This window comes from Dipteris shenzhenensis, chromosome 6, assembly GCF_047967505.1.
Source record: "Dipteris shenzhenensis isolate YYH24624 ecotype China chromosome 6, Dip_SZ_1.0, whole genome shotgun sequence".
NCBI lineage: Eukaryota > Viridiplantae > Streptophyta > Polypodiopsida > Gleicheniales > Dipteridaceae > Dipteris > Dipteris shenzhenensis.
In genome coordinates, this window is record NC_141601.1 from 439,705 (window position 1) to 511,793 (window position 72,089).

A 72,089-nucleotide genomic window follows, 5' to 3' on the forward strand; every position below is an offset into this window, starting at 1 on the left:
TTTATGTCCTTCCCAATGCCCCCTCTTAAATTGCACTAGATAAGCAAAGGTTTCTTGAACAAGATTCCTTTGGATTTTTGTGTGCATATGATAAAATCTGTAGATTCCATGGGGAAGGTGTCATACCATAAATGGCTTGAATGTCTTGAGTATTTAAAAGCTCAAGTCATGTGAGCTAAAGATGGTTTACAATGGAAATGTTTGAACATTTGTTAGAATCACATGAACTAAATCTATCATACAAAGCTAACTGTAAGAAGGCCTAAGGAAACAAGGATCTGGGTAAGTGCTTTGGAAGGAACAACAACGATCATGGAGAAGTGGATCAGGATTGTCAATGAACTCAAATATTCCTGAAAAAGAAGGAGGCGGGACCTAGAGAAACACTTACAAGAGTTGGGGGGAGACGACTCTATGGAAGGTCAACTTAAACTAACATCAGTCAAAATAGAGGGTTTGATCACATATCAACAACATAGCATCTTTCAAATAGAATTTATGGGCCAAGAAAAGTGATAAATCCAATGAGCACATGTTTAGGTCATCACTCAAGAGAAGTCCTCCCAAGAAGTTATAACTAAGCCGGTCTAGGAAGACAAGATGGCAACAATTGACAAAGAGACCTTACTAGGGATCCACTACCATGTAGCAAGAGACAAATGCAACTTTGCATATGGAAAAAGACACCAAGAGATGTAGAGGGAACAAAGATGGTTGCAAAAACTAGAGATGAGACATAAATTTAGGATTAATAGGTCTCAGATTATTTCATTGGCCAAGCCAAAAGAGCCTAACCATCTTCTCTTTTCACCCTGGGGAGGTGATAGCCACTCTCAACAATAAGTGCTTAAGAAAGGAATCGCCCAAAACTTGGGAAGGCACAATGTGAACAAATCTAGAATAGGAAAGCCCTTGAGAAATAGTCTCTCCTTCTATGGTTAATTGTACATAAAGCAGTATGGGTAGGATGCAAAACCATTGGCAAAGGCAAAAAGCTATGCCAAATATGTAAAAGAGCCTCAACATACATTGCACATTTGCTCTTAAATTTTAGATTTTCAAAGGAGTGTGGGAGGGTATACGCCATCTGGTGGGGTCTTTCCTTTTAACCTCATAGTGATACTATTAAGAGATGTCCCATAGAGACACAAGGACAACTACATTGAGCTAAGAAGCAATGCATTGTGGTTTTCTTACTTGCAAAGGAATCAAATGTATTTGATGAATTTTTAAAAGGTGCAATGCTACTCGCAGCACAATGGATTTTGTATGTATGAAGGGAAGGAATCATTAAGGAATGTGATGGCACCTGTAGAAGCTCACAATAAGGCTCACAATAAGGCTCAAGAAAGACACTACGTTAGCTAAGGAACATCTCACCATGGCTAAGGATGCTTTGAATCTATTATGCGATGTTGTGGATACCTTCCAAGACTAGGAGGATAAGAGATGATTTCTACTACACTTGTTGTGATCACCTTGTCTAGTACACTCACTATATGATACTTTTCCTTGGACTTTACTTCATAGGTCTTATGTAAACCAATTTTGATGTAAATAAAAACCCACAATTTTCTCCCAAAAAAAGAAGAAGAAATGGAAGCAGCTCATGTTGATGACTAACCTACAAATTTGCATAATCAAAAAGTGGATTATTTTCTAAAAGGGGCTAAAGTACCTTCCGTGGAGCATGTCAAGGAAGTGATTCCCTCCATTTGTCTTTCTGACACAAGTAAAAAACTTGTTGCACTTTGATTTTGGTGGTGTTGTCTTTCATTATTGTGTGTTGCACGTATTGTAGTCTGCTAGCATCAAGTACGTAGCTACTCTATGTTCAAAAGTTTGCTTGCATCATCAATTGCTAGTCTAGTTCTTTGTTGTTCTTGTGTCACTGCCGCTTGCTTGAAGGGTACTACACGTTTGCTACAATTGTTTGTCATTGTGCGTTGCTATCTATTACATGTGCTTTTTTTGTGCTTCTTGCTAGCTGTGGGTCATGCATCAATATTTTGATTTGCTTGCTACTGAGGTGCAATGCTACATCTATTGCCTTTGCAACTACTAAGCCATTTTCGCTATTGCATTTGCTGCATCATGTGTTGGTGTGCATGGCTTTGCTTTTTTGACACTAGTATTGATGATTTTTTTGAACAAATAAAATTTTTCTACATGTAGAAGCATCAATATATCTATTGGTGTGACATCACTGGTATATGCATCAAACACTAACATAAATTATGCAAAAAATTAGCATCAACATATACATCAATTTAGTGTTGGTATATGTGTCAAGAAACCTGACGCTATGGAATGTAAACTCTTTTTGGTAGGGCAAAATGAGGATTTGTTTTCCCATTCTACCCTACCATAATTTAACATAGAAGAGATTAGACATGTATAGGAAAATTGTCAAAGGGGTGTGAATATATACTACAAAATGTATTACAAAACTTCCCTCAAACGGGCATGAAGATATAATGCAAGATGCAGTATCCTTGTGGGAGCATGAATATAATGAAAGATGTAGTGCAAAAATTCCCTCAAGGGACCATGTTCTCCCTCACTCAAAAGCTTGTCAAAGACAGCCTGAGTATTATGTGCATAAGCATAGTTATATTCATACCAACCAAGTTATACTCATTCTTATTTAGCATATGACCAACAAGCAATAGCAAGAGTTTTCCATGAGAAAAGAGAAGATAAAGAGTAGCTACAATAAAGAACATAAATTAAACAAAATGCATTAATTGACAAGACAGTAAGTACTAAATATACAAAATGCATTAATTGACAAGATAGTAAGTACTAAATATACATACAAAATAAGCTATGAAGCAACCCTTGCCAACGCTCCCAATGTGAGAAGGTCAAACCTTTTGCTGTTAGGAATGTGTTGCCTTTTGCTATTGGTTGCAATTGTCATGGTCTCTCCTATGCTAATCCTTTGCCTTATTCCAATCCTTATGAGATACATGGGGAGGGCATGCTAGTTTATCTGTCATCACATCTCAACTCTTTGATTTATAGTGGGTCATTACGATGTACATGCAATCTAGCATCCACTTCCTATCAAACTCTAAGGTGCTTAGGCATAGGGAACTCTTCCCTAAGCATGTATATGACGTAGTACTTTTTATCAAGAGGTTGCTTTCTCCAATCTTCAAATACGTCCTTTTAAAAAAAAAAGCTCACGATCTGTCGCATCTCTAACATGACATTAAATCCTCTATGATCCTCTATGCTCCATCTTTTGCCATCCACAAAATACATGGGAACCTTGCAAGTGGGTGTCCAAAATGGTATCCTTGGGACAATAGTCAGTCTGAGTGATGGATTTGGGGTCACTCTTGAGGTTGTGATGCATGGCAATCTCAGGGTCAAAGTGTGCAATGGTCTTGGGCTCATGGTGCATGATGTTCTTGAAGCATATAGTGGGGGGTACATGACTATTGTAGTAGTGGCATGGCCATCCCACTGGCTAGCTACATATTGTGGGCAACTTAACCCACATGAGCTATATGGGACTAAACAGACTGAGAGGAGAACTTTGCCTCAGATGACCTAAAGGATGGTGTAGCTACACACATGAAAAAAAAAAAAAAACCTATGTCATCATGCCTTTCCAATGAAGGAAACTTGACATAACTCAAAAGAGATGGAGAGAAAGAAAATGTGTAGGTGTTAATATGATGAGCCACCCTAAATTGTCATAGGTGAGAAATAGATCAAGATACCATCAAAAGTAACACAATAAATTCCTTAGACTTATATATACAAGGAAGAGGGAGTAGCATAGAATGAAGGAGGAGGAGAAAGGCATAAATTAAAAGGAAAAAGGTAAGCAATTTCCCTCTTTCTCTCTGCCATGCTTGTCCTAGTAGTGATTGCAATCTCTTTCTTTCATTGTTTTCTAAAAAAGGAAGAGAACGCCAACTCAAAAGGACAATAGAAGAGGATGTTTGAGGTAAGTAAGCTCCTTCTTTCTCCATCACTATGTTTCTCTTTTCCATCCCTCTTTCTTTGATTCTTGCATGAAAAGAGAAGAGGAGAAGAGATTCGAGAGGTAGGGGGAATGAAAAATTTGAACGTCACTCTACACAAACCAACATTCTCTTTTGAGAATAAACCATTAAAAAACTCCAAAAAACTCCCATTTGTGTGTGTGTGTGTGTGTGTGTGCACGCACGCACGTGTATGTGTGCTTGGCATGCATGCATGTGTGTGTGTGTACACACACAGAGAGAGAGAGAGAGAGAGAGAGAGAGAGAGAGAGAGAGAGAGAGGTAGAGGGAGGGAGGGAGGGACGGAGGGAGAGAGAGAGAGAGAGAGAGAGAGAGAGAGAGAGAAAGAGAGAGAGAGAGAGAGAGAGAGAGATGTATGTACGTATGTACACACACACACACACACACACACACACACACACACACAAGGGAGAAGGGGATTTCAAGTTTGAAACTCCTTCTTTGCGAACCTCCAAGATCCAAGCTCCTTTCTCCTTTAAAATAAGTGGAAAAGGGTAGGAAAGAGTGTTGGGTGTGAGGGGGGGATAGTATTTCAAGGGTGGGTAAAGATGAGCAATGCAAGGGAAGGAGGTCTCTCAAACTGGAAAAGCAAAACTAAACTACAAGGTTTTGCATTTTGAGTTTTTACATTGAATTACATTGCTATATCCACCAGTATTTTTGTTGGAACTTCTTAGTGTATCCCTTTGTATATGTGATCCATTAGAAAAAGCCAATATGTTGATTGTTATACTCGGTGGGTTGTGTGCAGATGGATACACAAAATTCATCATCACTATATGAAAAACTAGTGCAGGGGAGATTGTGAGAGGATTTCTTGTTCATGTACACCATGCAAACTACAAATTTGACATGAGCATTTGTTTCTAATGACACACCTGAGATTATAGGGAAAATTTCAAGGGATTATTCTGAAACTCTAGATGGTGCCTTACTGGTGAGTGAATGCGTTTCGTGTTTTCATTTACATGCATATCTATTTCCATCCCATCCTTAACCGGAGAACATATAGACAACTTAACACGCTAGTAAGGCCTTACTAACTTGGACCAAAAAGATGCACATCTCTAGAAAGGTCTCATTGGTAAGGTAAAAAATGGTATATGCAACGACAATAAAACCAAGAATAGAACTTTAACAAAAATCGAAACAAAAGCTTGAAAGATTAGGGAGGGCCTATGAACATTTGCATCGATGATTAGTAAAAATGATATAGGCAACCACAACAAAAACAAGGACAAAACTTTACCATCAACCAAAACAAAAGCTTCAAAGATCATAAATGGTTAGTAAAAACCACCTTTAGATTTGCAATGTTTGGAATTTGAGATAACTATGCATGTGCTTTAATGAAAGAAAGAGTAGTTGAGGTAGTACCAAAGAAAGGCAACCTTTAAAGCCCGTTGACAACATAAAATGAAACACTGATATGTAAAGTTCCTAAAATTTAGGAGGGCTTGGAGATTAGTGGATTCATTTGCTGGATATGGCAACGAGATGGTAGAATATCTAAATAGACAAGCCCAGGGAAGACTCACCTTCTCAAGTCTTCAGCAGATCAGTCGTGCACTTTGGCGTCCTGGTGATTTGTAGAACGAGAGTAGCGATGATATCTGGTCGTACGTTTCGTTTATGGAGGAGTTCTTACCGTGCGAGTTTGATACCTCCATGTGCCACAAACAAATATCGATGCATTGCAATGGAAGAAACATTGGCGGCTGACTCAGATAACAGCACTGTTGGATTGATGCATCACAAGCTCTCGAGCTCCACTAGATGCTACTATTCGAATTTCTTTTCCGCTTCCTCAGCGGCTAGAAGCTATCTGCCTGTAAGAAATTGACATTTTGGCCTTCCCTCGGTTTGAGGGCTAGAGTTGCGGTTGTTTCTCATGTTCGTCTGACTTGGAAACTTCACTTAGTCATATGTGAAGAACAATGATATGTGTGTGTGTGTTTCTTTACATATGACTAAGTGTGTGTGTAAGAGAGAGAGAGAGAGAGAGAGAGAGAGAGAGAGAGATCTTTATTAATGAAAGTTATGATTTAGAATGCTAGAAGATATTTTGCACTCTAAAATGGACGAAAAACGAGGCTTTCTTACTTAAAGTCACATTCTCGAACAGTTCCTTATTATTATTCAGCAAGTTGCTCAACGTCTTTATTAATGAAAGTAATGAATTTAGGATGCTAGAAGATAATTTTTGTGCTGTAAAATGAATGGAAAACGAGGCTTTCTTAAAGTGAACACTTTCTTATTGTTGTTCAACTTATTTTCATTGACTAAGGGGTAGGAACCTTTATCTTGCCACTCATCTTTCTGCATAGCCAAAGGACACTAAGACCAGGCTGACCTTAGATCCTGTTTTTTTTTCTGGATTGAGGTCAGCTGAGACCTGAGGCCTTGCACATTGTATGGATGGGAGTGATATGCCTTGCATTCAGGGATTAAGAGTTAACTGTGAGTTGGATATGTAGCATTCTATGCCATCTTGTTGGTGTACAACAAGCGCATCTGTCAGCACCGTCAAAGTTTTTGTAAACTAGAGCAAAGGGGCCATTTTTTCTATTGTCCATTTTATTTCAACTGAAGCTGGCCTACCCCAAGGGTTGTGGGATGCAAAGATTTTTGCAAACAAGTTGCACTCGGATGGCTACTGAACTTATTTCATGGGCAGCTTGCCATCCCAAAGAGTAAATAGACGGGTCAAAGATTATGCCTTGTGGGGACCATATAGTCCCATCACAAATCCTACGTGCCATGTTCAAGATACCGATGTTCCACAATTTGCATAGACCTATTCGGTGAGAAGTGCCTTTATGTCGTGATAATGACCTTCCATCCAGATGAACTGATCGGTTTCCTAATCTTCCTTGGTGCCCTCCTCTAGTGCCTTCTTTGCTTTCATCTCCTCAATGCCCTCACAAGTGTCCTTAGTGACTCTATGCATGAGCTGCTCATTATGTGGATAGCGGTATCTTGTAGGGCCGTCAACACATTGCGGCATGCATTTGTGGCTCTTCCGTAGTCTCATTTCCCCTCACCTGCCATGCCTCTGTCCTCCTCAATGCCCAAGCTTGTTCTTGTGTACCTTTTTTGACATGTCTACTAAGCTAGTCTTGACTCTATGTATTTCTGTTAGAAATGAATCCTTATAGAGAGCGTCCCAAGAATTACACGTGGAAGTGTTTAACTATGGAATCAAATACTTCTTTACTTATGTGTACTTCACAACCATGAGTGTGTGCAAGCTAGTAAATAGATTGTGAATCACGAGAGAGAGAGAATCCACAAAAGGTATATTTTCGTCCAAAACCGGATACAATACAAAAAGAGATTAAAATGAAATCGTTTAGACTTCACAAGTAGTTGTAGCTTGAATGAAGAGATTTGGACTAGTTTTTTATTAGCCCTCTCCTTTAGTGCTAGCCTTCGTCATGGCTGAGTTTGCCCTTCACCTCCGGAGTGCCGACCGAAACTCAGTACGAAGACTTTGTATAAATGGATGCTCAAGTATGTGTGGGTGTGTGGATTTGTATGTGTGAGAGCATACTTTTATACTATGGTCTACACCCACTGTTGGGCGCTGATGACGTCAGTGGGGATGTCATAGTAGCTAGTCCCTGCTATGCGTGATGGAGTTTATGATTTTCAATCTTATGAGTGACTCTCGTGAGATTGAAACTGCACTATGTTGTGTTTTTAGAGGATGAGTTTGGGAATGTTCCTGGATTCATCTAGGTATATACAATACAAAAGCACCTCTAGATCCCTAAGCCCACGTGCTTCCTTTGAGCTTATGTAGACTCTCCATCCATGATCCCCTCACCTCACTGCCCTGGAAGACAGCCTTAAGATCAGCCCCTTCTTGATCTAAGCCTGCAGCTCCTTTGTCAGGGTCTTCTTGCTGCTCCTTCGTGTCACTGAAGGCTGAGTTGCTGGATGCCAAGTGACGCCCAAATGGCCTCTATTTACAGGGCTCCAAGCCCCTTGTCTGGTCGACCCGGTAGGTCTATCTGGGCCAACCCAACCAGTCCTACCAGCCCACCCAGATGTTTACACATTTTTCCCTGGTGGGGGCACATAGTATGAGGGGCTGACTGGCCCAGCCTGGCCACGTGGCAGGCTGCCACTGGCCCAGGCTCTACCATCCATACCCAACCTGCTCCAAGGCCTATTCGACCCTAAAACTGCCACGAATCAGGGCGCTTCCATCTTGCTACTGATCCGTACCTGGCCAGGCCTTCTCCAGGCTCTGGACCATCTCCAAACAGGTCTCTTCCTGCTGCTGTACCTGCCCGTAGAGGTGCTGATGTCATCCCTGCCTCATTGCAGCCTCTCTGCTGGATACCCTGCGCACACATGCCTGCTCCAGTCGTGAGCAGCCTTTGGGCACTTCTGCCTCAGATCTGCCCTCCGTTGTGGCTTTCCTCTGCCAAGAACTCTCCTCTCTGTGCTGCCCACATGGCAGCCTGTTTGCTGCCCATGTGGCAGCCCCAAATCTATTTCTTTTCCTCTATGGTCCACCCCCCCGATGCACACCTCATTTGGGGGGCCACAGATGGGGAGGTGACCTCTACTAATCCAACACCCCCTCTCACCAACCATCTTGGCCCGATGCCGCGCTGGCGATGAAGATGCTCCAGTAGCTCCCGTGTTATAGCCCTCTGGATCATTGTGGTATCGATGTTACTTCTTGGATTTTTCTCCAGTGGCTCTTGCTCTACTAGGTCTGGTTCTGCATAAGCACACCAGTTTGGTACATAGGTCCATCTTTGGTAGCACCTGATGGCACCACCTCCTTCAGTTATGTATCCGCCTTTGAGCTCGAGCACTCTAAGTACCAGTATCTTCCAACTGTCCCCATCATGATGGGTGAACAGCCTGAAGTCCTCCAGGCACCATGCTGGTCTGTTTCAACCCGTCCTTCATCTGGAAAGGTCTGCAACCAAGTAGCATACTCGAGAACTTATATCCCAAGCATAAATTCGAATGGCCTCTTAGGGCTCCAAGCCCCTTGATCTGGCCGACCCAATCAGCCCTACCAGCCGACCCAGGTGTTTGCACATTTCATCCTGGTGGGGGCACACAGTTTGGGGGCTGACTGGCCAGCCTGGCCACGTGGCAGGCTGCTACTGGCCCAGACTCTACCAGCCCATACCGGACCTGCTCCAAGGCCTATTTGGCCTCGTAGTGAAGATGGGTCCGGAAAAGATGACCCCAAGATAAGTGTATGATGAAACTATCTCAACAGGGGACCCATCAAATGCGAACTGCTCCTCGCGCATGACGGCTCGAGATGTATTGAAGAATCTGGTGTTTCCTTTGTGGAGAAAAGTGGACTTTGGAGCATAGAAGTGTATGCAAGACCAAGACTGGGGCAAAGATCAGCATGATATTAGAGAACAGTTCTTGATGAATCCGTAGCAGATTCAGAATTTTATGATGGTGTGAATGAAGAAAAAGATGCTGATGAAGTCCCTCAAAGCTTAAAAAAAGTGACTTCTTTTCCATTTGACCAATGGTTTTTCTTGGGGAGACTCAATGGCAAACAGTTACTACCAATCAAAGGGCCAAACAGCTTACAATGGAATCTAGAGATTATTGATGACTGTTTGTGTGATGACAGAAATGCAGAGTGGAATTCTTGTGTAGAGGATGATGAGATATTTGAGACACTCAATCAGTTCTATACTTTGATGGGAGTTTCCAGTCCTAAGTTGACAGTCATTTCATCAAGAAAATTGTCAAGAGACCTTAAGGGTGTTTGTGGATTGTATGCTATTCAATTGGCCAAAACAGAGTATGGCAATGGAATGGTAGCGGAGGATGGCAATGGACTGGTAGTGGAGGATAAATACATGCAGAAGTTACTATAGCAGTATGCTGATGTCTTTGCTGACCTATCCTCCCCAGCATCTACCTCCTAAGTGGTATATAGACCATCCAATTACTGACCAACTAATTAAAGAGGCTTTTACTGGACAGATATTGTAGGAAAGAGCTTCCAAGACTTGAAGAATGCCTTGACATCAGCTCTATTCTTGTGTGCCCAGATTTTTCTCAGCCCTTCACCATAGAAGCTGATGCTAGTGGCAAGGGATCGGAGCTGTGTTAAAACAAGAGCATGGTGTGATGGCTTATGAGAGTCATAAGCTAGATGACAAAGAGATAAGTTACCACATATAGCTCATCCACACTAGCTCTAGTCTCAACACTAGGTTAATCCAAACCCTGATTTAGGCTACGCCCTAAACCAAGATTCAATCCAAGATCCTAGGTTGGCTTGGCCTTGACCCAAGACACTCCAGTCTTGGTTAGGCTCTAGTTAGTCTAGTTATAGACATAACAGTGTGCCAACCAGTGTTTTTATTTTTGGGGCAAAATTTTGCAAATATGGCAAAATTTTGGCACCCCCCTAGAATTTTTGGGTGAGAATATGGCTCCAAAATTAAAAAGTATTGCCAAAGAATTGACTTAAATGAGATTTTAGTCATTTTTTGATAGGTTGTGGGACTGCCTCGTATGTGACCCGTGTAACATCTTTAGTAACAATGTTGCCAAAAGCTTTTAAGGCTCAACAAATTTTTGAATGGGCAACATGTAGAGAGTCCTTTCCCTTTTGTTGAAGCCCCTTGCTATGTAGGATTTATGTACGTCAACTATCTAGAGATAGGATGGATGACATCATCTTTGAGGAGGAAGTTGGTTTGACCTTCCATATATAACTCGAGCTCATTTTATCTTAAGGTTCTCTTATCCATGGACAATTCCAATTTCTAGCTGATCGAGGGAGTTTTGTTTTGTGACATCTTTGACTTCTCTAGGGCTGGGTGTTGCCTGGATATTAAGATGAAGAGTAGCAGCAGCTCACACCGACCGTCATGTGTGCAGGCTCATTTTGAAAGAAGACCAGTTATTATGCAAAGGTTATATTGTTCACAGGCTGTAGCTGAGGATGGTGAGCTTCTTATTATTGGACTTCAGAAGTTCCTAAGTCCTGTTCATTGTTAATTAAAAGGTTGCACACTCTCCTTTCTTCTTTATATATACATATATATCTGTGCGTGTGTGTGGCGTGTGACTTTGAGTGCGTGTGCGCATGCATGTGTGTATGTCTATGTGATGTTTGCTGCATGTGTTTGCACATCTGTGTATGTATACAACATAGACCCAAACATATATGTGCAAATGAAAACATAGTACTCACGTGTGCATATCACACCTATACACATAACGTGTGCATGTGTATGTGTATTTGTGTATGTATGTATATATAGGAACGTGTGTACACATCTATATAAGAGATCAGAATGAGCTCAAGAAGAAGAAAGGAGCAAAACTCAATTCAAGATCTCAAGCCAAATGAGAAGCTTTATGAATATAATCGGAGGCTCTACAGGGAATGAAGATGTCTCAAAGGGAGGGCTTGTTCCCCTTTTTTTTTTTTGGGGGAATAAAAACTCAAGATCTCAAGCCAAATGAGAAGCTTTATGAATAAAGTCGGAGGCTCTTACAAGGAATGAAGATGCCTCAAAGGAAGGGCTTGTTCCTTGATGGAAGCAAGAGTTTATGCCTTGAAAAAGCAAGGATTTACTTTTTTTTTTCTTGGGGTGAAATCCAGTTGTGATTATATTACAAAAAGCAGTCCCAAAGAAAGGGACAGCCAACTACAAATCTTAGAAGATATCATTATATGACAAGAAGGTAGGATAATCAAGATCCCATGCCTGTAGGCAATTTTTAAATGATTGCCGTAGAGATGCCTGGAAGTACTGATACATTGCCGAGGGATCACCAAAGACCCGAGGATTGCCGTCCTTCCAGAGGGTCTAGAGTGCCCAATAACGAACCCAGTGAAAGAGTAGCTCATATCTTGGCCTTACAGGATGAAAACCAAATAACCAAAATTGCTTGCCAAAGCAAGCACTAGGAAAACGAGCTTGAAGTCACTAGTGTAGTAAAAGCAAGAGATCATGAGAATTAGGGCAATGCCAAAATAGATGAGGCATAGTTTTATGCAAGGACTGACATTGTCAACATGTGGCAAGAGCAATACGACGATGACCCAAGATCTGTCCAAATGGAAGAACCCCAAGCAAAGCTCAACATAAGAAAATTTTTTACCAAAGAGGAGGCAAGGATATACACTCTCACCATCTGCACACACACATGCCCGCACCCAACCACCCAGCCAGCCAGCCACCATCCTTGTTGTACAGTTGATAAGCCTTAGGCTCGTCACTATATCCGACGTACATGCATTTCCTACTGTAGCTTCTTTCCTTTTCTGATTTGCTGCCTTCTTTCGGAAGTCTTTGGCAAAGTTCCTTACTTCTCACTTATTCTTTGAATCACTTGACTATTTTCTTTGGAGTCTTCATCAAACTTTGGCTTACCCTTGGCTTTCTCCTTCATGAGACAGGCTTATCATTGGATCCGTCGAACGTTCTCTCTTGATCTTATTCCTATAGGAGAAGGGGAACTAGCTCTTTGAAAGGGATTGGTGCCGATGGTTGCCTCGCACTGACGGTCGTCACAAAACCCTTGTAGCTTGTGGGGACTATACCAGGCAAATCCTAGCAATCTGAGCCAAATCTGTGTGTTGACCAACTACGGAGGGTTGATCCCTCACCACCTTCATCTTTGTCATGTGATCCTGTACTAAGTCCCCTTAACCCATGTGCATGTTGTAGAGCTGTGCCTCGAGGTCAAGGATTTTTGCAGCTTTGTTCATCTTAGGATGGTCCATGCTCGAAATCTTGTGTCCGCAAGCCAAATATGCAGGACGATGGAATTTGCAGTCGTGCCAATGATTATGGCAAGGGCCTCTGCATCACGTAGTACCAATCTCTAACTGCATCAGAATCTGTTGGTGTCATTACAGCCCTAGCGGCATTCTTGATGTCCTGTGATCTTAGCTCCACTCCCATTGTGATCTCCCAATTGTCTTTATCACAAGGTGGCTCCGGATCTTCTATGCTTCCAGAGAGAATAATTTGCTCCGTTGAGCTTTCCCGAGTCCCCAAAGCTTGGGATGGCCCTCCTCTCTGCAGTAGAAACATCTGCTCCGCTCTCTAAGGACATGTTTCTCCTCTTCCGTCAACCTGGAAAGCCGTGACCTGAGAACACGTTGCTGTCTCGCAACCAAAGTAGCTTTCGAGGGTCTACCAAATCTGTCCTTCCGTTTGAAGTCCTCCTTCCTTTTGAACTCCCCTCTTCTTTTGAACTCTTCTCTCTTGCTGCCCTTAAAACTAGTGGTCTTGCCCTGTAGCAAAGCATAAGCTATATTGGCATTCTCAATCAACTGCGACATGTTAGAAACCTTGGACTTCGTGCAAAAGTCTTGAATTTCCTTTGGCAATCCACAACAATATTTCTCTACTTGCTCAGACAATGGAACATGCCGATAGGAACTTACTGGCAACAGGGCTTCCCAAAATTTCTTGTTATATTTCTCCAAATTACAGTAATTCTCTGCATCCAATTGCCAAGCTTTCATGATGTCAACTTCAAATGTGGTGGTCAGCCACAAGCATTTCTCTTCAAGAAAGTGGTGGCTTTTTGAATTTTTGACGACTCTGTAAAATTCCCACTTGAGTATGCTGCATCAAATTGCTGAATAAAAGTGAGAGCCTTCAACTTGCCTTGGCTCCCATTGAAAGTCTCAAAGTTTACAGCTGAACCACCCTCTTTATAATCTTTCTGCTTCCCCTTGGGCGTGATATTATCATAGGTAGGTGGCTGTAAATATGGGGCTGCATCATATTGCCAAGATTTGTGACATTCTGTCCACTATTCACGCGGGATTGACCATTCCTGGTCCCATTCCATTCATTCCAGGCATTCCCGAGAAATTCCCCATCATACCGGGCATAGCAGTCTGCATCCGTGGCTGCATCCTAATGTCTCTATACATCATATTAGGCATCACAGCCAGCATTCCTACGAACATCTGTCCCTGATAGCCTTGCATGCCAGGCTGAAATCCATAAGGGAAATTTCCAGGCATCTCCATGCCTTGCTCAGGCTGTCCAACCATCAACTGAAACATTCAACCTCCTTCGAAGTAACCTCTGGGCATAAAGATGGAGGGAAAGTCTGCTGTCCCGAACCGTAATATGGAAAGCTCTGGGGATTTCTACCCATACTTGATGCAGGAGGCATTGCGCCAGCTTGCGGAGTTTTCTTCTTCTTCTTCTTCTTCTTCTTCTCAGGCTTCAAAGGTGCATTCACCAATTCTGCAAAGCGTGGATCGTGCATCAAATGTGCAAACGTCTGAGCGGTTCCTTGCAACTGTGCCCTGAATTGTTCATCTGCATTTGGCTCCTCAACGTCTTTCTCATCATGACGAGAACCCTCAGTGGCATACTCTGATTGAACGGGCTGTTCATCATCTTCCTCCCACCATGCAGTATAACCCAAGGATTCCGATTTCTCCTCAGCATCCGTGCTATGTGCCATGGCTGAAGAATTCTCTTGGCTGCAAATTTATTAGAGCAACTAGTATTTGCTGTCTTGACCGAAATAGAACCACGGGCTCACCCTCTTGAAGAAGATGGCAATATCTTGGCAATGGAACCATTGTAACTGGTAGTGAATAGATAACAACCAGCAAATACTCAAGTTATAGCCACTTAGAACTTTCCACGGCAAACCAAATCAACTTAGAACACAACACTTGAGAGCTAGATTGCCCCGTCTTGCACCGGACACTATATTGGCCCTAAACTTAGTGCCCCTTTCGGTATTTCTTTATCTTCTATTCAGAAGGCATTCAAATACAAGAAAGCACCACAGTGCATCAGTCCACAGACAGCTAATTGATTAATCCGTTCACAGGCACTCCTGTCCTACTATGCAATCACAGAAAAGGCATCCCAGTCCAGTGCAACATTCCATGGCAGCCCTTCTTCCGAATTTGGAGGGTTCTAACCTGGCAGCTCTGATACCCACTAGGGGAGTCCTGGTAGGAGAGAAATCAGCCCAATTTATCTTGGTAGCTCTGAATACCCGTCAAGGGAGTCCTAGCAAGATAGAGGCCAGCAAAACAACCACACCTGGCTGTTCCTAGCAAATAGAAAAGCCAACTGTGCCAAGCAAAATAATCTGAAGGTTCTGAGGCAGTAGGAAAGCTCCTGGAAAGCAATCAACCGATCGGAAAGCTCGGGAAACCCTGGAAAAACAGCAAGCATGGAAAAACGAAATTCCTTGGCAAGATCTCTGGCACCCTAGCAGGTGAAAATCAGCAAAAGCAACCTTGGAAAACCTATTGGAAGCATAGTTGCAAGAAAGGGTGTTTCGGCCGTTAGAAACGAAAACAGAAACGTGGGGGAAACAAAAACGGCCGAAACGGCGTATTCGTTTCCCTGTTTTTTGGTGAACCCTAACTACGGGTTTTAGGCATCGTTTTGTGCCTGTCGCCCTTGTTCGTTGCTCCCGTGTGCTGCTCTACCCATCTATCAGCCTGCTGCAGCCTCCACTCTCCTCTACCCTCGTCTATCCTACTCCACTCTCCTACTCTCCTCTACCCTCCACTCTTCTCTACCTTCCACTCTCCTACCTCTCCTCCACCCTCCACTGTCCTCTACCCTCTACTCTCCTCTATCCTCTTGACTCTCCTCCTCATACTCTCTCCGATCTTCTTGAGGAGTCCTCCTCTACCCTCTCGTACTCTCCTCTACTCTCTCACTCTCCTCTCACTCTCTCTCTCCGTCTCCTCTACCCCCTCCTTGAGTCCTCCTACTCCTACTCTCCCTTCTCTTCCTCCTCGTCCTCCTTTCCCAAATTCCTATTACCTACTCCTCTCCACAATGCCAAAAGATGCGTATTGGAGACATGCCACCTACATTGATGCGGGAGGTGGTGGCTCCAAGAAGTGGAAATGCAACTATGGTGGCATCAGCAAAACTGGGTTTGTTACACGGTTGAAAGACCATTTGGAGGGTGTTCCCAACAAGGATACATATATTTGTAAGTTTGTACCTCTTGATGTGTTGAATGGCCTTCAAGAATGAAAGCATAAGTGCATGGCTGCGTCTGTAACAAATCAAGATGAAGAAGAGACCAAGGCCATGGAGCCATTGCTTGATGCTTTTGCTAGCACATTGGGTTCAAAGAGGACTAGAGAGGCATTTGCAACATCGAGCGTGGGTCCTAATGCTAAGAGGACACCCTTGCCACATGAAGCAGGTAGTGTGGATGCTAGTGTGGAAAAAAGAGGCTTATTACAAAGGTCTAGCATTTAAGCACGCATGCAAATGCAGGCAGTCAAGGAGGCCACTAGTGAGTTCACAAAGCTTTATAATGTGCGATACCCTTTCGTGTGGCAAAGACTTTGCAATGGAAGAAGGCCATGAGAGCTGTCAGTCGCATTGGGTATGAATGGGAAGGGCCTACATGTGAAGCCTTGAGGACACGAGAGCTAAGAAGAGAGAGGACACATGTGAAAGCACAAATGCAGCCCTTGAAAGAGGCTTGGTAAAGTATGGGTGTACACTCTTATGTGATGGATGGTCAGATGTACACAAGAGGAGTGTGTACAACATTCTGGTGTCTTCTTGCAAGTGGACGATGTTCTTGAGAGCCATAGGTGCCTTTGCTGCAGGTACAGTGATTACAGGATTGTACGTTTGGAACCACATGAGTGCAGCCATCTTGGAGATAGGTGCGGACAATGTGGTACAAGTAGTGATAGATAATGACAGTAATTGTGTGGCTATGGGTGAGATGTTGCAAGATGAGTTTCCAAAGATTGTGTGGATACCATGTGCCTCACATTACCTTGATCTTTTGATTGAGGACCTAGGAAAGATAGCTTGGATTGGTGCTATTTTCTCCACCGCCCGCAGTATCGTGAAGTTTGTCACGAAGAGATCCAAAATCCTCAGCATCTATCGGGCCTACATTGACCTTGAGCTATTGAAACCTTCAACCATAAGGTTTGCTTACATGTTCATAGTGGTGGAGAGGCTCGTGCAAGGGCGCCAGGGATTGCTATGCACAATTGTGTCTCGGAAGTGGAATGATTGGGATGACAAAGGCCATGCAAAGTCTATTAAGTTTGCACGCATAATCATAAATGAAGCTTGGTGGCATGAGGCGGAGGCATTAGTCAAAGCTGTTAATCCTATCTACACATTGCTTCGCATCACGGACATGGAGGGAAGCACCTTTGGGCTCTTGTACAAGTTTATGGACAAGATTTGAGAGGCCCTCAATAGAAACACTTCCCTATCGCCTGACAAGTAAGACTACAATTACTAATTTACTATTAAAGGCTAAAGCTCATTGCTGCAATTTTTAGTTTATGCATGAATTTTGTATGTTGTCTCTATGGCATGCTGAAGATCAACATGAAAATGAGGAGTTGGAGGAGGGGCTGCAACAAAACATACAAAAGTGGATGGTGATGTGCAAATGCAACGAAGATTGGAGAATGATCACAGCCTTTCATTTGGTCGACCTACAGCTAGGCTCTGAGAGATGCAGTTGCAACTGTCTCCTGGTGGGAGAACTATGGCAACTGTGCTCCTACTTTAGTAGACATAATTTGAAACTTCACTATTTCTAACTTAACATTTAAGCAGTTTGAAGTTGTATAAACAGTAAGTTACTGATACCTATCTTTGCTTTAATGGATTATGGCAGAAACGCCTTGCTATACGAGCTCTCTCCCAAGACTGTAGTTCGGGTCCTTGTGAGAGAAACTGGAGCACTTGGGCCCTCTTGTGAGAGAATGGTGAGTGAGAGAGAGCAAGAGAGAGTGAGAGCTGGAAGCTGAAAGCTGAGTTGCAATTGAAGAGTGTAAGAGTACAACTCAATGAGAGAGAGAGAAGGTTTTGTCCTAGTGACAAAACCTTAGTAGTCACTAACCATAGTTAGTGAACTAACTGCGGTTAGGGGGAAAAACCTCTTAAAGAGGGAAAAGTGCCCCTAACTAGCTTATTATATTACATTGGTCACTGCTGAATTATATCTATAATTCTAACACCCCCCTGCAGTGCCAATGTCATGTACAAGGCTGATCAATCACCAAATGGATATAAGTTCAGGGCACTGCGAAATGCCTCAAACTTTTCACGTGGTAGTGCTTTGGTGAAAATATCTGCAACGTTGTCATGTGTGGACACAAAGATCATACTGGTCTCTCCTGCATGCAACTTCTCTCTGACGTAGTGATAGTGAACCTCAATGTGCTTCGTGCGAGCATGAAACACTGGATTCTTTGCCACTGCAATGGCACTCTGACTATCAGTGAGAATTGGAGAAGGACCCTCCAAAGATAGATGAAGATCAGCAAATAGACATCGCAGCCAGACACATTCAACTGTTGCTGTGAAAGCTGCCCTGTACTCAGCTTCACATGATGAGGTAGCCACTGTAGATTGTTTCTTGCTCAGCCAGGAAATGCAAGATTTACCCAAAAAGAAACAATTGCCACTAGTGGACTGCCTAGTGTCATAATCACCAGCCCAATCTGAATCACTGTAGGCATGCATCTGCAAGTCACCCCCCCTGGGAAATAGCAAGCCAAAAGACTTCGTGCCCTGCAAATAACGAAAGATGCGCTTAACTGCCTGCCAATGCATAGTTTTTGGGCTGTGCATGTACCTGCTCACCTGAGATACTGCAAACTGAATATCAGGTCTAGTGTTGCAGAGATATATGAGGCATCCAACAGCCTGACTGTAAAGTGTGGCATCAACTAATTCTCCTGCATCATGCATTGTGAGTTTCAGCCCCGGCTCCATGGGAGTGGCTATGGGCTTACACTCATGCATGTTAAATCTGTCCAAGAGTTTCTGAACATACTTGGACTGAGACATAACAGTGCCACGTCTCTCATGAGAGAACTGGATCCCCAAATAAAAGTGAAGCAGCCCCAAATCTGACATGTCAAAGTTGGTCTGCAAATCAGCTTTGAAATCTGCAATTTTGTCTTCATTGGACCCTGTGAGCAGTAAGTCATCGACATAAAGAAGGATGACTAAAATTTCCCCCCCATCCATCTTGATGTAGAGGGTGCTCTCAGTAGGACTATTGTGCAGCCCCTTGCTGGTCAAAAAGGCATGGATCTTGGCATACCATGCACGAGGGGCCTGTTTCAGCCCATATAAAGCTTTGTTGAGCTTGCATACTTGAAGTGCATTTGCTGTAATTTCAAAGCCCGGAGGTTGTCTGACATACACCTCTTCCAGCAAGTCCCCATTTAAGAAGGCTGTTTTTATGTCCAACTGATGAACATTCCACTCAAAATGTGCAGACATTGCAATAACTGATCGGATGGTGGTCATCCGGGATGTAGGAGCGAATGTCTCCTCATAATCTATGCCCTTTTTATTTGAGCATAGCCTTTAGCAACCAGCCTTGCCTTATATCTGTCAATGGAGCCATCTGGCTTCCGTTTGACCTTGAAAACCCATCGTGTGCCAATGGCATGTTTACCCTGTGGCAAGTCTACAACATCCCAAGTCTGATTTTTTGCAATGGACTGCAACTCATCGTGCATGGCATTCATCCAATGCACATTGTCCTTTGCCTCTTCGAATGTGGCAGGCTCCTCCTCATCAAGAAGAGTACCTGCATATGCTGATTCCACTGAATTAGCACCTTCCATGTGCCTTGCTGCACTGCGAGTCCTGCCAGGTAACGGAGCATCAATTTTACTCTCCCTGAGAGTCTGTAACAGCCAGTTTGGGACTGTTTTTGCTGCATGTATGTCTGCAATTTCTTGCTGCACCACCTGTTCCACTGCCTGTGGAGGGGGCAAGACATCCTGTGGCGGAACTGAAGCATGTGGAGGTTGCTGTAAATTCTGATTTGCATCAGAAAAATCAGCAGGGGAACCCAAGGCAATGGGTAGCAACCCCTCAAAGACATCCTCTGAAGACGAAGGCATTTGAAATTCAGCCTGAGTGTGAGCTGAATTTTCAGAAAATATTACATCTCTACTGACTATGATCTTGCGTGTAGTAGGATTGTAGAGATGATACCCCTTGCTTTCTGCACTGTACCCAACAAATATGCACTTAATGGCTTTATCAGACAATTTGTGCCTAAATTCAACTAGCACATGAGCATAAGCAAGGCATCCAAAGACTCGGAAGTGATCCATTGAAGGCTTCCTGTCATTCCAGACCTCATAAGGAGTTTTTGTTTTTAAAGCCTTAGTGGGAGCCCGATTCAGAATGTAATTGGCACACATCAAACCCTCAAGCCAGAATTTGTGAGGCATGTGTTTGCTTTTCAGCATACATTTGTCCATCTCCATGAGAGTTCTATTTTTCCTCTCAGCTTTGCCATTTTGCTGAGGGGTCAGCCTAACTGTGAGCTGATGCACAATACCCTTGCCTTTCAGAAAAGCATCAAATTCTGCAGACAAGTATTCCCCACCTCTATCTGTGCGCAATGTCTGTATCTTGAGTCCGGTTTCATTTTCAACCATGGCTGAAAAGTATTTAAACACCGTGAATATAACAGATTTCTCTTTCCTAGCCGCTACTGCTGATCACGGGAGTAGCACCTCTCTTGTCCACCCAGCCAAACTGCCAAAACTTCAAGCATAAGAGAGAGAACCATTTCGAAATCACGTAAATCCCAATTCTTCATTCTCTCTCAAGCCTTGACAGACCCCAATTCCCTAGATAGATCTAGATGCCACATGTCATCCATATAGGGCCTTTCTAATGCAACATTTCACCCCTCTCTTGGGATGCATTTAATTCCTTGCCCCTAGGCAACTTCTTTGCACTAGGCCCCTGGTCTCAGATCTATCTAGTCCGGTGCTATCAGCCCTCACCTAGGACCTTGACATTAATCCCTCCCGATCATTTACATAAAGCGCAAACACATATATTACAAAGATAGATCCTATAAGGGAAATGTCGACTGATTCTTCCGAGGTCATGCTACCTCGGCTAGAGCGTAACATTCCTTCCCTCTTCAGACATCAGCGTCCTCGATGATAAAGTCTGGGAACACTCTCCGCAACTGATATACGGACTCCCAGGTAGCTTCGGATAGAGGCTGACCATGCCATGCAACCAACACCGTGGGTATCTTCCGATTTCGTATTTGCATTGTTCCTCGGTCCAGGATTCTTGTTGGTTTGCGCCTTGCAATATCCTCTATCTCCTGAAACAAAACCACACCTTCGATTAGTGAGTCACCAGTATGTAAAAATTTCTTTAAACGTGAAACATGAAAAACCGGGTGCACCTTACACCCCTGTGGCAATTCTAATTTATAGGCTACACTGCCTATTCTCTTTAGAATTAACCACGGCCCACAGTATCGAGGTGATAACTTAGCACACTCTCCTGAAGTCAACGACTTCGAGTGCGAAGGAATTCTGAGAAAAACTTTTTCTCCTTCTTCAAATACTCTTATAGACCGATTTTCATCCGCATACACCTTGGCTCTATCCATAGCCTGGCGGATGTTAGCTCTCGCAAGTGCTAGCATCTCCCGCATCTGAACTACAAAGTTCGCGGCACTAGGCACTTTCTGAGGTACTCCAACTATAGTCGGATTGGCTGGTCTATAACCATAGTTCAGCTCAAACGGACTGAACCCAGTAGATGAATGTTTCCTATCATTGTAGGCAAACTCCAACAATGGCAACCACTTGTCCCATGTATGTTGCCTCAATGACACATATGCCCTCAGCATATCCTCTAAAGTCTGGTTGACTCTCTCCGTCTGACCATCCGTCTCAGGATGATCCCCACTACTCATTCCCAACTCAGTCCTTAGTGTCTCAAATACCGCAGTCCAAAAGTGACCGGTAAACCTGACATCTCTGTCTGACACTATGGATCTAGGCAATCCATGCAGACGAAAAATATGTCTAATAAACAAATCCGCTACTTGCGGGGCACTAACAGACTCTCTAGTCGGAATGAAGTGAGCCATCTTGGTTAGACGATCAACCACCACAAGGATAGAATTATACCCTCCTTGTGTTGCAGGTAACCCTACAATGAAGTCCATGGAAATGCTCTCCCACTTGCTTAGTGGTATTTCCAAGGGCTGTAAAAGTCCGGGTGGCTTCACCCGCTCGGCCTTACTTACTTGACACGAGAAACACCGTGTCACATATTCATGAATATGCTTTTTCATCTTTGGCCAAAAGAAATCTCGCTTCACGAGATCATATGTCTTCTCGACTCCTGGATGTCCCGCACACGGGCTATCATGGCATTGTCGAATGACTCTCTGCCTGAGATCATTCTGACCAGGTACTACAACCTTGCCATTTCTAACTAGCATACCATCCCTTATGGTATATCTTGCATAAGTTTGGCCTTTTCTGGATGCCAGGTCATCCTTTTCATTTTCCCCGGGTTTTAACACATGAGCTTTAGGCCATAAGCTCTGGACAAACTCGTCCACGTTCTGAGTTTCTCTAATCTCGGTCATTAGAGCACTCTCTAATACCGTGAAACTCAGGTTGTGCATAATGCGAGACAACGCATCAGCTACCTTATTGTCTTTTCCTCTTCGGTACCGAATCGTTAGATTAAACTCCTGCATGAGCTCTGCCCACCTAGCTTGGCGGCCCCTCAAGTCAGGTTGTTTACAGAAATGTTTCAGAGTATCATGATCCACATCCACATAAAACTCTGAACCATACAGATAATGCCTCCATGTTTTCAAAGCATGGATAACAGCATACAACTCCAATTCATGAGTTGGCCAATTCCTTTGAGAGGGAGAAAGCTTCTTGCTTTCAAAGGCTACTGGCCTTCCCTCTTGAAGGAGAACTGCTCCTACCGCAATGCCACTTGCATCGGTTTCTAGGAACAACGGTTTCTGGGGATCAACTATTTTTAACACCGGTCCTGAGACCACAGCTTGTTTTATGGTGTTAAAACTTTCTTGTTGATTCTGTCCCCAAATAAAAGGTATTTTATCTGAGGTCAGATCAGTCAATGGCGATACTATTCCGGAATATCCTTTGATATGCCTTCTATAAAACTGGACAAATCCCAAGAATGATCGCAACGCGGTCAGACTCTGAGGGATTGGCCAAGTCAGTATCGCAGCCACTTTCTTCGGATCCATTTCAACCCCCTGTGGAGTAATTATGAACCCTAAGTACTCAAGCCTAACCATACACAGTATAGTTTTCTTTTTATTCACGTAAAGACTGGCTTTCCTCAAAGTACTGAACACTATCCTTAAGTGTTCATAATGCTCAGTAACACTTTTACTGAATATCAAGATATCGTCAATGAAATGTACTACGAACTTTCCGATATACGGTCGTAGTAAGTCGTTCATAAGCATGACGAAGGTCGCTGGAGCATTGGTAAGTCCGAAGGGCATTACCAAAAACTCATAATGACCAAACCTGCTTCTAAAAGCGGTTTTATGCACATCCTCAGCTCTAATCCGGATCTGATGATAGCCGCACTTAAGATCTATCTTGCTGAAAATCACGGCTCCATGTAATGCATCTAGCAAATCATCAATCCGAGCCATCGGATACCTGTGCTTAACAGTGATATTATTCAATGCTCTGTAATCTATACAGAGGCGAAACGTATCATCCTTTTTCCTCTTTAATATCACTGGTGAAGCAAAAGGTGAGAAACTTGGTTGAATCTGCCCCAACTTGAGGTATTCTTCCAGTTGCCTACGCACCTCTGCTTCTTCAGTAAAGCTCATTCTATAGGGAGGTCTATTTACAGGTTCTGCCTCCGGGATCAGTTCAATCTTATGCTGAACTTTCCGTTCTGGAGGTAACCCATAAGGTAGTTCATCCCTAAAGCATTCAGAGAACTCCTCTGTTATAAGATTAGCCAGCTTGGCCATCTCATCACTTTGCATAACATCAGTGCTAGCCGAAGACTCATCCACCGACTCTACCGATGCTGTGCAAAGGTATAAAGACTCTACTTGAGCCTTTCTGATTTCCATCACGGAAACCAATGGTCCCTGAGGTATATCTCTTTCACCTCGCAAGACATAAAGCACATCATTCATCTTGAATTGATATACGTGCTTTTTCCAATCAATGGCTGGATTCTTCCTAGAATGCCACGCCATTCCCAGGGCTATATCCGCATGAGCAAGCTTGGTTATTTCAAAATCAAGCTTCTCAGCATAGTCCTGAATCCGAAGCTCCAACTGGGTAACCCTTTGGTCCCATACTTCAGTTGAACTTCCATCAGCCATCCTGACTGTATACGCATAGTCAGATGGACTTGTTTTTAATTTCAGCCTCTTCACGAGCTTGGAGTTAATCACATTGTGAGTTGACGCTGAGTCAAACAACACAATGACATCATGATTGGCCACTTGCCCTTTCATTTTGATTAACTCCGTATCATTGAAGGCTGTATACCCCGTTGCTGCGGGCTTAGATAGGATGTTATCAGGTGCACTCGTCACTAACTTAGTAACAGACACACAGAACAAACAAGGTACTAACCTCTGAGAAGATCCCGCTAGCTGAATCTGCATCTCTTCTGCTCTGGGACTTCCCTGCATCTCCACGTCGCACTCTGAGATCACCATCTCAGCCATCCGACGATCTTTATTACGTGGACAATCTCTCCACTGATGAGGTTGAAGGCAACCAAAGCATAAACCTTCTCTCCTCGCTTTTTCCCTTTGTTCCGGGTTCAAGGGAGACTTAGACCAAGCCCGGGCTGCCATTGGAGTTACTTTTCTCTTCACTCCAATGGTGGTACTTGGTTTAGGAGTTTCAGCCGGTCTCGCCTGCTTGGCTTGACCACTAGGCTGCGAACCACTCCCTTTACTAGTCCACTTCTTCTTAAACCCAGATTTCTTCGGATACCCATACTGGGTTCCAACCTGTGCAAACCCACTTGGCTTGCTGCCCTTGGCATCCTCGTAGTTCAAGGCTATAGCTATTGCATCATCTAACGTGTTCGCGTACTTAGCCCGAACTTCCATTTTTATTCGGTCATTCAATCCAAATATGAAATCTTTCACTTGGATTGATTGAGGCAGGGGTTCGTCAACCTTCATTACACTCTCTCGAAACTTATCAGTGTATTCTGCCACTGATAAATTTCTCTGACGCAGGTTCCTATATTGATCCCAAGCTCGGGATGCCTCGTCAGGAGATAAGAAGTGTTTCCTGAACTCTCTTTTAAACCCCTCCCAGGTAGTGGATGCTATGCCATCTTTTTGTTGCTTAATCCACCACCGATCCGCTGCCTCACTAAACATATGGGTGGCCTCGCGGATCTTTTTGATGTCATTTCTGATCTCACAAATGGCGAATGCCTCGTCCCATTTGTGTAACCATGTCTCAATGACATCGGAGCTACGGTCATTCATCCGACCAGAATACTTTTCCGGTCTGTAATTTGCAATATTTGGCACTTTAGCCTTCCTAGGCTCGACCGTATGGACACTAGACTCCGGTTCCATTGGAGCCTTTCCCTTCTCCTCTCGAGAAGGTCTGGCAGACATACTCTGTAATACTCTCCTAAGTTCGGACTGCCCTGCATTGGCTTGTAATTGCTGCGCTAACAACTGTTGCAAGGCATCCTCCAACAATGCAATCCTGCCAGATAAAGTGTGAGCTACTGGGCGCGATCCCTGCTGGGTCGGCCGGACTCCTGATTCACCAGGGTCCCTCCTGGAAGCCCCTTCTTCTGCTTCCATTAGTTCAGTAGGCGTTTTGTTTTGGGGTTTTTTTTTTTTTTTTTTTTTTTTTTTAAACACACCCCTAGAACACTGTAATCACAAGCTGACACAATTCAGGGTACTGACACTCTGAACACCATTCCCTATACTAGGGAATTCCTGCAATCCCTTATGCACACTGACCAGGCATTTGATAGATGCATAACCCAAATAGCGCTTTTCCCTATACTAGGGAATTTTCTGCAAACTGATTCTGATCGGAGCACGCATGCATACACACAAGTATAGTAACCGTAAACTCCTCTATACTAAAACAACAAACTGTATAATCAAACTGAAATTTTATAGTGAAGGAAAGTTCGATGCTCCCTGGAAACTCCACGCAATCCGAGTCCCCGAAGACTGTAGCCTCCACGAATGATCTGCTTGCACTGATACAACTTTTTTCCCTTCTGTTTGGAATGTGTCGCAGCCTGCACGTACGGCCTGCTGGCAGTTCTAACAAATCATCCCTACGCTGACTGTATGCGCCCCAGAGAAACAGTCGACTGCTGTTACCAACTGTTCTCCACGGGTTCCCCTCCGTCAGGTCCGATCAACTATGCCAAGTGCGGGAGGGCTACACTCAGACCCCTCGTCGTCACGTCATCGTAGTTCATCGCATGGAGGTCAGAATCAACGGAACCCTCCTGCGCTCTTCCTCTATTATTGCGTCGAGTCAACTGCGTATCCCATTCCAGGTCTTCCGTTGATCCGTCGTCAATCACCGACTGCCCACGTCGTTCATAGGTCAGCGCCCTTACGATGGATATCACCTATTACGTATCGCCTATTACGTAAGACGTGTCCCCATTGGACTCTCCAATTCCATTCATCGACAGCTCCGACCACTCCCCCGGACGACGTGCACACAAGTCCTCCACGAGCTCACGCGACGACCAGCCAGCCTTCAACTTTGCCGCTCATTGGCCGCTGCATCAATCGAAGTCTCCCCTGGTACTTTCCGCTGACCAGCGTCACCTCTTTCTCTCAACCTTGGGCCTGTCTGCGTCGATTCACCGCAGCACGTCACCCTTCCACGTGAGCGCCGTTCATTTGCGCTGCTCCCAAGTCTTACCCCTACACAACCCGTCGCTCTGATACCAAATATAACAGATTTCTCTTTCCTAGCCGCTACTGCTGATCACGGGAGTAGCACCTCTCTTGTCCACCCAGCCAAACTGCCAAAACTTCAAGCATAAGAGAGAGAACCATTTCGAAATCACGTAAATCCCAATTCTTCATTCTCTCTCAAGCCTTGACAGACCCCAATTCCCTAGATAGATCTAGATGCCACATGTCATCCATATAGGGCCTTTCTAATGCAACATTTCACCCCTCTCTTGGGATGCATTTAATTCCTTGCCCCTAGGCAACTTCTTTGCACTAGGCCCCTGGTCTCAGATCTATCTAGTCCGGTGCTATCAGCCCTCACCTAGGACCTTGACATTAATCCCTCCCGATCATTTACATAAAGCGCAAACACATATATTACAAAGATAGATCCTATAAGGGAAATGTCGACTGATTCTTCCGAGGTCATGCTACCTCGGCTAGAGCGTAACAGTGAACACTTTAGATTTGTGTTTCAACCCATAAACCCAAGTAAAATTGGAGTAATCATCAATAAATGTAACGAAGTAGAGATGACCACCCAACGATGGAGTCCTGATGGGACCACAGACATCACTGTGTATAAGCTGCAATTTGCGGACAGCTTTAACTGAACCATCCTTCTTGAAGGGAAATCTATGCATCTTGCCTAAAATGCACCCTTCACAGGCATGTGGAGGAGGTATCTCAAGAGGTGGCAATGCATCAACCATTGAATACTTCTGAAGTGTCATCAAGTTGTTGTAATGCATGTGGCCATATCGGGCATGCCATAATTCTGCATTCGGCATGGCAGCTGTAGGGGTAGAAACTGCAAGAGCATGGGCTGCTCTTTTCTCAAAAATATCAAGCTGAAAAAGCCCACGCAGCAGAGTACCAGATAACCTTAAGGCATAGTCATCTTCCCTGTCTCGGACAGCACATTTGTCATCCTCAAAGATGACCTGAAATCCACCTCTGTTAAGAGTGGACACTGAAAGAAGATTTTTGGTTATGCCAGGCACATATAAGACATCTGAAAGTCTGAAAATTGAGCCATCAATGGCAGTGAGCTCAACATCTCCTGTGCCACATACTGAATATGATGAGTTGTTGGCACAAGTGACTTTCTTACCAACGGGAGGTGGATGCAAGGAAGTAAAAAGACACTTTCTAGAAGTGATGTGCTTGGATGCACCGCTGTCAAAATGCCAAGTGTTCAGTGTTTCATTGACACTGAAAGCAGATGCATCCGTAGAAGAGTCATAACTACAAGTCAAAAATGCATATGTATCATCACTGCAAGTAGCTGTACTATCCGAGCATCTGGAACAGCCAGCCTAGAATCTGAAATGCAAGATAAAAAGGCATAATCCTGTCCAACAAAGTTGGCTGCAGCATCCCCACTGTCAGATGCATGAGGAGCTGAATCTGAAACAGCCATTCCGGAGCTGTTTTTCTTTTCTTTTGCAAGCCTTTTCTTGCATTCTGCTATGTGATGACCTGGCTTTTTGCAATAGTGACAAAAACCCTTCTTCTTGGGCTTACTTGCATCATTTTTAGCCTTTTGTGAAGGCTGTCCTGACCCACTGGAAGGCTGATTTACTGATGTCTTTGCCTGTCCCTTTGTTTTTTATTTAAACTTTGAGAGCATGGCTTGTTCACCTGCACGTGAAGCCAAATTTTTCCTGGTCTGCTCTTCCTGAAGCAGAAGTCCTATCAACTCATGAAAAGTGAGAGGATTTGCACCCCCCCCTCAATGATAAGTTCAGCGAGGTATGAAAGCTGAGATAAGACTCAGGAAGAGAATTCTGAGTGGTTCTAATCATCTGTGAATCAGGAATAATTTCATCTATGTTTAACAATTGCTCTCTGAGATCGTGTAACTTTGTGAGGTGGACTGACATGGAGTCACCCTCTTCCATATGTGTATTACTCAACTCTCTTTTCAAGAAAGATACCCTTGCATCATTCCGAGCTGCATACATGCTTTCCAAAATATCCCATGCTGCCCTGGAGGTCTTACACGACCGGATATGCGGAATGATAAATCTTTTCACTGAAAGAGAGATGCATGACAAAGCTAAGGCATCCCGTGAATCCCATCTCTTCTGCTCTGGAGTAGTGACTGTAGCTGCACCAACAACTTGTCCTGCAGCTGCACCTTGTGCACAACCTCTTCCACCTCCTTGCTGGGGAGGGGTAGCAGTTGCTGTTGAGACTGGCATCTCCAGGGTGGGCTGGCCGACCAGCTCCCACGCAGCAGGGGGCCAGAGGGGGTAGGCTGGCCGACCAGGCTCTGGCCGACCAGCTGGTCGGCCCAGTTGGCTGACCGACTAGGCTGGTCGGTCTAGGCCATCTGGCCGACCCCCCCTGGCCTTCCCTATAAAAGGGACTCCCTCCCTTTCTCATTTCCACCACTTCTCCCTGCAGCTCCTCAAGGCTCTTGTCTTCAGCCTACTCCTGGCCATCCCCATCGGAGCCTCCTCTCAGCTGCTCTGTTGGCTGCCCACGCTCCCTCAGCAGATCTTTCCTCTTCGGGGCTCCTGCCTCCTTGCTCCAGGCTTCTACAGTTCCCCTCGTTCCAAGGTTCCTACCTCTTCGCCCAGGCTCCTTCAGCCTCCTCATTTCTAGGCTCCTGCCTCCTCAGTTCAGGCTCCTCTAGCCTCTTCGCTCCCAGGCCCCTGCCTCTTCGCTACAGGCTTCTCCAGCCTCCGTGCTCTCAGACTGCAGCCTCCTTGTGCCCCTTTCATCTGCTTCAGTTCAGCCCCTTCTGCAGCCTCCTTGTGCCCCCTTTCCTCTGCTTCAGTTCAGCCTCTCCTGCAGCGCCTGTTTCATATCCTGTTCAGGATACCTTGTATTTCAATTGCTGCCCTGGTTTATGGGCTGAGTTACAGCAGATCTGTTTGTGGCACATCTTGTTATCTCTAGTGTTCTCTGTGTGGTTCTGTAGCTTCAGTTTGTTTGCATCTTCCGCTGCCATTTTTAATATGGTATCAGAGCACCAGAATACTCTCTGATCTTGGAACTCCTGTATTGATGAAGTTGAAGAAGCTTGTCCTCGTCAGCAACTCTCTTTCCCGCTGACTACAGAGCTCTCTTCTTCCCCCTATATATATATATTTTTTTGTTTTTTTGCTGCCTGTCGGCAGCCCTGTTCTAGACTTTGATCTGTTCACCAGCCCCGTTCTCTTCAGCCCTTGGTTGCTGTCCACTCCCTGGTTTCAGTTATGGCTGATGAAACAAAGGATTCTACTCCGGATCTTCGCGTTCCCCCTATGTCCAGTTTCTTTCAAGAGTCTGACAAGCCTGTACGCATTCCCACTCTTCCTACATTTCCAGATGCTCGGCAGTTAGATGGGACCAACTATTCTCTTTGGAAAATTCAGATGGCGTCTGTATTGGAATCTTATGATCTTGCTGAGTTTGTTGATCCCGGGATCCCTCGTCCGTCACCTGAGGAGGAGCTACATGCTTCTCTTATGTGGGACAAATTGAATGCTCGTGTACGCTCGTTCATCTTTCTCAATTGTCAACCAGGGGTTCTCAATCATATCAAGCACCTTACTTCTGCACGTGCTATTTGGGAATTTCTTGATGGCATGTATCTTCGCGTCACTCCCATGAAACGTATCTCCTTGGAAGTTCAGCTTTGTCGCCTCGATCCGGCTACTTCCCCTTCCATACGGGACCACATCAATAAAATGCAGAGCATGCATCAGGACATCCTCCATGCAGGCAAGGCTATCTCCTCCGAAGATATGGTTATTACTCTCTTATCTCATGTTATTACTGACAGTCGATATGCAGCATTCTATTCTTCTCTTATTACCTCTGGCCGCCTCAGTACCATCACTTGGGAGGAACTTGTCCCCATGATGATGGATCAGGAGGAACAGTTCATTAAAACCTTTGATGGTTCTTCTGAGGCTCTTGTGGCCCACCGTCCCAAACCTCGATCCAAGAATGCCCCGTCCTCTGCCACTAACTCATCTTCTTCAGATCCCTCCAGTGACCGTCCTGCTCCCAAAGGTAATTGCAATCACTGTGGCACTCCTGGCCATTATTGGCGCAATTGTCCCTACCGCAAACACAAACGAGCTGACGCACCCCTGGCCGCTGCGGCTGATGCCTCCCTTACCCCCACTCCTGCATTTGTTCACCTTGAGCTCTTGAAATCGGTACCCCTTCCTGCAGTAGTCATTGGCTCTCCATAGTTCCGATGCTCGTGAATGGATCGTTGATAGTGGGGCCTCTCGGCATATGACTCCCTCCTCCTCGCTGCTCCAGGATCTCACCCCTCATTCTGGTCGTGTCTGCATCGGCAACAAGCACTCTATTCCTGTTCATTCAGAGGGCTCTCTTGATATTATTCCTCATGGCAAAGGGGGAAAACACTCTTCTCGTGTTCTTTATGTTCCGTCTCTCGGCTTTCATCTCCTTTCGGTTCATGAGATTTGTCAAAACAATATGAAGGTTGAGTTTGAAGCGGCCTCTGTTACCATCCGCGATCGTGCTACCGGACAGCCGGTTTGGACCGGCCATTCTACTAATGGTATCTACAAGCTTGTCGCCCTTCCCTCCCTTACAGGAAGCTCTCTTGGCGACCCTTGGCATTATCGGTTTGGTCATCTACACATTGATGCTCTCCATCGTGCTTTCCGTGATCAGCTTGTCCTCGGCCTCCCTAACGTCGGCACTCACCAAGGTCTCTGTCCCTCTTGTATATTGGGCAAACAACATCGCGAGCCGTTCGCCCATCATGCCTCTCGCCGTGCCACCGTTCCGCTTGGTCTTGTTCACCTCGACCTATGTAGCCCTATGCAGATTATGTCACTGGGGGGAGCCTCGTACTACATGCTTCTTGTTGATGACTTCAGTCGCTATTCTTGGATCTATTTTCTTTCCCACAAGGATCTGGCTTTCAGTCGTTTCCAGACTTGGCTAGCCCTGGTGGAAAAAGAATCCAACCACTCGCTCAAAATTCTTCGTGCTGATAAGGGTGGTGAGTTCACCTCTCGAGTTTGATCGGTTCTTGAGTAGTCATGGTGTCAAACGGGAATTTGCCAACACAGGTACCCCTTCTGATAATGGCGTGGTTGAACGTAAACATCGTACCGGCGTTGAAATGGCTCGGACCATGCTAACTCACAGTCAACTCCCTCAGTCTCTCTGGGCCGAGGCCATGATGACCGCAATCCATACTCTTAACCGCTCTCCGACATCAGCAGTCCCAGGCATGACCCCTTATCAGGCTTACTATGGATCTAAGCCCGATGTTTTCCATTTTCGGGTATTTGGCTGTGATGCTTATGTTCATATTCCTAAATCTGATCGTGGAAAGCTTGATCCTAAGTCCCACAAGCTCTTGTTCGTAGGCTACGACTCCGTCTCCACTGGATATCGCCTATATGATCCTCGCCGCCGCATTATCTCCGTGAGCAGGGTTGTCCTTTTCGACGAGCAAGTCCTTCCGCCATCCTCTGACTCTCCTCCTGTTCTTGGAGATCCGTCCGATGCCCCGGAGCCCTCTCTCCCTCCACCTGCCTCGTCCCCTGTTACATCACCTCCTATTCTCCCTCCTCCGCCTCTTTCTCCGGCTCCACCCTTGTCTGCTCCTCCTTTGGAACCCCACTCGGTCCGTGTTCCGCGATGGCTCATTGATACTCTCCGCTCCTCCGGTCTTGAGGATCCCTACTCCGAACCACACCCTGATGATGGGCCTCGTCGCTCTCATCGCCACCCCCCACCGTCCTCTTCTGATCCCCTCCATGTCAATTACGCCCTTATGTCTCGCATCCTTGCCACTCGCGAGCCCACTACCGTTCCTCAGGCTCTGGCCCAGCCTCATTGGAAACAGGCTATGGAAGCGGAAATTCATGCTCTTCTTCGGAACCACACCTGGGACCTTGTTCCTCGTCCCTCACACCGTTCCGTAATCGGTGTCCGGTGGATATTCAAAACAAAATACGCCTCTGATGGTTCTGTCGACAAGTATAAAGCTCGGCTGGTGGCTAAAGGCTATGCCCAACGACCCGGCATCGACTATGGGGAGACCTTTGCACCTACCGCCCGGATGAGCACCATCCGAACGATCCTTGCTCTTGCAGCCCACCATCAGTGGCCCATTTTTCAAATGGACGTCAAATCTGCATTTTTGAATGGTGATCTTCAAGAAGAGGTATATGTGGATCAGCCACCCGGCTTCATTAATTCTCGTTCTCCTTCCATGGTCTGTCGCCTTCGCAAGGCCCTCTACGGTCTCAAGCAAGCTCCTAGGGCCTGGAATCAGCGTATTGATACCTTCTTCTGCCGCCAAGGACTTCATCGCTCTCTGGCTGATCCCAATCTTTATCTCTTTCATGAAGGACAGCTTCATACCTTCATCATTCTTTATGTGGATGATCTAATCCTTACTGGGAGTCATACCAATCATATCCTTGCCATTAAAGTTGCTCTTCAAACTGAATTTGAGATGACGGATATGGGCCTCCTCCATTTTTTCTTGGGTCTTGAGATTTGGCAGACTAAGAGGGGGTATTTTGTCTCTCAGCAACGCTATGTTCACGAGCTCCTCGAAACTTTCCACATGGCTGACTGTCGGCCCATCACTTCTCCCATGGATCCCAACTCTAAACTCTCTGCTTCTGGGTCCACTGCTTATCCTGATGCCTCCCTCTACCGCCAGCTTGTTGGTTCTCTTCTCTGGCTACTTAACACTCGACTGGATCTCGGCTTCTCTGTCAGCACCCTCAGTACCTTCATGCAAACCCCTTCGCTTTCTCATTGGCAGGCTGCTCGACGTCCCGCTATCTTCAGGGGATCTCTACTTTCGGGCTCCTATATACTGCCGGTGGTTCCTCTCCTTCCCCGCTCACTCTCCGAGGTTGGAGTGACTCCGATTGGGCTGGCGACCTCGATTCTCGCCGCTCTACCACGGGCTATGTTTTTTCCTTTGGCTCTGCGGCTATCTCCTGGTCCAATAAACGCCAACCCACGGTCGCCCTATCTTCCACCGAGGCTGAGTATCGGGCTATGTGTAGTGCCCCCTGTGAGGCTGTGTGGCTTCGGCGCCTTCTTCTCGATTGTAGTTTTCAGCAACCCGCTCCTACCACACTTTTTTGTGACAATCAAAGCTGTATTGCCCTTGCTCGCAATCCGGTTTTCCATGCTCGGACAAAACACATCGAAATTCAGTACCACTACACGCGAGAGAAGGTTCTTGACGGTACCATCTTGCTCCTCTTCAGCACCACTTCCGACAACGTTGCCGACATTTTTACCAAACCTGTTTCCCCTCCCCTTCTCCAACGTCATACCAGCTCTCTGGGTCTTGTGCCACACCCTGGAGTTGAGAGGGGGTGTTGAGACTGGCATCTCCAGGGTGGGCTGGCCGACCAGCTCCCACGCAGCAGGGGGGCCAGAGGGGGTAGGCTGGCCGACCAGCCCCTGGCCGACCAGCTGGTTGGCCCAGTTGGCTGACCGACTAGGCTGGTCGGTCTAGGCCATCTGGCCGACCCCCCCCTGGCCTTCCCTATAAAAGGGACTCCCTCCCTTTCTCATTTCCACCACTTCTCCCTGCAGCTCCTCAAGGCTCTTGTCTTCAGCCTGCTCTTGGCCATCCCCATCGGAGCCTCCTCTCAGCTGCTCTGTTGGCTGCCCACGCTCCCTCAGCAGATCTTTCCTCTTCGGGGCTCCTGCCTCCTTGCTCCAGGCTTCTACATTTTCCCTCGTTCCAAGGTTCCTGCCTCTTCGCCCAGGCTCCTTCAGCCTCCTCATTTCTAGGCTCCTGCCTCCTCAGTTCAGGCTCCTCTAGCCTCTTTGCTCCCAGGCCCCTGCCTCTTCGCTACAGGCTTCTCCAGCCTCCGTGCTCCCAGACTGCAGCCTCCTTGTGCCCCTTTCATCTGCTTCAGTTCAGCCCCTTCTGCAGCCTCCTTGTGCCCCCTTTCCTCTGCTTCAGTTCAGCCTCTCCTGCAGCGCCTGTTTCATATCCTGTTCAGGATACCTTGTATTTCAGTTGCTGCCCTGGTTTATGGGCTGAGTTATAGCAGATCTGTTTGTGGCACATCTTGTTATCTCTAGTGTTCTCTGTGTGGTTCTGTAGCTTCAGTTTGTTTGCATCTTCCGCTGCCATTTTTAATAGGTGCAATATCTGCTGGTCGGATCTCATCCCCATTGACATAATCCCATAAATTGCGAGAAATCAGAATATTGCGTACCATGAAACTCCAGAGGGAGTAGTTGGTACCATCCAACTTGTCTTCCTGTGAAAGACCACCGAACTGGAAGTCATTCTGATTTTGATGGGCCATATCTGAGAAAGAGATTGAAGCAGATACAAAACTGAATTCCCTTACTGGGAATGAAATGCACAACTCCCAAAAAACACAGCCAAGCACGGGCTGTAAATGCAACTTAGATTTCTGTACTTGCACTGTCAGAAATCTGTCCAAGCATAAAAAACTCTCTAGAATCTGCCAAAAGTGCTGCAAAACACTCCAAGAAAGGTAGTATGAAGTGAAAACTCCAGAAATTGCTCTCCCAACACAAAAGCCCCAAAATAGGCCTGAAATTGCAACCGGAAAGGGGCAAATTGATCAAAAGCCCCAAATGTTGCAAGAATTGCGCTCTGTCTGCAAAAGCCCCAAATTTTACTGCAAAATTGCAGTGTAATCACAAAATCCCCAAATTTCTTCAAGAAATTGTACTGCAAAATTGAAAGCCCCAAATTTCGAGCTTGAAACTGCAATCAGAAAGGGGCAAATTCACCAAAAGCCCCAAATTTGCAATTTCTGAACAAAAGCCCCAAATTTTAGACCAAATTTGCAGATCTATTTGCAATGTTTGCTTTGCAAGTAACTGTGAACCTGAAAATACCCCAAATTTGTGAAGTAGATCCTGCAATTTGATTGCAATGTTTGCAACAAACAAAATTCCCCAAATGTACTCCCAAAAACTGAGCCAAACTATGGCTTTCTGCAAAATGTGCCTGCCAAAGATCACCTGCAGATGAAGGAAATCCTGTACGGATCTGCAGGTACAGATCTGCCACACGTGTGGATGTACGACAGAGTACTGATGATGCAGAACCGTACGGCGATGACAAGGTGTACTGAAATAGAACTTGTACGGAAACAGGTGCAACTACCTGTTGTACAGTGTGTACGCGCAAGTACAGCAATAGCAGGTACTGCAGGTACAACTTCGTACGGAAGGTGATGCAAGTACAGCTGTAACATGTACGGTACGCAGGTACGAAGATAGGTACAATACACGATGTACTGCACTGTATGGCGAACAGGTACGGTATGTGGGTGTACGGATGAGCAGTATGGTATGCGGGTGTACGGACGAGCAGTACGGTACGTGGGTGTACGGACGAGCAGTACGGTACGCGGGTGTACGGAAGTACAGATTTCGTACAGTCGTACGGACTGTACGGACGAGGTGTAGCAGTGAAGCTGAGTTGCAGCTGGAGCTCAACGTGGAAGTCGTAGGGAGCTGGATCTAATGCTCTGATACCAAATGTGAGAATGGTGAGTGAGAGAGAGCAAGAGAGAGTGAGAGCTGGAAGCTTGGAAGCTGAAAGCTGAGTTGCAATTGAAGAGTGTAAGAGTACAACTCAATGAGAGAGAGATAAGGTTTTGTCCTAGTGACAAAACCTTAGTAGTCACTAACCATAGTTAGTGAACTAACTGCGGTTAGGGGGAAAAACCTCTTAAAGAGGGAAAAGTGCCCCTAACTAGCTTATTATATTACATTGGTCACTGCTGAATTATATCTATAATTCTAACACCTCTTCCACACAAAGGAGAGGAACAAATTGAGCATGGCTCAATTGGAGCGGTTCGTGTTTTGCCATTGCAACCTCCGCCTCCTCAAGTACTGTGGATGTTGACAAGGTGGACGTGGAGAAGATGAAGGCTAGACCAGATATTCCACCAGAGGAGCTGAACATATATGCCATGTTGTATGAGGAGATGTCGGCACCAGCAAGTCGCACATGATCACAACCATCTAGAGATGGTGCTAGCACTTCAGCTGTACCTGATGATGCTTGTTCTTCTTCAAATAGTGACACCCATGACTCATTTGAGGATGAGGAGCAAGAGGATGCCGAGTCGATGGATGATGCAGATGATGGAGATGAGACTAGTACTGTACCTTCAGTTGGATAGTCCTAGCTTAGTTGTACTAGATTAGGCCCTACGGACACTTCAAATGCGTCTTAGTCTCTAGAGTCTCTCAGTCTAGAGTCTAGACTATGTTATTTCTTTTTTTGATGATTATTGATGTAGTACTGAGTTTACTTTGGTAGCTGGCTGCCTTTTTTTTCACATGATTCATGATCATGGATGCTAGTAGCTACAATGGGTGTGCTTTTATTTTTCAGGGATTGTTATGTGACATGGTTCATGAATTTGGAATCTGGATAATAGTAGATGCTATGATGCTTTTTACTTATGCAGTTGCAAATTGTAATTCGTTTCAGATTGTTGTAACTGTTGTTGATTCTTGAATCTTGAAGCATCATTAATGAATGATAGATCTTAGAATCATAGATGTTGAAACTTGAAGCCATGCTGCATAAGTCATGACTTAATAGCACTAAGCAGATGCTAAGTAGCATAATTTGTCACTTTAAGCACGCTGCACTATATTTATAATTGTATTATGTATAAAAATTTATTTTTTACACATAAATTGTACTATATTTCCGTTTCTCGTTTTCCCGTTTCGGCTCGAGCCGGAAAGTCCGTTGTTTTCCTTTCTGCCGTTTCCGATTCGGCTAGCAACTATGGTTGGAAGAGAATTGCCAAGTCTGGAAAGCTCTTGGAGAAATTCACCAATCTTGAAAGCACCTGGATGGCTTGGCGGATGAGAACATCTGAAGGTGACCTGCTGGATATCATAGGAACAGCCCAGACCAGTGCGAAACTGGAAAATGATTGACCAGAGGGCCTCTTTGACAAATTGCACAATTTTTGAACAGCCCTGGCAGCTCCTACAGATTGTGAATTTTTTGGATCAGCCCTGGGAACACGCAAAACGATGAATCACCCTGTCTGGAAGCAAGGAGAGCCTGGAAAAAGTGCGCAATCACCACTACCTGTCTTAGAAGGCTCCCAGGCAAATTGCGATTTCAAAAATCTGCTTCCGGGAAGGTCCCGAGGAAGTGTGAATTCCTCTAGCAGCCTTTGGGAAGTGCGATTTTGCTGTCCTGGACCTGTCAGGGATCCTGGGTGATTGCAGATCTGACAAATTGGCTCCGTGAAGGTGTGTGGAAAGCTGGGAAGGAAGAAAAACCTGAGAGAGCTGAACCAGCCCTGGCTTAGCCCCCAATCCACTTGAGCCAAGAATAGCTGCCTTTTCTTGCCCTGCAAGTCACTAGAATTTTACCCCTCTCTACCCCTCAGACCCTTTGCCTTGGCCCATGGAATTAATTGCATTGAAGTTTCCTTTAAAGATTTAATCAGTTCGAGGCCAGGTCGGTCACCGTAAATTCCTAAAAATTAGAAATTCACGTCCTTATGACACTCTGTATATCTGTATCTCCAAATTTGCAAGGTAATTATGTTTTCCATAACTGATGCAGGTGGAGGTTTGTACTGAGAGAGATTTTGTTTGAATGTTCAAACATGTTTCCAAAGGAATTGCTCTTGGGTCTACCTCCTAAGCGGAGCATTGATCACAAAATTGAAGTACTACATGATGTGCAGATCGTATTTAGGAAACCATAGAGAGGAAGTTTAATGGAGGAGGATGAAATTATGTAGCAATCTCAGAAATGCGTTTGGATGGGTCAAGTACGACCCAGTAAGTCATCTTCGGGTGCGCTAGTTCTTATGGTAAAGAAGAAAGATAAATCTTTGTGCTTGAGTGTAGATCACAAGGGTTTGAATAAATTGACCATTAAGAACATGTATCCGTTACCTCGGATGGATGATCTCATTGATCTACTCTCCAAAGCTAAGTGTTTAATTACGACTGATTTGAGAACTGGCTACCAAATATATTTGAGGGAGATGTGCATAAGACCACGTTTCGTACACGATTAGGGCATTTAAAGTTTTTGATGTCCAATTTTGATCTCTACCGACTGAAAATAGCTGCATCCTTGAGAGAGTCCAGGATGTCTTGTGTATAGTGGATAAGAAACCAATACCCGATGAAGATTTTATTTAAAGCCCTGTAAATAACACAAATTTTCTAAGAACCATCCTAGGATAGGAGCACAATGGAGATCAACTATGTCTTATTAGTTTCCTGGATTCATCTAGGTATATGTCTTATTAGTTTCCAACGATTCCTGAACTTGCCTTTGAGTCTCTCACACGGATTATAAACTTTACTTTTTGAAAAGTGGGATTTTTTCTCCAGCATTCTCAAGCATGGAAGGAGATGTATTACACCCTTGAACAAGTCGAACTGGTACATTGTAGCCCTCATCTAAGGCATGTTCACATCACTGTCCAATTTGTGCTTCAGGCTTTAATCTGAAACACCGTCTGACAATTGTTGCATTCTTACTCTGTATTCAAATTTCTGAACACCCTCTCTGCAATAGAGTTTTACTTGTTCATTGATGGGATAGAAGGGATTTTGCAGGAAAAATGCCTTATGAGAACGAAATGGTCAAAAAGTTTGGATGGTTGCTCAAGTTATTGGCAGCGGTCACATTGACTTATGTCAGCTTTAATGCAATTCCCATCATGGGTAGGGCAAGGAGTTTGAGGTCTACCCTCCAAAAAGATGTAGTCAGTGTGGGGTGTGAAATTATAATCAGTAAATGCGCTGTTTTACCTGTGTTTGTAGTCTTGTCTCTATGTTTTGCATTTTTATATAGTTCGTTTTGGCTGCAGGGGATAGCTTGATCTGGCAGTCAGTTGCCTTGGTACGTTGTGAAGATCCCTTCTTGAAGCGAAGTGGGGCTTCCAGAATAGCTTGGATTGCCACCAATGGTTGATTTCACCCCTCCCGTTTTTTGCATTCTTCAAAACTGGGCTTCTGTGTAATTTTTCTGGCTATAGAGGTTTAAGTTTTTACTCATAAAATGCCTGTGCAATGTCTTTTGTGAAGCTTGCCTAATGACTTATTTTGTCTTGTTGAATACCTGAGGTAGGGGCCTCATGTCACTCTGTATTTGTCTGCCCTGAGTGTGAGCTTCTGGGTTTCGGATGCTCTGTCTTTCCTAAGGTTGTAAGAGGGATGATGTAGTCTGTGTTTTCAAGATCTGCATCATCCTTTCTTTTCAGATAGGAGAAGGAAGAATTTTGTTGAGGCAGGTGGAGTCAAGGAGTTGATTTACATGCTTAAATCTGCTGCTGATGACAAAACACGTCATGAAGCTATCAAAGCGCTTGTGGCACTATGTCACTGTGGTAGATGGCTTATTACTTTCACCTCAGTTTTTGCGAATGGCGTTAATTGTGAATTCCATTTTTGTAGTTTCAGCTGGTTGCTTGCATCTGCAAATTCATTTGATCCTAATTTTTGGTCTGGGTACAATGATGCAAAAGATGTGGCAGTGGAGGCTTTACATGAGACAGGAGCAGAAGGTTTTGTTAGATCGCTTGCCAGTGGATCGTCCGACTCAGGTGTACAAAATCAGTCGATAGTACTGCTGCAGCAGCTTGCGAAATGGAAGCAAGATCTAAATAAACATGTTTGCCTTTGAGGTGATTAAAGAAATCAAAGTTGACTTGGGTCTTTCTGACCACAACATTTACATTCTCAATTTCTTGATCTATTTATGGTGGCATATCATTAACAACAAAACTGCACAGTGAAATCTTTTCATACATTATCAGAAGCTGCAATGTTTCCTTTCAAAAGAACATCAATAACATTGTAGTATCTTTTTTGAATTCTTCACATTTTTCATTGTTAGAGGTGAGATATTGACTTGTCAGCTATTGACTCAGTAGTGCACACGCACACGCACACGCACACGCATATATTGAAGAGGTGAGATTAGTTTTCAAAGTAGTACTCTGATGCACCTGGCAGGTTATGCTCAAACAGAGAAGTCCTCCTTTCTCCCCCCTCCCCCCTTCTTGCTTGCATGTGAGCATGAGGATGGTTAAGATATTTTAGGGCAAGTTTGAGAGATGTGGTTTTGAATATCTGCACATTCGTAGAATTTGTAGCAAAGTCCTTGTTTGTTGCATGTGATGCGTTCAGTTGCATTTGATTGTTCTGCTTTACAGAAGACCTCTTGAGGGACAGCAGAACGTCACCCATCAAGGATTGATTTGGAACCTTTTGTGGTGGTTCTTTCTAAGCAAGAATTCTTTTTCCCTTATGGTCAAGGTGCACAGGGCAAGTTTTTATGAGGGTTTACCGGGGAAAAAAAACAAAAAATGCTAAAAAAAGCGACATACAGTTGGAAAAAGAACTTTTCCTAGCAAGGATGAAAAATAAGCATAGCATTGCTAGGAAATTCTTGGAAAGCATTTTTTTCAAATCCATCGTCAAAATGGTTGGTGTAGTATAATGTGGAATGGTTGGTGTATATACTATGGTATGCCCATCTTTTTATGGCGTGTAGATTCATGAAAGAGAAGTGCGCTGGGTCTTGTGTTGCTCCCCTTTGTCTAAATTGAGGTAGATGAAACGTGATAGTGAAATTTAAGATGAGGATTGCACACTAAAGCAAGTGCAACCATATTTTGATGTGCCATTGCAGGTAGCTAGTTTGTTTTTGTGTGGAATGCTTATGTTTAACTATGTTATGTTCGTTGAATGTTCTAATGAGTATCTCATTGAATGTTGAACTAAATGTTTTATTGGATGTTGAAGTGAAGCTTTTACTAGATGTTTAGTTGCATCATGGATGGATGCAATTGCAAATGCATAATTTTTGGATGTTTCTTTACATGATCGATGGATGCATTTGCATTATTATTATTATTAAAAGTAAAGACTAAAATTAAGTATGAAAACTTCATCCACAATTAAAGGTGGCTCTTGGTGCTAATTTTACTGCAGGGCATTTATCTACACTCTTTAAACGCCTCTTTTCAATTCGTAGAATGACAAATTTTCCTTCTTTATACATCATATGTTGTCTTTTATTGTTTGCTTGTTTAGTATACTTCTCTTAAGCTCTCTTGATGGCTTGATTTGATCATAATTTCTTGTAAAATCATCAGCAGCTTCAATCTTTTGACTAATTCTTGTGATAGGAATTAGTAATAACTTTCCATATATTATTTCAAATGGAGCTCTTCTTATAGCAGAATGGATTGTATTGTTATAAGAAAATTGCAATAAATGCAAATACTTATCCCAATTCTTACCTTGAGAATCATCATATATCTGTTGCATATCCAAGATAGTATTATTGGTTACTTCTATTTGTCCATTTGCCTCAGGATGGAAAGCTGAAGTAAAATTCATTTAGTGCTAAAATTTTTAAATAAAGTCCTCCAAAAGACACTACAAAACTTGGAATCTCGATTTGATACTATAATCTTTGGTAATCCATGATGTGGGAAAACATACTTCAAATACATGTATGCCACTTGTGGTGCAAACAATATCTTTTTGCAAGGCAAGAAATATGCTTGCTTGCTAAAGCGATCCACGATAGTCCAGATCATGTTATTTTGATTAAAAGTCAAGGGAAATCCAGTAATAAAATCCATGGATATTTGTTCCCAGGACTGTGAAGGAATAGGCAATGGCATTAATAGTCTTGGTGTTTTTCCCTTGAAACTTTTAATCTTCGGCTAGAGCTAAGGTTAGAGGAGGAATACATCATGCAAGGCATGAGAATATAAACACCTTGATAGGGTTGAACTCTTGTAAAAAAGCTAGTAAAAAATTCCAAGGTTGAGGTTGAAAGTGCCAGCTCAACTTTGTGCAGGACTTTGAGAAGAAGGGGGAGCATCGTCAATCTGTGAGAAAGACAATCCTCTTGGTAGATGATGCACAGGAAGACCCCTACATGCTTCCTAAATGGCGACCAAAAGGTGAGCACAATATCTATCCAAAATATTGGTCAATGTGTGTACCATCTAAGAACAATGTGCATTTGGATCTCCATATATGCCATGTTGATATGCTTGATAGAATCTCCCATGGATTACCTACAAAGACATGTGCATGTCTGTAAGGAGAGTCAGGGATGTCATCCAGAGAACGCGACTCAACTAAATGTTGTTGAATCGAAAGAGTCGTCTCTTGTAGACCTCTTGAGGTCTTGTGAGAGAGAGCAAGCACTAGATCATGAAGAGGGATAAGATATAAAGTTTCTTAATAACCTAGCAATCCTCTTTTAGATGATCGATGCTTGTTTACAGTCTTATAAGCAATGCTGAATAGTCTCCTCAGCAAAGAGGCAACAAGTACAAGTAGAAATCAGTCTCGTACCTAGATCTCAATTGGCTCACTGTAGTCCCTCCATGAATAGAAAGCCAAAAGAAAAGAGTGATTTTTCTATTCTTGAAGGATTTTTAACAATTTAATAGAAATTTAGAAATTCTTTAAATGAGGAGCTCTGGTGGGTTGCTAGTTATTACATTATTATTAAATGCTATTACTTATGCAATTGCATTCTGTTGGGATTATGTTTGATTAAAACATTGTATTAAAAATTTTGGACTTGTCTAAAGTCCAATTTTAAAACTGGACTAAAGAAAAGTCCAAAAATTCCGAATACACTCCTAATGCGGTTTTTGAAGCAAACTTTAAAACCAAAGTTTAATGAAAATACCAACTACTTGAACATTAATAGATTGACCAATTCTCTTGCAAAGGTGGTATACATATATATCATCTTGGTGTAGAAATACACCTTAAGTATAAAGTCAAATATTATAGATCCATAAGAGCGCCACATGATGAGAATTTGCCACTAAAAAATAAACTATATTGGAAATTTTAATATGACCTGCTTAGTCCCACCAGGCTTGTTGTAGAGAATACAAAATGAGATTATCAACTATACTATTATAGACCACACAGGCCGAGACCACAAAGGTCGAGATATAATGTCACATAAGTCAAGACCACACAGGTGGAGATATGCCACATAGGTCGAGATATATTGTCACACATGTTGAGATCACACATCGAGATATAGTGCCACACAGGTCGAGACCACAGGTCATGATGGATTGCATAAACATCACATAGATGAGCTATGAGTTTCTAAGGTGAAGTTGCGACACATGCAGCTGATGCAAGAAGATCTATCAAGAGATGGTGACTCACGCCTTCTATAAAGTAGCATGTCACGAGCTAGTCGATATCTTATGAAGACTAGAAGATTTCATCATTAGTCTCTCTTATCTGCTCAGCAACCCACTCTTCCACTGACTCCATGTCTGTATCTTAATATAACTACAATGAAGGAAGAAATTCAAGCACTTAGAGATTGTTTTTAGATAATTTTTTTGTGAGGTCCTTATTGTTTCTTCAGCATCTGCATCAAATCACCTTATGTCACGAGCTAGTCGATATCTTATGAAGACTAGAAGATTTCATCATTAGTCTCTCTTATTTGCTCAGCAACCCACTCTTCCACTGACTCCATGTCTGTATCTTAATATAACTACAATGAAGGAAGAAATTCAAGCACTTAGAGATTGTTTTTAGATAATTTTTTTGTGAGGTCCTTATTGTTTCTTCAGCATCTGCATCAAATCACCCATACCGAGTGCTACGATAGCGAAGGTTATTTAAGACGTCTACAAGATCTTTTCGTGCTTTTGTCATATTCTATAAAAGTGTTTCCCTCTCTGCTATCTTCAAAGTTTCCTCTCCCTCTCTGTTGGCCTCTGCGAATTAAATTCGTCTCTCTCCATTTGAGTCAATGGAGAGCCTTCTCGAATTCTAGCATCTCTCCTTGCTAATTGATCAGCGATCCATTCTTTAATTCCTGACTCCACATCTACTACGATATGGTATATATTCATGGGAGAGATGGAAGAAGAAAGTATTTGCAAAAAACTAGGATGGAGGAATACTATCAAATGTGGAGTTAGTGAAGTGGAGAGAATAAATAGAGAGAGGATGAGAGAATGGGTGAACACTCAAGTGTATTCGCACAAAGGAGATGAGGATGGGTGAGTGTGAAGTGAAAGGTTCAAAATAAAGTCAGTGGAGCATTGTGAATCGATACTTGGAAGTGAATGCTCTACTTTTAGTAAATGGAGCATTGAGAATCCTCTACTTTCAGTGCGTGAAGAATTAGGAATCGATACTTGGAAGTGAATGCTCTACTTTTAGTGAGTGGAGCATTGGAAATCAATACTTGGAAGTGAAAGGTTACAAATATATTTTACTCATCACACATTTAATATTTCTTGATAATCACATCATCGATCAAAGTGACTAATACAAAATATATCATTTTATTTCAAAATTTCTTATACATTGAATATTTAAAGTTCTTGCTCTTCAGTACCAAGCACAGGCCCTTTCTAGAAGGCCTTGACTAAGACAAAATACATTATTTTATTCTAATTTTTCTTTTACATTGCTCTTGAGTACCAAGCACATGTCCTTGACTACTAGGGTTCTAACTCTAATAGGCTGCTCTAGGTGCTCTAGAGGATTGGGATCCTTACTAGTTTGCTTTGGAGGATTAGGATCCTCGCCACTCTTTAAGCTTTCAGGCTCAGGCTCTTTGCTTAGTATCCCACTTGCTCCACTTTCTTGACCTTGAGGGTTAGAATCCTCGCCAGTCTTTTCGCTTTCAGTTTCAGTCTCTTTGCTTAATATCCCAGCTGCTCCACTTCCGTGGCCTTCATCTAAGACTTTGGATGGCTTATGGGGTTTTAATTTCTCTACACTTTCCACTTCTGTAGCCTTCCTTTTGCCTTCGACGTAGTGGACTACTTCTTGCCTTTGGTCCTCTCGTATGACAAGTGGAACCTCCTTTGCTCTCTCTGATACTGAATCACTCTTCCTCGTCATGCGTAGTTCAAGCATGTGATCCCCACTAGATGAAGAGCTATCCATCTCCTCATTACTTGCACTAGAGTCATCAGCCTCTGAGTCACCTTCTTTATCTTCTCTCTCTTCTTCGAAACTTTTATCTTCAAAGACCGTAGTACAACTGAGTACAACTGTAAAGTGCATCAAAATATTGTATTTGATGGGGGGTATCAATGATATTTACATTAATACCTTGGCGTAGCATTTTTTCAGCTACAAAGCCCATTCGATACAATGCTACCATCCATCCATCATTCAATAGGTGGGATACCATCTCATCTATCAATTCAGGGTGCTTTGGCTTTTGATAGTCCACCATTAATGCATCTAGTTTAGGCTTTTCTTCCTCTTTGTAATATCGCTCCATAGGGTTTACAGGAAGTTGAATTTAAGGACCGACATCCCTATTTAAGAAGCAAATCAAGTATGGATTCAAGACTTGAATACCAATGCCTTCTAGCATGATCAAGTCATAGCGCAACACTACACCATGAAAGATTTTTAAAAGTGGATTTCCAATTGATGTTAAACTGGCAAAGAGGGGATCCCTTTGTGCTTTTGACACGAACATGACTAGCGTTGATCTTTTCTTGTCTTCCAAAGGGCCGTGGCTTGTGTATGATAAACTTTACAAGGTCAACTATCCCCGCCACTCCAAAGACTTGCAACTCATCCATGATAAATACACATGGCTTATCCCAAGCATCACTGCTCATTGCCATAAAGCTCTCTGTATCAATGGCATTGACTCATACAGATTTTGTATCCTCCTTTGATAAGAGGATGTCATAAGAGAAGCTGAAGGCTGAACCAGCTACTACTACTGTACTTTGCAAGTTTAGCGCTAAGGTATTCTTCTTGATCTCTGCATACTCTTTTTCTAAAAGCTTTGGCATCTTTCCTCTTTCATCCTTTGTTGGAGTGCCATCCGCATCTAATGAACACACCCACTTTTTGGCCCACAACTTGTCAATTGTTTGACAAAGACCAGGGAATTTTTGCTTATCCACATTAGCAACTTTGCCAACCAACTCTTGATCCGAATCCAATAAAAACATTACAGCCGATAGAGCAGCTTCACTTCTGACCATTTTGTAGACTACTTCATCCAAGTGACTATGCTTGCTCTTCTTCCCAAAGAAGCAGTCACCATTAAGCAACTGTTGGCATACATCCTTCGTTATTTCATTTGGAATGTACCGTAATGGTCTACACCAAACTATAGATAGTTTCTTATTGTTGTTTTTTTGACCTACCACATGCTCTGGTGCCTCATAGGATATCTTTCCTGCTTCATATGCTTTACAGACATCTAAGATAATCTGAAAGATTGACTCCATGGAACACTACGCAAGTAAAGTCTCTATATCTTGCAACTACGGTCTTCAAGTCCTGCACACCTAATTGTGTATCATTTACTACGCCCTTCAAGCATTTGTAAAAACGAGCCCGCTTCATATCGTATTCAGTGGTAGGTCTCCTTCCCTTTACTATTTGTGGTGAGCCGCATCCAATCCATAACTCCCTTGTCTTTGTTAGGATCTTGGAAAGAGTTGAGTTTTTCCTCCTACTCAACGGAATCAGATTCAACCTTTCGGATTCAAGAATTTATTTTGAGTCATTATTAAATAAGCATATGTAACAGATGACCCGTTGAAACTTTTGTGGATACTTAGTGTGATTCAAGTTTCCTTTTTGTCCCTCTTCAAGGGCAATTCTACAAGCTTCACAAAAGTGTTGCCCATCAATGGGCTCAAACCTGCATCTATCAAGGAACCTGTTCTTTGCGAGCATATATCACTTCTCGATGTCATTCCCATATCTACTCTGGTAGAGATCAGCTTCACGAGCAAAGTCACTATCTTTGAACTCTTCAAAGGCTTTGAGAAAATCCCCATGCTTTTGAAATGTGACTTCCTTCAATTGACGATTAGCTTTTGGAAGTCTCACAAACTTCATTGGACGGAGAGTGACATTGCCTGCAAATGGCATTTTAGCATTCCTGGTCTCTTCATACAACTTGCATGCAAAATGCACATCTAGCTTCCGTTGATTTGTGAACAAGGAAGCTTGATCAATGAGCGGTGTGATGACGAGGAATTGTACCAATCCCCAAATATATCCCTCGACTTTAGGAGGATGTAAAATTTCCACACTTAGAAAAAAATCAGCAAATGCATCGTCTTCCTCGACTCTGTAGCCTCACTGTCACTATCCAACTGCTTGCTTGGTGCTAAATAACCTGCACTTACTTGGTCTGCCCGTGGAGCTGGAGCTCTTTTTGCTCTCTTTCTTGGAATAACTGTGGAAGTTGATCCTGTCCCGAGACGACTCACTCGCCTTCTTGTAGTTTTAGCTAGAGATGGAGTATCGGTACTTAAGACCATGGTGGTTGTGGGGTGTACAACCTCAAAACGAGATGCTACTAATGGCGCACTTACTATTGGTGGCACACTTATGGTAGGTACTACTACTGCCACACTTACTGCAAGTACTACTACTGGCACACTAACTGCAGGTACTACTGCTGGCACACTCTACAAACCATCCCAATTTATCTCGAGTAATCTCAAGGCATCAAGTACGTTTGCAGATCCTTCCACTGAATATGATACATGCTTCAACATGTACTTCTTGTCCACCATCACCCATAACTTATATACCACATCTTCATTCCTACTTCTGCATGCAACCTCAATCGAGCCATTGTCTTTAATACTTATCATTGAAACTACTCCACCATTTCTTATTGCCTCATGACTGTAATTGGAGCTTGACAGAACCTCGTTAGTGATCACCAAGAAACACTTTGAATTATGCTCTATCAAATACCAACCATGTTCAAGGTATTTCTCGATCATCTTGGGAGCCTTTGCAGCAACTTTTGGAGCCATGATTCTTTGCAATTAACCAAATAAAAATGTTAAATTATATTTCAACCCAAATAATTTAATCAGATATTTACAAATTATTTAGTTTAAAATAAAGTAACTTTAGCTAAAATGCAATTAAAAAAGTAAATAATAATAACATAAAAATTTAATTAATTATAAAATATAATTACTTTTTTTAAAATTAAATTACATTAAGCTTGATTTTAAATTATTTTTAAATTTAAGTTTAATTACTAATTAAACTTAAGTTAATTAGGGAACTAAGGGGGTTAAGGGGAGCCTAAGGGAATGGTTAAGAAGAGGTGGTTAAGGGGGATGGTTAAGGGGGGGGAGTGGTTAAGAAGGGAGTGGTTAAGTAGGAGTCTAAGGGGATGGTTGAAGGGAAGTGGTTAAGGAGGGGTGGTTAAGGGGGTCCTAAAGGGATGGTTAAGGAGGAGGTGGTTAAGGGGGGTCCTGAAGGGATGGTTAAGGAGGAGGTGGTTAAGGGGGTCTAAGGGGTTGTTAAGGGGGTGGTTAAGGAGGGTCTAAGGGGGGGTGGTTAATGGTGGGGCCTAAGGAGTAAGGGGGGGCATTAGCCCTCCCTCCACCAGTTGTGCGTGCAACAGGTGGGGGGGAGGGCTCATGACCCCCCTTACCTCCCTGCACTGCTTAGTCCTGCCCTCACCCACCCTACGCCGCTCGCCCATAGTGCATGGAGAGAGAGAGAGAGAGAGAGAGAGAGAGAGAGACCTTGCACCGCCCAGTCGAGCGGAGGGAGAGGGAGAGGCCGAGCGGAGGGAGAAAGAGAGAGACAGAGGCCGAGCGGAGGGAGGGGCGGCCGAGTGGAGGGAGAGGGAGCGAGAGAGGGAGCGTCGAGCAGAGGGAGAGGGAGAGGAGAGCAGAGCGGATAGAGAGTCAAGCAAAGGGAGATGGAGGAGAGAGGGAGGGGAGAGGAGAGCCGAGTGGAGAGGAAGAGAGGAGAGGGGACGGAGCGGGAGCCAGAAGGTTGGAGGAGAAGGGGAGAGGGAGGAGGAGAGAAAGGAGAGAGGAGAGGGAATACCTGGAGAGGAGAGAAGGAGTCCAATGGAGGAGGAGGAGGATTTGAAAAAAGGAGGGAGAATGAGAGAATGAGGAGGGAGGTTGAGATTTTATGGGGAAGTGGGTTATAATTAGGGTTAGGGTAGCTTTTTTAGGCTTTTTAGCATAAATATAAGTATAAGATACTCTTTCATTCCGAGCTCATTCTTTATTTTTCAAACTTGTTGCACGAATCAACAAAATTTTTCAAATCATGCAATAGGTGAAGAGCTTTTCAACCTATTGTGTACGCCACATCTTCCACCTATCAAATTTTTTGAATTTTGAATTTTTTAAAAACTTTTTATATCTCTTTCAACCTATTTCATGAACACCTCCCAAAAGTTTCTTTGCTTTTAGTTTTTTAAACTCTTCAAGATTTCTAAAAAAACTTTCCAAATTAAAAAAATTCTATTAACCTATTGCGCACGCAACAACTCCTTTTCTCTTTTAAAAGGATTTCCCAAAAAACTCTCCCCTATTGCGTACCCAACAACTCCAATCCTTTAGGCTTTTCCAAAATTTATAATATTTTTTAAAAAGTCCCCTAACCTATTGCGTCCTCAACAACTTAGAAAGGCTTTGTGAATTTAGATTTTAAAAACTCTTTATCAATAATATTATTTATCTATAATATAATATAATAATATATAAAAAATGATATAAAAATGTATTATCTATAATATAATATAATATATTAAAAATTATATTTAAAAAAATAAAACATAGTATAGTCTATACTATTATATAAATATGATATATTTATAAGATATTATTTTTAAAATTATTATTATTATTTATATAAAATAAAAAATAATCATAATTAATAATTAAATAAACATAATTAACATATACATTAGAGATATATTAAACTAAATAATTTAAATTTTATATTATTAATATAAAATAAGAACGATAGTCTAATATATTCTTATTTAAAATAATTTAACATATTTAAAAATTAATTTACGAATAAAACAATATTCTTTCAAACAATTGAAGAATACAAGTACATCATAAAGTAAGGGGTATGTACAGAGGCCTTAGATTTTCTTAGTTTAAGGCTTGTGTAAAGTTTCATACCCATCGGAGATCATTTGAGTTGTTTGGGATGTGTAATTTTTTGTTTATTCTAAACCCTAAACCCTTGAACCTAGACCCTAAATCATTCAACCCATATTCTACATTCTAAATTCTTTACCTTAGATGCTAAATCCTAAACCCTAAACCCTAAACCCTAAACCCTAAATTGTAAACCGTAAACCATACAACTTACTTTCTATATTCTAAACTCATTAACCGTAGATACAAAGCGATAAATTCTAAATCCTAAACCCTAAACCATAAACCCTAGAACCTAGATATCTTAGACCCTAAAACATAATATCTAAACCCTAGACTCTAGATTATAAACCCTAGCTGAACCCTAAAATACAAGCAATAATTTACAAATTTTGGTGATTTGTGCAATAGGTTTGGGATGTACCCACAACCTATTGCATGTCCAACAAATAGGTGGGTGCACCCACCCACATGGCACCCACCCACCTGTTGCACATACAACAGGTTGGGGACCACCCCCCAACCTGTTGCACATGCAGCAGGTTGGTGGGTGCAACCCCAACCTGTTGCATAAAATTTCGTGATTTGTGCAACAGGTGGTGGGTGCACCCACCACCTGTTGCACAAATCACCAAATTTTAGTGATTTGTGCAATAGGTTGGGGTTGCACCCACCATCTTTGCACCCCCCACCTGTTGCACAAATCATAAAATTTTGGTGATTTGTGCAACAGGTGGTGGGTGCACCCACCAACCTATTGCACATGCAACACATTGGAGGTACGTTTACAATTTTATGTTTGGAGTTTAGGTTTAGGGTTTAAACAATCAAAAAAAATTTACAAGATAGAGAAGAGAGCATGATTTCAAGGGCAACCTTGTATGAAATTTGGCGTGGATAGTTTTTCCATGTCAAGACACCATCAAAGCAAAGGATGTCAAAGTGCAAGATATGTAATGAATTGAAAAATGCCATTGAACATAGTAAATGTGAGCACAAGCGAGGAAGATGGCGAACAATCCATGTAACTCATGTGCAAGATGCTAGATTGCCGTAAGCCTCTTGGAGAGAGGAAGCTATTGTGCATGTCAAAAAGTCCATGTGCATTACCATTGATGGCATGGATCAGAATACAACATTACCAAGGTATAGACATACACCTCCACTATTGGAGGGTAAACATGGACATTTGTGTGGAGTATTAGTGCATGGATTTTGACTCTTTTGTGATGTATGGATTGATTGCTTGCATGAACAAGATAGTAACCACGTGGCAACATCCATCATGAAAGCAATATGGAAGGTCAGAGATGCATGTGGATGTCTACCTCACACCTATATAGGCTGATAACTATTGGAAATCCACACCATTTCCAATTTAGCATGCATAACAATATTCCAGTGATGCAATGGAAGTGGAACTGAGTGGATGGAGATCATTTATGGAGTGAGTCATATGCTTTATTACAGAGAATAATTCCATTGGAGGAAACTAGATTTGTTCTTGCAAAGAACAAAGCACTTGATGTAGATGAAATGAAAGGCTTGGATGCCTTTATTAAACATCTTCAAAGTATGACACAAAAATATCTTGAGCAGGCAATAAAGAATGGGGAGATAATCAAGTTAGTTGATCCACTTGAAAACCAAAAAATTTAATGAGCATTGAATACTCTGAATCTTTTTTGCCAGAAGAAGCTATGGCACCGAGATCCACATTGGATACAAACATAGTAATAGATGAGGAAGAAGCTCAACAATGCCTTTTACCTAAAAAATATTGTGGTAGAAAGGGGGATAAACCCTTACTAGAGTTTGTACCATCTGATGAGATTGAAGAGGGTATGTTTGTTGTGGTTTGGGCATCTGATATAGATTCAGAGTTGGATGAACAAGGTGGCCCAATTTGGGTGGCAAAGGTTGCTCATATAGCAAGGGATCAAAAGGGAATGCCTATAACATTCACAGCTTTATGGTATGAACCAAAGCCTTTGAAAAGTCTCCCAAAAAAGTACACAGTGAAACAATTGTATGAGGGTTTCTTGCAGAAGAAACGTGAATGGATTCCAATAAAGAGGGCTTGACAAAGGTGGAAGTTGAGTCACATTATTCATTGCTGGAAATCAAGGATGCGAAGTTACAAAAAAAAGTATGGCTATGTGTTGAAAAATGTATCACAATTCTTGATCCTAGCCTTGCACATATTAAACATCATTTAGCTAGACTTATCCCATCAAGTGAAAATGAAATACTAGAATCTGATGACTCTGAACAAGATTCAAAAGCATAGGATAATATATTGTATGCCTTGTTCCTGAAAAATGGTATATCTTTACATCTTGACCTTTAAAAATATTATTAAATCAAATGGTGTATCTATACATCCCCCATATATTTAATTCAATCAACTCTTTTCATATATTGCATATTGAGTGGAGGTGCACAACATTTTAAGCTTTATTATTTGTGTGGGGGTGATCCATTTTTTTGCAAATTTACCCATGATGTATCGAGTAGAAGTCACCACTTACATCCTTGGGGAATTTTTAGGTTTATTATGTGGAACTTACACATCTAGTGATCCCAAAATACCCAATTTATAAGTCTACTAAGTGATATTAAGCAGAGGTGACCAATTCAGAAAAAATTTCCAAACGAAGTGAGAAAGTCAAATTTTGTTGAATATAGTGTTTTAAATGAGACATGTATACAATTGCACTATAATTGCAATGTATGAGTTATGCATTATGTCTCATTAGCTGCAAATGAGTAAATTTTATAGCTACATTGTGTTTCCTTGAATGATGATGTGTAGATGCAAATGATTGAATTGCAAATGTATTTGTGCAAAGTTATTCAATGTAGAGAAATCAATTGATTAATAAGACACATTTAAAGAAACTGCTTGATGTTTTGCTTAAAATGTATGCCATAGACAAATGGCTAGTGATTACAAATCCTCGAGACCCAAAACCATATACATTCTTCACACACACAATTGGGTATAGCACTACATTAATACTTTCCATAAACAATCATTGATAGAAAAAATTTGTGTGCAAGGATGGCAACATAGTACAAGAGCCATCTCAGCTATAGCCTACCCATTTAATTCCCTCATGGATCCATGCACACTAAGCATGTGTTTGTCAGAAAGAGATCTCAACTACGCTTTGATTGTGTTCTTTGATAATTCATTTGTTATTTTTCTTTATAGGCATTGAATCTCCTCAAATCGTGCCATGCTTTTCTCTCATAGCTAGTTCTCTAGAGTTTCCTAGGCTCTCTACGATGGATCTGAGAGCATCTCCTACATCATGGACACCTGTCCGTGAGGCTTCATGCATTTATGCTTGTTAGAGGAAAAGTTATAGGGAGGTGTTTGACATACCATACATTAAAAATCTTTACATTGAATGATTTTTCTTTGTAGGCATTGAATCTCCTCAAATCGTGCCATGCTTTTCTCTCATAGCTAGTTCTCTAGAGTTTCCCAGGCTCTCTATGATGGATCTGAGAGCATCTCGGCTTCATTTAAAGTACAATTATCTCCCAGTGCAAGTCAGATTAATTTAATATTTGAATTATGGAAAGGGATTGTTCCCTGCCATTTTTGTTTGTTTTAAGTTAAACAAAAATATTTTTATTTTTTGCGTATGGTTTAGTGCATGTTTCAACACCTATTGTGAGGCTTCATGCATTTATGCTTGTTCAAAGGAGAAGTTATAGGGAGGTGTTTGACATACCATACATTCAAAATCTTTGCAAATTACAATGGCATACCCATCAAGCCAATGTCCCATGCTCTTTTCTATCTTGACTTGACAACAAAAGCAAACTTCCAATGCCCATGGTAAAGCTCATAGGTTGGGTGTGACTTTAGCTTCCCTCCTCATTTTCTTGTACCTCTTCAGTCTTGCATCTTTACCTCCTTTGACTTTCCTCTACTTCATCCTCATTTGTGAGTGGCTAGATTGGTTGAATGTATTAACATTTTTTCATTGCATGCATGAAGGATTAACCCATTCTATAAGATTGTATTAACCATCACCTTCACAAATGGAAGGCTATAATGATACACAATGTACAACAAATCATTTCTTGCACATATTTTAGAGTTGGAGGTGCAACATTACATAAGCGCTCAAACCGTGCATGCATTTCTTGGGCATGTAACTCCTTTTTTGTTAGCAATTGCTTGCCCATCCTTTTAGATCTATCATCTTTCCTACATGAAGGCTCTTTTCCTTGTGATTAATATGTTGTGATGTGTAGAGGAAGTTGCTTTATATAAGGTGCAGTAGCTTGGAAGAAAGTGGATAGCTAGAATATTTTGCATACATAAATTCCAACATTGCAAAAAGATAACCTTTTAAGACAATGTAGAACTTATCAATATTAGATTGTCACACATATGAACATTTTCAAAAGACACGAGGATGTAAATGCAAAATATGCTGCACACATCATGCATAAAATTAAACTAACAAAGGACTCCACTTTTGCTTACATACATGTGGCATTTCAATGCGTGTAACACAAATAAATACTAAAATACAATTCAACATTGCAAATACCACAAGAGTAAATGAAGCAACAATGCATGATGTTGCATGACACCATTTATATGAATATTAAAAACCCTAAACTCTATATAGAATGAAATTGCCAAATGTACTATGACCACCACTAGCTTTAGAGCAAGATCCATCTCTTTGATGGGTCACATCGTTAGCTCTCCATTACACTTAAACCTTCTTTTTAGAATTATCTTTTAGTGATCCTCTGTCTCCAAAATTATGGCCATCATTTGATCTAAAGCATGAGCTTTGATCCTTATCCTGAGTGAAAGATCAAGCATGCAATCATTGCTATAAAATTAGCAACATAAATTATCAAAAGACTACACAATCTATGATTATTCAATCCAAATCATATATGTTTAATTGAGAACTATAGTGGCCTCACATCTTGGCCTATTTGGGTTAAATAGTCATAGAGGGTCCATCTTCTAGGGTAGGTAGTGGCTCAAACGTGGGAGGAGGGCGCCACAAAACAATGGGAAGCCTGCCTTGACATGTTTGGGCTTGATGACTCATACGTTTGGCCTATGAGGTTGTGGTTTCACCCTTTGTTGCTCCTTCTCGTAGCTCCTTGCTGGGGGAGGTTTGTCCAAGGTAGGCTCTGATATGGAGTGTGAGATGCCCCAATTGTCGAGACTGTCTTGCACTTAAGGAGGCACTTCACCTTCAGTATGCATGCATAACATTTGTGTGAGTGCATTGGAGCAAACAATGTTGTGCATGATCAAGTGTGGGTGGGTGTGCATTGTGCGCATTGGAGCAAACAATGTTGTGCAGGATCAAGTGTGGGTGGGTGTGCATTGTGCGACCCATGAAGTGTGGATGGGTGGTGAAACCCATGGGCATGCAATGTGGTGCAACTACTTTCTTGAACTCCTTTTTGTTTCGCTCTCTCCACCTCATCCTTCTACATCCTAGCTATTATTATTCTTTAAAAGAACATGCAAATACCTACCATTACTTGCTATATAACTTATAAGAAATAACCCAATAACAATGTGTAGCTAACATTATTAAATACCTAGAAAGACTAAAAGATTATGTACTATCTAGCAATGCTAGCTAACATTATGAGATAACATTATGTGCTATATAGCAATACTACCAATACTATTAGATACTTACCTGTATGTGCTAGTACTCAAGCAAGCAGTGCTAGTTACCAAGCTACTAAGCTATGTAGCATTCCTAGCTAGCAAACTGACATTGGGATAATAGTGCTAGCTAGTTGGCTAGAAGCTAGCTAATAGTGCTAGTTCACTATGTAGATGTGAGAAGTAGCTAAATAGTATCTCCATCTAGCTAACTAGATTGATATGTAGCAATGTCATAATTGCTATTAGTATGTTATTTGTTAACTAGCAATGTTAAAGCTAGCTAGTGGTGCTAATTCCTTGGGGAGAAGCTGACTAGCAAGCTTTAGTTAGCTATGTAGGAGTGCTAGGTATCTAACTAGGTGCTATCCAGCTAGCAAAAATCATTCCTACATAGCTAGCTAGCATTGCTTATTGTTAGTTACATAGTAGTAATATAGTTAGCTAGCTACTAGGGCTAGTTACCTAACTAGAAGCTAATAGTAGTGATATCTAAAATCTAGGTAGCTAACTACCACTACTTCTTAGTAGTGCTAGCTAGCCACCTAGTAGTGCACTTTAGTAGTCACTTTAGTGCTACCTAACAATACCAGTAACCAAATGATGACTATTTGTCACTACTAGCATTATAGCACTTTGTAGGTTGCAATATAAATACCATAATGACTATCAGTAGTAGCCTTATGGTTACTATTGGGAGTGCTATTAATAGATGTAATACAACCATAGCTACTAGTAGCTAGCATTAATGGCGTAGCTAGTTAAACATTGCTAGGTAATAATACTAGCGTGCACCAATCACTACTAGCTAGTCCACTCTCTCTATTTATGTAAAAATATTACTCTAAAGTAAAGGTATTAGGAGGATATTGTTGTGAAAGTATTGGATTGTAGACAATGGAAATAACATCTTCTTCTAGGAAAAAGTTTAACTTACATCCCAAATTTTTTGGATGTAAAACATGTGTAAAACAAGGGTCACTCTAAGAAGATTACATGTTTAAGAGTATGGCAATGGATTTTCTTTAAGGGTTTGTAGAGCATTACGCTATAGACTACATACATATGCTCTATAATGCTCATTTCATGCTAGACAAGTTACTCTTATGTTCAAAACATTCATGTATTCAATACCTTTTCTTTTCTTCCTCTTTTCATAGAGGGTAGACAAGTTACTCTTACCTCATCCTCTTTTCTCCCTTTTTCATAGAGGATAAAAGTATTATGTGAGCAATTTTGATTGAGCCATAAATAGTGAATACAAGCTTCATGTACTCAAACAATGTGATTATACAAAGTCTCATGACAACATACATTGCAACACAAGAGGCTAAAAATCCAAAGATAAGGACAATTGCTTCATTTTATAGACAAAGGCAACATAGAACACGTGACCATTTTAGATGACGAGCAACAAGTACATCATAAAAGATGGCATATGACCATGAAAAATTGTATTCTATTCAAGAGAACAAAAATCTTAGCACTATAGATGGTCCTATCTAGATTAACCATGATATAAATTATAGATGGTCTTATCTAGATTAAACACAATATAAATTGTTGCTTCTTGCAAGTTCTAGGCTTGGAACCCTAGGGTTCCTAGGCTTCTTCTTTCCCTATTCAAAGACGGATGAGGCAACCCTACAACCACAAAGAGGATGTGCTTTTGGGCTTAGGATCGTTGGTAGTGGTGGCCACGAGCTCACCTATAAATAGAGAACAAATACACTTATTTCAACATCCATGCATTGAGGAAAAGCTAGTTTCAATATTTTTTCTTGACCTTAGAAAAGTAGGGAACTAAATTTTGTTTATGTATTGGCCTCATTATTATGGCTCATACTAGTATGACCTTTCATTTTTTCCCCACAAGGCCCTTGCCACCTCTTGTCCCTCCTAGCGTATAGTAATCATCAAATGAGGATCGTGAAATAGTCTCAACTTCTAAAGTTACAATTGTTCGGTTGTTAAGTGTGACTGATTGACAAGCATACCACCATCTGTCTGCCTTTAGACTTGTCTTGGCATACTCTATAATCTATACCTTCTAGAGATAAGTGGGGGCATATTCACCTCCTTTGCAAAGGGATTCAAGCCAAATGTTATCACAACTGCTTCACACCCTAGTTTATACCTTGCTTCCTACCAACTTAATGAGTCAACATTTGACATTGCTATACACTACAATGTATAGGTTGTTTTTCGACACAAATACTGACCTTTTTTACACTAAAAAGTTTTTTTAAAAAAAGGCAAAAAGTCGATAACTACGTCGTTATTAGCGTCAAAAAATGTGCGTCGATATATACCAACACTAGTAAAGGTCGGCATATACCAACATTGGTAAAGGGTTGGTATATACCAACCTTTAACAGAACACACACACACAAATTTTGTGGGGCAAAATAGAGCTTGCTATGGCCCCATTTTGCCCCACTAATGTTTTTTTTTGCATTACAAAAGAATTTTTACAAGCAAACAAGCAAGATAAAACTCTCAAACCTTGATTGTTACAAAATTTCCCTTTCAAAAAGGGTGGTACAAAATTGCTCAAACAAGCCAACAGACAAAAGCATATACATGCCGAAGTATATACAACCTTGTTTGTTACAAAATTTCCCTTTTGAAAAGGGTGATACAAAATTGCTCAAATGAGCCGACAGATAAAAGCATATATATGCCAAAGTATATACAAACTACTACTACTGCTACTGCTCATCCAACTTGTTGGAGTCGTCATTGTCATCATCGTCCTTGCCCTCGTGACCTCCTCATCATCCTTAGCCCTCGTGACCTCTACCTGTTCCCTGGCCCTCATTGATGTCTAAGCCAATTTTCCTTAGAATTGTCTCCTCGTCATCACTGCTCGCCTCTGCTAATGGGACGTTTGAGCTTGCACCCTAAGAGTGAAACCATTTTAATTTGAAATTTGATTGGAACTTAAAGAATAAAACAATTTAAAAAGTGATATTACAAGTTGGAGTAGACTTATACCGAGCGAGCAGCCACCACAGCCCAATCGACTGCCACTACCTGCGCCTCCATCTCAATAAACCACTTCTTTGCTCCTATGTGGAATGTGCATTTCCTCTCTTCGTATGTGGGACGATGACCGATCACAGATTGCTATGGACCCAAATTATGAGAGCTAGATAAAGTGCATGCAATATGTAATAAAACAAATAGAACAATAAATTAAATGAGAAGTAGACTTACCACCCATGCCTCAAATGCGGCCTGTCCACCACTGCCAAGGGGCGAAGCACCTACAGTGTCCAGTCGTCTCCTCACAGCCCTCCTCTGATTGTGGTCAAACTTTGTGGGTGTGTCCCTCAACTCCTTCTCCAAAAAATTCTAGTCACCTTTATTCGCCCAACTGGGTTTAGGCTTCTTTGTCACCGCGATGGCATCTCGCAGCTCCAACCTACGATGATTCAAGACAACACACATGTGCTCTCGCATGTAGTGGTCATCGAACTCCCACCTGGGGGGGTTAGGGAATTGCCTTCTCAATTCCTCGATGACTACCTTCTTCTTTTTGTCATCCTAATTCTGTCAATCAAGTGTTATGCCACTCTTCTAATGGTGGCTCATCAACCGCCTCATGGCAGTCAGCACTTGATTGCCCTTTTTAGTTTCTATGATCTCTCGACCCATAGTGATCTCATAGTAAAGGTCCTTGGGTGGGATATTGGCAGTAGCAGAGCTAATGTGAGCGCTTAAGGAGCAAGGAGTAGCAAAGGGGTGGGCTCTGGGGTGCCTCTACCTGTGAATGGAGAGGGCAAGGAACCTGACTGGTACTGGGTCTCGTGACAAAGGGCTGCTAGCAAAGGAGTTCCCCGAGGGGTAGTTATAGTGCTAGGCCCGAGAGGAGTTGGCCCAAGCATAGTCGCAGGGGTAGGCCCCTGAAGAGTCGACTGAGTGGAATCAAAGTCCTCTGATGTCTCCTCCTATGAGGGGTTCAGTACTCTAGGGACATGCAACGTGATGCCATGTCTAATTTGGGGGGATTGGACAAACACAGACATAAACATGAAAACAAAAACAAACATAAGAGTGGCTAAGAAACGAAAAGACAATTTACTTAAAAGACAATTTACTCAAATTCAATTTACTAAAACTATGAAAATACAATTATTTACTTAAGCTCCTATCTCTATTGCCAAGGTATGTGACCGTGTGCGAAATCTGGCAATATTCCTATGATAGAGAAGAGATATAGGAGTACTGATGTTTGGCTGAGCAGGGGCATCTGGTGTCATGAAAGATGACCAGCATAAAGGATTCATTTGATCTTGATAGTATTCTAGCTTGGTCCTCTTTTCTGCTGTCAACCATTGGGTTTGTAGAGTTCATAGTAGGGACAACTGGAATTCTTGCATCTTGACCTTTTCAGGAGGCATAGTCAGGTATGATTCCACTTTCCATCTGCTGAACCATTTCCTTATATATGTCCCCCAACCTATGTAGATGATCTTGCTCTATGTGTCAATCATTCTTTTGGCATTTGTTGTACTTCCACTAGGTACTGCATCACTCTGATCAGTGCATGGAATTCAATTGGCCGCTTGCCCGTTTCCAATAAGAGGACTGAATAAGGGGTAGTTGCCTTGACTCCTAGATGTCTTCATGGGAAAGCTTTTTGCACTTTTTCAATCTCATTCCATGTGGAGAGAGAGATGCTGCCCCCCCATACTTCTACTCCATATAACACTATTTGAACCACATATGCATCAAACAACATATTCTGAATCTTCCAGTTCCAGGTGTCAGTGTGCCTTCAGTCATTTTCAAATTGATAGTACTTCCCCCAACCTGTATCCAACCTTCTTTATGCACATTGCCACCATCTGTGATCGGCTGGTATGTCAATTCCCAAATATTTAAAGGTATTGACATATTCAATGGGCTGCCCCTCAAAGCTGATAATCGGGGGATGTTTAGGTCGGGTGGTGCATACTACCATCATTTTGGTTTTCGCAATGTTAACTTGTAGCCCACTTTCCATGCAAAAGACTTGTAGTACCTGTAATAATTGATGCATGGAGTTAAGGTCATTAGCGAAAAGAACCACGTCATCTGCATATACGAGCAATAGTATTGTCCATAGCCCAAGCTTGGCCCCTTGTATCCCTTCTTCAGCTGCAAATTCATTAATCAGTTCTTCTAGCTTGTCAATGCATATTCCAAACAGGAGAGAATGAAAGAGAGAAAGGAAGAGAGGAAAAGAGAGGATAAAAGAGAGAAAAAGAGAGAAGGAAAGAGAGGAAAAGAGAGGAGAAAAGAGAGAAGGAAAAGAGAAGAGAGAAGAGAGAAGGAAAAGAGAGGGGAAGAGAGGAAAAGAGAGGAGAAAAGAGAGAAGGGAAAGAGAGGAAAAGAGAGGAAAAGATAGGAAAAGAGAGAAGGAAAGAGAGGAAAAGAGAGGAGAAAAGAGAGGAAAAGAGAGGAGAAAAGAGAGAAGGAAAAGGAAGAGAATAGAGGAAATAAGAGAGGAGATAAGAAAAAAGAGAATAGAGGAAATAAGAGTGAGGAGAAGAGAGGAGAAGAGGGGAGAAGAGAGGATAAGAGTTCCTACACCCATCACTGCAACTAGCTGCAAGCCAATGCAATCACAAAAAGAAAAATAGGAAGCACTTTCTTACCTAGAAATGATGTGTCCTGGCACTGGATAATCCTGCTTGAAAGAGGAGGTGTTTCGTGTCCTAGCCCTATAAAAGAGAGGAAACATACCATTTTAAGAAATCTAATTAGTGAAAGGAGGAGTTTGGAGAAGCAACATTCCAAAGGGTATGGATTGAGGAGACAACAAGAAGCCTACAAACAAGGAGAAAGCACGAAAACAATAGGTATAACTTTCATACTCTTCTCTTTCATGATTGTTTTTTGTATATTGTTTCTTCGTTTAAAGAAAGAAAAGGAAAGGAAAGGAGGAGAGAAACTTTAGAAAAAGGAAGGGAAAGTGAAAATAGAGGAAGGGAAAGTAGAGAAATACCAAAATAAGAAGAGGTGAGCCTTCTTTCCTTCATCGAATCTCGTTTTTGGTCCTTCAACTCTAAAAATAGAGCATGAAAATGAGCACATGGGCTTAGCAATGCAAGGAGAAACATGCTTCAACGCTCACAAAATGAAATGGGGGAAGGAAAAAACCTACATTGTTTAAATAGACACACCTTGTTGGAAAATATCATTTCATGCGAGTAGAGAGGGAGAAGGTGGAGAGAGAGCACAAGTGTTGGAAGAGGGGTTGGGTAGAGGTGAGGAGTGTGGTGAAGAGGTTGGAGGAAGGTGAGGTCACCGAAGGTGAGGAAGGAGGAGAGGTTTTTGCTTTTTTCATGATTGAATTGTGAGGGGTGGTGACATGAGTTTTGGGTCTTAGCTCCCAGCATCGGTATATATCAACTCTGTGTATCCCTTAAAGATTGGTATATACCGATGGTACAGGTTCTGAAAGTTGGTATACACCGATGGTACAGGGCATAAAAGCTAGTAATAGGCTATTTTTTGGATCTTGAGTGGATTTCCTTGCATTTTGTGTTGTGATTTTGGAGGTATACATATGGAAGAGACGAGTGGAAGCTCTCGTCAGATGATGCACCAATGCCTGGGAGCATGCAGTTGCTTACTGAGAGGTTGTATTATCATTGCACTCATTGCAAGCGAGAAGTACAACATCAATGCCATATTGTCATGCACCACTTGCAGATGTATGGGGAGGAGCCCACACTAGTGCTGACCGTTGGTAGTGGTGATGGATCATTAGTAAGTCAATGCTATTTGAGTTTGTGATTAATATTGCATGCATACTTTACACAAAAACTTGAGATAGGATCTTGTATTTACACGAAACATTGAGACAAGATGAGGAGGGTGGCAAGGGGGCATGTATATCTTCACACTTTGAGCAGGAGGGCCGAATCTGAGGTCGTGGTGTGAGAGTTGCAATCAACATGGTTGTATGAGGGTGCTGGGATGTCAAAACTACGGGTTTGTCTCTCAATCTTGAATCTGCAAGCAAAGTATGGGTGGTCAGATACAAGTGTCTTGGCCTTAATGAGGTTAGCACATAATTTATCTCAATTTGGATCTTGATTGTTTTGAGAATCATCATAGTTTCTCATTATTGGAAACATATGTATGTTTAAATTGCGATAGGTTGCTCCAAAAGATGTTGCCTGCACCAAATACCATGCCCGCATCAAGAGATGAAGCGAAGAAGATGCTGACAATGGTGGGTATGGATTATGATACCATCCATGCTTGTCGTAATGATTGTATTCTCTTTCGTCGTGAGCATGGAGATTTGGTTAGTTTTTTGGAGTGTGGGGAACAACGATATAGAGATGACTTGATGGGTGAGAAGATCCCAGTAAAGGTCTTGAGACACTTTCCCATCATTGCTAGAATACAACACATGTTCCGATGCATATCCATAGTGGAGTTGATGACTTGGCATGCTACACATCGGTCCACTGATGACACATTGAGGATTCCTATAGATTGTGCTACTTGGAAGCACATAGACAATCAGTGGCTAGACTTTGCAAGGGAGCCACACAACTTACATCTTGTGATCACCATGGATGGCGTGAACCCTTTCGGGTTACTCTCAACATCTTGGTCAACATGGCCTATAGTCTTAGTGTATTACAATATCCCACCATGGTTAACAATAAATAAGGGACACCTCATACTTGCACTGCTTGTGCCAGGGAAGTACAAGGCCAAAAATATGGATGTGTATATGGCACCTTTGATAGAGGAGTTACAGATCTTATGGAGAGGCATACGGGTCTTTGATATTTCCAGAGCTCCTAGACATACCAATGACATTTTGGTGAGAGGAATCTTGATGTGGACCATGCATGACTACCCAAGATATAGAAAGTGCGCAGGTACGTGGTTGTGTCTTTATATGTATAATAATACTTTTATGACTCTCTTTCTAGCGCATGTCTTATACTAACACATTCATGCACGCATGCAGGACTTGCAATAAGTGGGTACCATGCTTGTCCTATTTGTGGGAAGGATTTGAGTGTGCTTGCACGACACTCCAAACATATGAATAAAATTGTTTATGAAGGTGATGCTCGATACCTTTTGCTGGACCATCTTGCGCGTGAAGGCCAGCTTGATCCACCACCACCACCATCTTTGAAGGCAAGTGATTGGAATTCGGCTTGGAGGGCAAATGGAGATGAGCCTCCTCCTGGTATGAAGAGGCTATCCATCTTTCACGAGCTTCCTTATTGGGGTCAATTACAAATCAATCATCTCTTGGATCCCATGCATATCTTCGAGAATGTGGGGGCTACTATTTGGGCACACTTGGTTGGTGACAAAGACTCAAGATGAGTGCAAGAAGACTTGTGCGCTATGGATAGGATGCCTCATTTGTGGCCCCAAGTGTGTGGTTGTAAAGTTGTCCTCCCGAAAGCAGCATGGATCCTCTCCAAGAGAGAGGAGGCAATAGTCAAGGTGGGCATTACCTCTTTTTGAACATCGATAGGGTACATGCATTGCTTGAAAGGAGCATTTTCTAAGGATAACAAGCTTAGTGGGCTCAAGTCCCATGATTGGCACAAGGTCTTACAGGTATTCTAAGTTGTAGGATTAGTGTACGGATAATCATGATGTGTTATATTAGTGTAATTATGATTATCTTATATTATTGATATGACTTCTTTGTTGCTTGGATAGTTCATCCTCCCAATTATAGTGAAAGGGTGCTTACAAGAAGATGTTATAAATGCTATATTCAAGATCAGTGGTATTATGAGATATGCTTACTATCAACTCACATTTACATTTTCTTCAATTTAAGTTGAATAATCTGTAGAAAGATTATGAATCTTATATGGGCACGTGAAATAAGTGGATATCTAAAAAAGAGATCTCCATATTGAGCATCGAGAAGGCTAGGGTGGACTCCATTGAAGCCGTATGATTTCTTGAGAAGCACTTTCCCTTGAGCATTATGACAACTCAAGTGCACTTGCTTGTGCACATAGTTGATGAGGTGGCCATTGCAGAAACTGCTCATAGTCGGTGGATGTTTTTTCTTTGAATAGTTTATGAAAACTTTGAAGGGATTTGTAAGGCAGAGAGCAAGACCGGAAGTAAGCATGGTAGAGGGATGGCTTGTGCAAGAGTCATTAGTATATATCACGGAGTTTCTTGCATCCATGGATCCCGATATGCCATAGGCTTGGCATAACAATCTCAGCATTTTCAGTGTCCAAGCACACTAGGGTCTTAGAAAGATGTTCAATTGTCAATTGAAGCTCAAACATCCTCTTTGTATCTATAGAGTCTAGCTGCAAGGATCGCAATTCAATCTCTGCTTCCTCCTTCTCTGCTCTAAGTTGCTTCACAATTGCACTTATACTTTCCCAACTCCTCCTAACCATTGCATCTGTTAATGAAGTGTTTGCCCTCTCCAATTCATGTGCAATAGTTTTAAGTTCAACATCCAAGTGATCAATCAGAGAAATAATTTTTTTCTCTGCATGTGGGTGGCGAACAAGCATACAACCCCTATTTTTCTTGCCATGCCTTGTAAAGTGTCTCCTTGATATGGGGGTTTCTTCAAGACGCCCCTTCTCATATGTTCCAGGGATGTCATCCTGAAAGTAATATTCCTCATCATCATGGATTACACAACTTCCTTTATTATTTCTCTTCCACTTAATGGTGTGGCTCTCAAAATAGCCACTTTTCTTTAATTCCTAGACGTATTGCTCTGCAAAAACTAGCCATGCAAAATTGACTGAACTAATTGGGTATTATGGTCATATGGATGACATTTTTGCATGGAATCAATTCAAAGAGAGTCACATATGATTGTGGAGTCATGGCTAACTTCACACGATAGTCGAGCAAGTGCTTCGGATACCAATCTTCTCTCCTCGCACTTGGATTATTGTGGGACCATACGTGAAATCTATGAAATTGATTTCAGACAATTTAGTATTTTCATTCTTGATGTAAAACGGTTTAGAACTATTTACAACGGTCCCCATGCTATAGGGAGGAAAGACACTAGTGGTTTCTTTGTGATAGACTCCACCAAACTCTAGACTAATGAAAGCAATACTTTTGTTCTTCCTGAGCATTGTGAGTAGGTGCATACTAATGATTTAATTAATTGAATGCTTTTATTTTTAAAGATCGATTGGTACATGTTCGTATCTACTTAAGCATAAATTCATATAATTGATGGCATTTGACACCCATCTTCAATATACTAGGTGGTGATCCAAGATCATGGTGGTACGTGATCCAAGTTGCACCACAAAGTAAATAGATTTTTGAAGATAGAGATGTGGATATGGAGATGCCACTAACAATGCCGGATCCAATTGATCTAGATGGATCTAGCGAAGAAGATGAAGATCACAATACAAGCCAAGAAGAAGATGCACATAATGACATTGTACGAGAGGAAGATGGAGATCACGATATTGAGGAAGAAGATGATGATCAAGAATCACCCGACTTTATTGAAGAAGGGGAATTATAAGATCAAGTCTTAGGTGAACGTATGATGCCAGAGTATGATGATGATATAGAGATCAACTCGGTATAGAGTTGGAGATAGACTTGTTTGGCATGCAGACTTGGCTTAGGATGAAGCCATTGATGTAAATGCTCTTGATTGATTTTTTTAATCTCAAACTTGGACACGAATATATGAGCTTCAAACTTGATGTACATGCTCTTATATTTTTATTCTTTCAAAGGATCAAACATGTATGAAAAGAATTTTTTTTGTCATTGGGGAACACTCTCTGTTAAAGGTTGGTATAGGGAAAAAAACTCTCTGTTAAAGGTTGGTATAGAAAAGCATCTCAGAGTCGCTACATACGTCATGACCTTTACACTTCTATCAAAGGTCAGTATATACCAACCTTTACACTTCTATCAGTGGTCGGTATATACTAACCTTATGCATCGGTATATATCGACCATTAACAAGTCTGTCAAAGATCGGTATATACCAACCTTTTCAATCCCCGCTATATGTACCGATGATTAGCGCACCGCGTGCGCTAAATGTTGGTGCTTAATAGTCGAAACAAGGCCTGTGTGTAGTAGTGCTAGCTCCATGACTAAGTATGCTAGCTAATTACAATAGAAGTGCTAGATGTAGTTAAGTAGGGCAATCATTGCTACACTACTAGTTAGCTAAATTTAGTGACATCATCAATGGCAAAATTTAGGAGGACTATGGCATTGCTAGCTAGCATTATAGGCATTGAAAGCCACATGGTAGCAAGAGTAACTTGCACTGAGCTAGCTCTACTAGCTACACTAAGTAGTGCCAAACAATACCTTGCACTATTAGTAGCACTTAGAAGGCCTATTGCTACTAACTAACACTCCAAACTAGCATTCTAGTAGTGCTAGGTAGCATGATACAATTGCTAGCTAGCACCATTGGATCTACTAACTAGCATTGTATCACTACTTACTAGCATGTTAGCTAGCATGGTACCATTGCTAGTAGTGCTAGTAGCGACCTAGTCAACACATGTATGGGCTAGTAGTGCTAACCATCTTTAGTTAGCAATGCTCATTGCCAACTAGCATTACTACCTAGCACTATAGGAGGGCTAGTTAGGATCACATCATTACCATATGGCACAACTAGCTTGCTAATTAGCAGCTAGCACTAGTAATTAACACATAAAAGGGCTATTTGTGCTAACTCGCACTAGCTAACACTGTACGTTGCCAACTAGTAGTGCTAACTAGCATACTAGGAGGGCTAGGTAGGATGGCATCACTGCTAGCTAGCACAACTAGCATTGCTAGCTTGTATTGTCTTACTAATTACTAGCCTGCTACTGCTAGTGTAGCTAGCATGATGCTACTAGTAATGCTAATGGTGACCATAGGGCTACTAAGTAGACTACTAAATGCTAGCTTTCATGGTACCACCGAGCAGTGCTCATGAGTAGGATAGTAATTCTAGGTAGCATGGTACCATTACTATTAGGATTGCAGGTAGCACTACTAGCAATTCTAGGGGGGGTTCTAAGTTGATTGTATGGTAAGTAGTATGGCATCAAGTAACTAGAATGCTGATAGTGCAAAGTACCATGATAGCCTACCATGCTATTACATAATGAGAGACATAACCAACACTAGAAAGATTCATATGCATGATTAAAAGCAAATCATTTAATTAAGAGGCAAAAGATTCTTGAAATAGATTTCTCCATGTGTTGTTTTATGGGTGTCTTACCATCTTCACCTAGCTACTCATGTTTTTTTTTTGGCAAAAAAGCTACTCATGTATTTTGGCATGCTCGTAGTGATATCTAGCATGGTACGATTGCTAAAAAGCATCACTAGTAGTGATTACACTAATCATAGCATTGTCACTAGCATGCTAGAATCTTTTCTAGAAACTTTGTAACCTTTTTAAAAAAAGCAATAAAAAGGAGGCACACCCAATGGCGTTTTTCAGTGGCTCTTGGTGCTCCTTTTCTATCCAGCCATCAACGTAAGGGGGATATAGAACCCAAAGAACTTAAGACGTACTAAGAACTAACTATCACATGCAAATTAAAAAGAAAAACAAGTATTCATGGTACTGAAGTGTTAGCATTGCCAAGTACTAAAAGAGAAGCTCACAATTTTGCAAAAACTTCTTAACCCAAAATTTGTTATGAGCGTAAAGAGAGAGTGGTAAAAAAAGGGGGAAGCATGAAAATAGACATTATCATGTAACCATGAATACTATTGTATCATCAATATTATTTGAGCACTAGCATCTTAAAGGAACAATAGTTCTTAATCCCATTAGTCCACACATTGCAAAGGCATGATTTTTAAACCCATAATTTAAGCATGACCCTAAAGTGAGAATGGCATAAAATACAAGGATGAAAGTAGGCATTATTATGTGACCAAAATACTCATATGCAAGATCTTATTGTCAATATTATTTGACTCCCATCCTAAAATAGATTTTAATTATATCACTCCAAATGTTGTAAAAGCATGAAAAAAATGTAGATCAATCTTAGGATCACATCATATGAGATCTAAGACCATGTAAATTATGAAGAATCTAATACATGCATCTTATAGTTTGTTCATGTGAGGTGGTTGTAAACAATTAAGTTTATAACCTTAGGAAAAATCAATATTACTAGTTGTATAACAATGACCTATCACTAATTTCAAGGATTTGTCTTTTCATTAATGTGATTGGCAGATTGTCCTCATATGGATCACGAGGCATATTAAATGATCTCAAAAAATTATGTACCTTTGGTGTGATCAAATCCATGAGGAGTGTGCCAATCCTTGATGCTTCATAAAAATGCTACAAGCCCTTAGGATAAACCATTATAAATACACTCCTATTTAATTAGTGTGGGATGTAGCCCTCTTAGAATCCAACATATCTCATCGAGGTGCTATAATGCCAGCTGGCAAAATTGTCTTTTTACTACATGTTTAGCTGGCATTCACCAATAACATCCTTGGTAGAGGAGTCTTAGAAACGTGAGCCTTTGAAGGTACTTATAGTACAATAGAACAATGCCACACAAGAGCCGAACAGGAGAAGATGGGTTAAGAGAAACATAATTAGTGATAAAGATTCTAACCATAGTCGAATTATGGTGACTATATAAGGGAGAGATATGCTTTAAAGGAACTCGATATTGTAGAAGCTTAAAAACTCAAATATGTAACTTCAACCATATAATGGGAACAATTTGTTTTCTTTGTAATTCAAAATGGGTGTACTACAAAGAGTCTTAAAATTGAATCAAATAAAGATTCCAAGTAGTAAAAGTTGTTTATTAGTGCAAGACATAGAAACTTTAAATTTTGACAAAGTGGGTTGGAAATTCTATTGCAATTACAATTCAAACTTATGAGTCTCTCTTCCAAAATTTTTGATAAAATATGGCAATACCTTCCTTATGGCCTTGGGAAAATTATTGGTGATACCTTCCTTGTGCCCTTGGGGGGGAAAAAGATGCCACTAAATATGCACCTTTCTTGGAAACTTTTTAATAAAATGTTATGATCATACCGCCTTTCTTATGTCCTTGGACAAAAAAAGATGCAACTAAATATTAACGATGGATGTTCCATAAAGCATTAGGCAAAAAGATATGGTTTGTAATGGCTAGAATCTGATGAGCGTGATACCTAAAGGTTGTTCACGTGGGATGGCTGGCTTGCAAACCACCCTGTCCCTGTCGGCAACGGGTTGCTGCTTGAGCCCCTTTTCGTGAGTAAGGACTAGGAGAAAAACTAGGTTTTTGTCCAAATGAACCCACTTGGTTTGCAACTCCCCCGTTAGTGTGAACAGGCTCTTATAAAGAGGATGGCTAGTACTAGTACCTTTTAGAGTAGAATTGAGTGTGTCCCACGGCTAGTAAGCATGCCATTTTAAAACTACATCATTGTTGAGTGTTTCCACTCGTGGGAATTTCAAGGAGATGCTTTAAATTCAGCATTTGTTAAGACTCGTTTCATTTGTTGGGGGACGGACAAGATTGAAATGAAAGCGACGGTGATGGGACATGAAGGCTGAAGGTGTTTGGGCGGAAATGTGGACACTAACTACCTCCCTCATGGTTTGTGGGCGCGGAAACAATGGCAGGACTGATGGGGAGCGAGCTACAAAGTCAAACAACACTTTGGAAGCGTATTAATAAGCGCTGAAGCAGAATGCTTGCTGGCTGGCTGTGTGAGCAGCAACGCGATTACCAACAAGTGCAGTGGCGGTTTGGGTGGTGCGTGCGCGTGGGTTGGGAGGCAGGACAGAATAAGTGGGGAGTAGCGCAGGAAGGATCCGCGCTACGCACGCCCGCTTGCTTGCTGGACTGGCAATACAGCAACTCCGAATACTAAGCGTAATAATACACATTCATGCAATACTGCCCTTCTCCTAAACAAGTCAACGGAGTACCCACCTTGTAGTTGAGAAAAGTGGAATAGCGCAAAAGCCACAACGGCCGCCGACGTGCACAAAAGCAACGACGTTCCCTAAAAAAGCCTCACGCAAACCCGCCTCATCCATCTCCCTCGCCTCTTCAAAACGCCCGCTCCCCTCCTTCATTACCAGCCCGCCACTGCTTCCACCTGCAGCAGCAGCAGCAGCAGCAGTCGCAGCCACCACTCACTCTTGGCCCTCACAACCACCTGCACTCCCTGGGCGATTCTCCTTGCATGGTCCAAATCCGCAATTCTGCCACCCGCATCACCATGGAGGCACTCCGATCTGCCATGGTCTCTCCCGCGCTTCTCATCTTGGCTGCCATCTTGTTGCTGCAGGGCTCCATACAGCTCGTGGCAGCACAACACAGGAGGCCGTTCGTCCTGTCAGAAAGATTTTTGAGCTCACCTCGGCGGTACCATTCAGATCACTGTAATACACTTCCTTCCATATGTAATACAAGGTACCATTCTGCAACAATGGAGTGTTGCGAAGATCGATGTAAGGACCTCACGATTGACGTTCTTCACTGTGGCCGCTGTGGCCGTAAATGTTACGCTCCTACTGACTACTGCTGCAGCAGCAATTGCGTGAACATTTACGAAGATCCTAACAATTGTGGCAGCTGTGGCAAAAAGTGCCACCATGGAGAGCCATGCGTAGGGGGCATGTGCGGTTATTGATCGACACGATTG

General features: G+C 42.3%; 1 protein-coding gene across 2 annotated transcripts; it reads left to right on the forward strand.

The window, feature by feature from the left end:
* Nucleotides 1-5,445: 5,445 nt before the first annotated feature.
* Nucleotides 5,446-40,603, forward strand: LOC147900612 (ARM repeat superfamily protein). 2 transcript variants are annotated; one of them, XM_087376156.1, is made up of 6 exons: nt 5,446-5,853; nt 10,917-10,983; nt 39,393-39,500; nt 39,647-39,745; nt 40,040-40,165; nt 40,304-40,603. In XM_087376156.1, exons 1-6 carry the CDS (start codon nt 5,629-5,631, stop codon nt 40,459-40,461), a joined length of 783 nt encoding a protein of 260 aa, XP_087232282.1. In that variant the 5' UTR covers nt 5,446-5,628; the 3' UTR covers nt 40,462-40,603. The 2 variants fall into 2 exon arrangements, with proteins under 2 accessions (XP_087232282.1, XP_087232283.1); XM_087376157.1 differs by lacking the exon at nt 39,393-39,500.
* The last annotated feature ends 31,486 nt before the right edge of the window (nt 40,604-72,089 follow it).

Coding starts and splice junctions, on each gene's coding strand:
- LOC147900612 (XM_087376156.1), top strand. CDS start 5,629: ATGATATCTGGTCGTACGTTTCGTTTATGGAGGAGTTCTTACCGTGCG. Junction 5,854..10,916: donor CGGCTAGAAGCTATCTGCCT/GTAAGAAATTGA, acceptor TCATGTGTGCAG/GCTCATTTTGAAAGAAGACC. Junction 39,501..39,646: donor TAATGCAATTCCCATCATGG/GTAGGGCAAGGA, acceptor TTTTGGCTGCAG/GGGATAGCTTGATCTGGCAG.